This window comes from Phragmites australis, chromosome 11 (genome assembly GCF_958298935.1).
Source record: "Phragmites australis chromosome 11, lpPhrAust1.1, whole genome shotgun sequence".
Lineage (NCBI taxonomy): Eukaryota > Viridiplantae > Streptophyta > Magnoliopsida > Poales > Poaceae > Phragmites > Phragmites australis.
The window spans coordinates 4,144,985-4,201,861 of NC_084931.1; the positions used below are offsets into that span (position 1 = coordinate 4,144,985).

At 42.3% G+C, this 56,877-nt stretch overlaps 3 protein-coding genes across 4 annotated transcripts; 1 reads left to right on the top strand and 2 right to left on the bottom strand.

Moving 5' to 3' along the window:
- The first annotated feature begins 871 nt into the window (after positions 1–871).
- On the top strand, positions 872–5,156 carry LOC133885191 (leucine-rich repeat receptor-like serine/threonine-protein kinase RGI4). The gene is made up of 2 exons (XM_062324865.1): positions 872–4,200; positions 4,305–5,156. The coding sequence occupies exons 1-2, from the start codon at positions 1,371–1,373 to the stop codon at positions 4,814–4,816; spliced, it is 3,342 nt and encodes a 1,113-aa protein (XP_062180849.1). The 5' UTR covers positions 872–1,370; the 3' UTR covers positions 4,817–5,156.
- A 23,276-nt stretch (positions 5,157–28,432) lies between these two features.
- LOC133883907 (protein neprosin-like) lies at positions 28,433–32,100 on the bottom strand. Its single transcript, XM_062323309.1, has 7 exons — positions 31,282–32,100; positions 31,066–31,152; positions 30,702–30,956; positions 29,811–29,975; positions 29,473–29,526; positions 29,229–29,375; positions 28,433–28,999 (listed from the first exon to the last, which is right to left on the bottom strand). The coding sequence occupies exons 1-7, from the start codon at positions 31,501–31,503 to the stop codon at positions 28,619–28,621; spliced, it is 1,311 nt and encodes a 436-aa protein (XP_062179293.1). The 5' UTR covers positions 31,504–32,100; the 3' UTR covers positions 28,433–28,618.
- A 9,672-nt stretch (positions 32,101–41,772) lies between these two features.
- Positions 41,773–49,315, bottom strand: LOC133884334 (glycosyltransferase BC10-like). Of its 2 annotated transcripts, XM_062323694.1 has the most exons (11): positions 48,636–49,314; positions 48,332–48,448; positions 48,138–48,238; positions 46,776–46,847; positions 46,458–46,539; positions 46,248–46,328; positions 43,710–43,754; positions 43,147–43,212; positions 42,914–43,063; positions 42,278–42,406; positions 41,773–42,137 (listed from the first exon to the last, which is right to left on the bottom strand). In XM_062323694.1, exons 1-11 carry the CDS (start codon positions 48,906–48,908, stop codon positions 42,117–42,119), a joined length of 1,137 nt encoding a protein of 378 aa, XP_062179678.1. In that variant the 5' UTR covers positions 48,909–49,314; the 3' UTR covers positions 41,773–42,116. The 2 variants fall into 2 exon arrangements, with proteins under 2 accessions (XP_062179678.1, XP_062179679.1); XM_062323695.1 differs by lacking the exon at positions 43,147–43,212 and having other exon boundaries at positions 48,636–49,315.
- Between the last annotated feature and the right edge of the window lie 7,562 nt (positions 49,316–56,877).

Genomic DNA, 56,877 nt, shown 5'->3' on the forward strand with positions numbered 1-56,877 from the left:
CAGTTCAATTGTCACCCTACAATGGACATAATTACAGTGCAGGGCTTACTGAATGTTTACACGATGACATTAACAAATGGCTATAGTCTAATATGGCAAAATTTATGAATCGTCAACTAAGTGGGGGTAAAGAGAAATTGTGTTCACATCCATTCAGAGAAAAAGGATATGAAGCTGAACGTAATAATATGTTCCGGAAACAATGAAACTCAGCTACGCTTGCCCCGTGTTCAGCTGAAAGATTTCTCCCTACCTTTTCAGCAATTTTACTAACTTTATTCTGAATTATGACATTTAGAATTTGTGGCTATGCCCAAGATATGTTTGCATGGAATGACGAAACTCTTCAGTCTTCAGACTCCTCCAGCAATGCTGCAGCAGTGATCGATGTATCCTTTTGTTTCATATCCAATTTCAAGTTTCAGCTCCTGGCATCCTTTTTTTTTCCTTCAATTGTGCCCCTGCAAAACACAAATTCGCAACCAGATTCTTGCTTGCTGTCAAATGCTACTCCTCTAACTGCATGTTAATTTTATCTTGTCTCCCGTGACACACAGGCTTTCCATGAGGTTACTCAACTGCCTGGGCCTGATGCCGCCGGTGCGGTTTTGAGGCACCATCTTTTCCTCTGACCTCTAAAGCTGTTGCTGATGTTAAAAAAAAGCTCTCTCTCTCTCTCTCTCTCTCTCTCTCTCTCTCTCTCTCTCTCTCTCTCTCTCTCTCTCTCTCTCTCTCTCTCTCTCTCTCTCTCTCTCTCTCTCTCTCCACATTGCAAAGCAAGTAGTCGTTGTGATCCCTACCCAAAATTTAAAAACCTAACCTCCATTCCTAACAATAACCTAGCATTTAGTAGAAGTAATTACACTGCACTAGTGGCCACAAAGAGGATAGCTAAACAAGTCATAGGAGGGACAGAGGTGTATGTAGTGTGCACTGACCCAGCCGGTGACCTTGGATCCAGAGATTCTGCAGGTACAAACACAGCCTCCATTTCCTCATGATCTCATCAAGCTCAACACTCTTCAACTCTCTCTCTCTCCTGCCTATTTAGGCCTCCCTTTCTTGTTCTTACTGCTACCTTAGGCTTCCCTCTACTTCTCTCTTTTCCTAAATGCATATAAAATCTGCACCATCAGACATGGTCTTTCTCTTTCTCTCTCTCTTCTTCTTGCTCTGCTTATACTAAACCTCGCTAGCTAGCACTATGCTAATTGTCTATTAGCCTTGCGACATAAGCAAGACCAAGATTTGGGAGCAATTAGCAGTAATACATTACAATTCTACAGATTATTAGCTGGCCTGGTATTGTGTTCTTGGATATATACTTGCAATTCAGTGCAAGTATTGTGTTCTGTTGTTAGTGTTTGTGTATGGGTCTTGGTGTTATGATGAGTAGAATAAGCAAATGGCGGGCGGCGTGCGCGCTGTTGATGCTGTGCGCGGGCTGCGCCGCCGCCGTGGACGAGCAGGGCGCGGCGCTGCTGGCGTGGAAGGCGACGCTGCGCGGCGCGGACGCACTGGCAGACTGGAAGCCGAGCGACGCGTCGCCGTGCCGGTGGACTGGCGTGGCGTGCGACGCCGACGGCGGCGTCACGGAGCTGAGCCTGCAGTTCGTCGACCTGTTCGGCGGCGTGCCCGCCAACCTGACTGCCGTGGGCGCCACGCTAGCGCGGCTCGTCCTCATCGGCGCGAACCTGACGGGGCCGATCCCGCCGGGGCTCGGCGAGCTGCCGGCGCTGGCGCACCTCGACCTCAGCAACAATGCGCTCACGGGGCCCATACCGGCGGGGCTGTGCCGGCCGGGGAGCAAGCTCGAGACACTATATCTCAACTCCAACCGCCTCGAGGGCGCCATCCCGGACGCCATCGGCAACCTCATGTCGCTCCGGGAGCTCATCGTCTACGACAACCAGCTCGCCGGCAAGATACCGGCGGCCATCGGCCGGATGGCCAGCCTCGAGGTGTTCCGCGGCGGCGGCAACAAGAACCTCCACGGCGCGCTCCCCACGGAGATCGGCAACTGCTCCCAGCTCACCATGATCGGCCTTGCAGAGACCAGCATCACCGGGCCGCTGCCGGCGAGCCTTGGCCGGCTCAAGAACCTCATCACGCTGGCCATCTACACGACGCTGCTCTCCGGCCCGATACCGCCGGAGCTCGGCCAGTGCAGCAGCCTGGAGAACATCTACCTCTACGAGAACGCGCTCTCGGGGTCCATCCCGGCGCAGCTCGGCGGGGTCAAGAAGCTCACGAACCTGCTGCTGTGGCAGAACCAGCTCGTCGGCATCATCCCGCCGGAGCTCGGGTCATGCGCCCAGCTCACCGTGGTGGACCTATCGCTCAACGGGCTCACCGGCCACATCCCAGCGTCGTTCGGCAAACTGTCGTCGCTGCAGCAGCTGCAGCTCAGCGTGAACAAGCTCTCTGGCACGGTGCCGCCGGAGCTCGCCAGGTGCAGCAACCTCACGGACCTCGAACTCGACAACAACCAGCTCACGGGCAGCATCCCCGCGGTGCTAGGTGGCCTGCCGTCTCTGCGCATGCTTTACCTGTGGGCCAACCAGCTGACTGGCACCATCCCGCCGGAGCTCGGACAGTGCACGAGCCTCGAGGCGCTCGACCTATCAAACAATGAGCTGACGGGCCCCATCCCACGGACGCTCTTCCGGCTGGCGCGGCTGTCCAAGCTGCTGCTTATCAACAACAACCTGTCAGGCGAGTTGCCCCCGGAGATCGGTAACTGTACGTCCCTCGTCCGGTTCCGGGCGAGCGGCAACCACATCGCCGGTGCGATACCGTCCGAGATCGGCAAGCTCAGTAACCTCAGCTTCCTTGATCTCGGCTCAAACCGGCTGTCCCGCGCTCTACCGGCAGAGATATCCGGGTGCCGGAATCTCACGTTCTTTGACCTCCACGGCAACGCCATCGCCGGTGAGCTTCCGCCGGGGCTGTTCCAAGACTTGCTCTCGCTCCAGTACCTCGACCTCTCCTACAATGTCATCGGTGGCACGCTCCCGTCAGACATCGGCATGCTCACCTCGCTCACGAAGCTCATTCTCAGTGGCAACCGGCTGTCCGGGCCGTTACCACCGGAGATCGGGTCGTGCTCCTGGCTCCAGCTCCTCGACGTCGGCGGCAACTCACTTTACGGCGAGATTCCGGGGAGCATAGGCAAGATTCCGGGGTTGGAGATTGCTCTCAACCTCAGTTGCAACAGCTTCTCCGGCACGATCCCGTCGGAATTCGCCGGGCTTGTGAGGCTCGGGGTGCTCGACGTGTCGCACAACCAGCTCTCCGGCGATCTGCAGCCGCTATCCGCGCTCCAGAACCTCGTAGCGCTCAACATTTCCTTCAACGGCTTCTCCGGCCGGCTTCCGGAAACGGCGTTCTTCGCCAAGCTGCCCACGAGCGACGTCGAGGGCAACCCGGCGCTGTGTCTCTCCCGGTGCGCCGGCGACGCAGGTGACCGTGAGCGCGGGGCGCGCCACGTCGCGTGGGTTGCGGTGGCTGTGCTGCTCTCCATCCTTGTCGTCCTTCTCGTGGCCGCGGCGCTCATCCTCTTCGGGCGGCACCGACGCGGTACGCGCGCCGGCGAGGACAAGGACGCCGAGATGTCGCCGCCGTGGAAAGTCACGCTGTACCAGAAGCTGGAGATCGGCGTAGCTGACGTGGCTCGCAGCCTCACGCCGGCGAACGTCATCGGCCACGGGTGGTCCGGCGCGGTGTACCGCGCGAACCTTCCGTCGAGCGGCGTCAGCATCGCCGTCAAGAAGTTCGGGTCATGCGACGAGGCGTCCGTCGAGGCGTTCGCCTGCGAGGTCAGAGTGCTCCCCCGGGTGCGCCACCGCAACATCGTCCGGCTGCTCGGATGGGCGGCCAACCGCCGCACGCGCCTCCTGTTCTACGATTACCTCCCGAACGGCACCCTTGGCGGCTTGCTTCACGGGGGAGCGAGCGTCACCGCCGTGGTCGAGTGGGAGGTGCGGCTCGCGATCGCCGTCGCCGTCGCCGAGGGCCTCGCGTACCTCCACCACGACTGCGTGCCCGGAATCATCCACCGCGACGTCAAGCCCGAAAACATCCTCCTCGGTGAGCGCTACGAGGCGTGCCTCGCCGACTTCGGCCTAGCCAGGTTCGCCGACGAGGGCGCCAACTCGTCGCCTCCGCCGTTCGCCGGATCATACGGCTACATCGCTCCGGGTAAGCCTTTGTCCGCTTCAATCCTTGCAGTTCCACCACTAGGTGATTAAAGCTAGCTAGTACTAGATCAACGTCTGAGTTCGATTTTACCTTGATCATCGCAGAGTACGGATGCATGACTAAGATCACCACCAAGAGTGATGTGTACAGCTTTGGAGTGGTATTGCTAGAAATGATCACCGGAAGACGCCCATTGGACTCTTCATTTGGCGAGGGGCAAAGCGTGGTGCAATGGGTGCGCGACCACCTCTGCCGGAAGCGTGAACCCATGGAGATCATCGACCCAACATTGCAAGGCCGACCAGATATGCAACTCCAAGAGATGTTGCAAGCTCTAGGGATCGCGCTATTATGCGCTAGTCCACGTCCTGAGGACCGGCCGACGATGAAGGATGTGGCGGCATTGCTATGTGGTATCCAACATGACGACGCCATTGAGGTACGAAAAGCTGGAATGGGGGCGGGGGACGAAGTGGAGGCGAGGAAATGGGCTGGCCCAAAGCAGCCCGTTTCGCCGACTAAATTGATGACCCTTGTCGAACCAGTCCAGACCCTAGCTCAAACCAAAGCCCGAGCAAATTCAGGTTCACAAAGCCTACTCCACAACCGGCAGTGATGGCGAACGGACTTTAGCCCGGATGGCAAGGGAATCACTCGTAACAGGAAAGACCCGGGTTCGAGTCTGTGGGTGGGGGCGTGTGTGGCAGCACCCCCACCTGCCCACGTTTTCAAGACTTGTGGGTGCGCACTAGTAATTTAAGTGTTTAGATGGTTAAAATGTGCGTTTGTATTAAAAAACTCACTGGCAGTGATGATAGGGGATCCATATAGATATAGGGGTCACAAGTCATGAAAAGCTAATAATGGTTTGTACCATAAAATGGGGTATAATGCAATGGAGGTTAGTGTAAATTATCCAACTGAAATAATTTGCACATGACCCCTGTGTTCCTATTGTCTCGTTTCTTTTGTTCTTGTCCGTGGTCCCAAGCGTAATTTGTGCTCTATGAGCCATTTTTGCTCTTGTAGGGGTTGTGGATTAGTTGGTACAAATGGGACCTACATTTTGAATCAAACATCTAATGGTTTGGGTCCTTTTAGCTTGCAACATGGAGCCATTCATATGAAAGCGATGTTGCATATTTTGATATGACATAACATGGTAACAAATGGTCAATATTTGCATTTTCCAATTTTCGCATCTTGCTTTCGAGTAATCAATAAATTTTGGGTAAAAGAAAAAGGAACTAGACAATTGATGTACGTATAAGTGAGGAAAAGCGTTGCAAATTCGTCATCCGCTGTGCTAATGCCTAGAGATGTTTTCTAGTTGCAGATTTGCAATTGTTCATGCTTGTTCTCTTAGATGAGCATCCACGGTGGTAGCGATTGAGAGTTCATAGCAAGTTTGTTTTTTCCAGAATGAGTTCAAAAAGAAAGTCGTGTCTCCATTTTAGAAAATGTGTTCCGAAACGCTTAGAGAGGCCAATGGGCTTTCGCCATATCATTTCAGGTTTGGGATTGAGCACGACCGGTCAGTGTTTGGTGTGTGCCAAAATCACGCAGCAGGGACCTCAAGGCTCATGCTCCCCCAAATTTCCAGCCCATTAAACGGGGCCAAATTCATCTGCAAAACATGCCCACCGCAGCGCGCGACCCCTTCGAGACGGGCTGGCCTGCTTGGGTCCTATCTGTCTGTTCGTGGGCCGTGCATAGTGCATTGGGCTGATCTTGCTCTTGCCTGATGAACGGTTGACACCCTGTGCGTTTTGATTGTCAAACATAATTAAATGCGATGATACGGATCTTACTCTCGTTCGTTGAACGGATGAGATCTTTGTTACTGCGATGTTAGACGAGTCCACCCAAAAGGTGTCGTCTGGACAGTGAGCAAGACCCTTTAACTATTTAAATTGGGCACGTCGACCTTACTGACATTAGCTGGTCATTTGTTTCCCACCTAGACGAGCAGAGGAGGAGAGGGAGGAGAGGAGAGGGGAGGGGAGGGAAGGGAAGGGAAGGGAGAAGAAATTAGAAGCGAAGTCCTGTTGGAGGATAGAGATATGTTTTTTATAAACCTGGTAGGATAGCCAATAGTGCTAGTTTTTATATAGGTTAGAGATTATATCTAATTTTTTGTTTTACAAACCCGATAGGATAGTCACTGGAAGTAGGTTAGAATATAAATCTAGGTTTAAGTTAGGGTTAGACATAGTTTAGTAACTAGATCATATTTATACATATATTTTAGTAATTAAATGTAGTATTTAGATATATGTTAGGTATTAGATATATAATGTAGACATAATATAGGCATAATTGAGTTAGTAGATGTAGAATTTAGAGGTGTTTGATGTAGCGATACGAGGATATTTTGTTGAAGTATAGATTACATGTTGAGCTATGTTTTTAATGAATTTTGCATTATTGTAGATGTAGTTTTATGTAACTTTTTATATTCTGTCATAATAATGTTAGAGTTTTTTGTCGATGGTTGTCAGTTATGTCAGATCAGTGATAGTTTAGAATTTTTTATAGGGTAGTGAAATATTATATGGTCCGAAAGGGGTAGTATTATCTGTATTTCAGTCAATGGATAAGAGTATTTTCAGACCTATGCACAAAAGTATCAAACACTTGTATGCCTAGTTGATGTGGGGTTTCAAAATACACTGCGAGGTTCAAGAGATGATCATTAGCATTATGGGCAACCATCTAAGAGATAATGTATACTGGGCTATGTACCCACTCAGGAAAGATCAAGTCTGGAGGATGTACTTGCAGGATGTTGTGCAAAGAGGTTGGCCTCCTATGTTGCTTGTTCAATGGAAGAATAAAGAGGTAGATATGGAGATGCAGGGTGGGGGTACGTGGAAGAGGAGGGTGATGAGGAAGAGTATGTTGAGGATATCGATCCGAATGCTGCACATTCATCGAATTATCTGACTGAGTCGATCGGTGAGGCAGATGAGAGGGAACAAATCCTTTATCTAATTGAATAGATGGAGCGGGATGATCTTGAGGCTTACAAATCTCTTGAGTATGATATGTCAGATGATGAGGGCGATGCTCCAGTTCTGGTGGATTAGAACAATCCTAACTTTAACAACCTTATGATGAATGAGAAGAATTAGGCGCTCTAAGAGTGTACACAGAATGAGGTGACTAAGGGTGCTAGGTATTCTACCAGTCAGGCCATGAAGGATGCTGTGATCTAATGGGTGACATCGTTTCGATGAAAATTTATGTTGTCAAGTTAAGTAAGAAGGAATATGATGTCACGTGTGTAAAGGAGGGTTGCGTGTGGCGGGTGCAGGGCTTCAAGGGGAAGTGAGTTGAGTATTGTAAGGTGTCGATTATGGTAGACCATACTTGCACGATGAACGAACTTGAGCTCAGCCGTAGGAACATCACTTCAGCCTTTGTTGCCAATATGATGTATGCCCAGATTGTGAATAACCTAAACTACGAACCAGAGTCCATAATCAGGCAAATTAAAAAAGAGTACAAGTACACTATCAGCTACAACAAGATATGAAGGGTGAAGAGGAATGCAATTGAGATGAGGTTCGAGACCTACAAAGCGTCATATAATAATCTTTCGCACTTGTTGCAGACCATTATTTGAAGGAAGCCAGAGATGTATTACGACATTGATAACTATTCATTATTGTCCAAACTCAGCAAGTATGTCTTGAAGTGATGCTTCTTCGTATTAGGACTATGTATCAAAACTTTCAAGCATTATCGGCCCATCATCTACATCGACGACACTTTCCTTATTGGCATGTAAAAGGGACAAATCCTGACTGCTATTGAGGTTGATGGAAACAACCAAGTGCTACCGTTGGCCTTTTTTTGTGGAGAGTGAGAACACCAATAATTGGTATTGGTTCTTGTACCATGTCAGGATGATACTTATGGGTGCTCAGTCGAATGTGTGCCTTATACATGACCAGCATGCAGGGATGGTCAAGACTATTCAGGATCTGCATAATGGAATGGACGATGGCATGATATGACCTGTGTGCCCAAATAAGCAGAGTAGGTGATGCATGAGGCATTTGGGTGTGAACTTCTTCTGCTAATTTAAGAACAAGAACCTTATGAACATGTTCAATAGGCTGTGCAGTCAGAACTAGCAACAGAAGTTTGATGCTCTTTAGAAGACACTGGATGAGCTGATAAAGAAGCAAACATAGGAGTGTGCACGGAGGCCCATGAGAGGAACGGAGGATGAACTAGTACCTCTTGAGTCCCTACCAATAGACAATGAAGCTAGCATAATTCGAATGACCGGGTCATCTACCTGGTCATTTAGCGAGTGGATTGAGAATGAGCTGAAGAAGATGTGGGCTCTGTTCTACGACACAAATGGTGCTAGGTACGGTATTATGACTATAAATTTAGCAAATATTTATAACTGGGTGATGAAAGGTGTGAGGGAGTTTCCGCTGGTAGGGATTGTAAAGTTCATACTTTAAGGGACCTGCAAGTATTTCAGGGAGCGCTATGCAATAGCGCACCAAATGCTAAATAATGTTCGTCTGATTTATGGGACAAAAATGACTAAATACATGGAAGACAAGACGAAGAAGGAAAAGATGCACCAGGTGAAAGACTTGGAAAATGCACAGCATAGATACATAGTTCTATGCAGGGATAAAGGAAGGAGGGGGTGCAAGCATGAGAGAGTTATCCAAGAGTGCACCCTCTTCGATGATAGGTGCGTTTGCAGCTGTTACAAGCCGATGGTACTGCAAAAGCTATGCTCACATGTGATTATCGTGTGTGGTGTGACGGGGATGAGGACTCAGACGTACATCTCCGACTACTTCAAGAAGGAAGCTCTATTCAATACCTAGAACCATGAGGTCTAAAGTTTTAGGATTTATGGTTCTTTCACAAAAGAACCTATACCCGATTGTGTGTTCATCTTTGATCCCGAGAAGATGAAGCAGAATAATGATGGCGCATAACTACGAGACTCTGTAATGACATGGATGAAGTAGAAGCCGACCGTAGCGTGAAATAGTGCAATAAGTGTAACAGAACATGACACACTTATAAGAAATGCACTGTTGGTATTCCAAGTGTCAACCCCGTGGAAGCATGTCCTTTTAACTTAGCTACAAATGGGAGACATCCTCGTCCTCATTGATTGTTGGCTTCATCAACTCATTGAGTTCGATTAATGTTGTAATTCATGCTGTGATGAACATTCGTGTGCACTACACTGCAGTTTGCTGTTGTAGTAGTGGGACTGTCACTATGGTTGAGGTTGTAAGTTGTGATTTGTTAATATATTTGTGTATGGTTTGAACAATCTATTGTCTCATGTTATATGTTGCATGATTACTTGTTACTCTTTGTTTGTTTTGCTTATGAAACTGTAAATAACTTGTTAACATGCAGGTATGGCGCAACTAGAGTTACTTTACCCTCAGTTCAACGTTAGACATAGTTCGTACCGCATCGCCATGCAGGCTGAGGAGTTCCTGGTACTATGACTCCGTGTATTGGATGAGCTCATGAGGGTTGACGCATGCTGGATCCCGATGTTTGTATCATTGGAATGTAATGTTTTATATGGCTTGTTATCAGTGTTGTTCGCTAACTGTATTATGTTTGCAGGTTGCGTGCTTCTAGGCTACTTGCGTTGTGTCAGCTGATAGAGGTGGACGCGTTGGTGGGTGGATCGGAGGCGCTCATGCGGTTTAGCTATGACAGGGCCCTGCTCGTGGCCCCTACCGACAGGTGGCGTCCCGAGATGCATACGTTCCACCTCCTGTTCGGCGAGATGGCGCTCATGCTTGAGGACGTCTCACTTCTCATGGGCCTGCCTTGCACGGGTGCCGTTGTTGGGGCTACGGACGTGGGCATGGCATGGCACGACGACTTGCTGGGACACTTTTTGAAAGTGCATCTAGGCCCACTAAGTGGGTTTTGGATCATTGATGATAAGCGATTAAGGGACTAATAAGTTTAATGAGATTATGAACATGTATTAGTCCCATTGAAGATCTTAAAAGATGTTGGCGTCCTTCAAAAAGAAAAAAGAAGCGGAACATGGTTCTTCCTTAGATTTAAATTGATTTTATTTTTGAATTTGAGTATATGTATGCCGTACTATCAAAATGAATGCCTATAGATAGTCTTGAAGGTGTCTCAGTGCTTAAAGTAACCTTTTTAACCTAAAGAGGAGAGACACAAATCACCACACGAACACTAGTTTTTCAATGTTACTCTATGTACCCGGAAGTTCCGGGTGCAACTCGGATGTTCTGGGTAGTCGGAACCTCCAGGGGGAGCTCCAGGCATAGGTGCTTGGTTTGGTATTTTAAGCCAATCCGGAAGTTCCGAGTTGACTCGAAAGTTTCGGGTTGGGTTCCGGCCGGGGATCCTTGGGTTCCTTTCTAGTCTGGATTCAGAATGGGTTGGTTTGGAATTTTTGGATTCTATGTTGTGTCTAGACCCTTCGGGTTAGCTTCCGAGCAGGGGTCCTCTGGCGCTAAGTTTCACGCCAACCTGGAAGTTCCGGGTTAGTATAAAAAGCTGCATAATGGCTAGTTTTAGGGGGAAGGGTTTAAATACCCTTCACCCATTCCTTCTTTTGCTGCTGAACAACGACGAGACAAAAGCCTTTAAAGCCATTCAATAGCTCTCCCCACTCCTTTAGGGCATCAATTCTCGTAAGAATTTGAGAGTTGGGTGTGAGAGCAAGAGATTGAATGCTTTGAGCCACATTGAAATCTTTGAGCACTTGAGTTCATCGTCAAGCCGATTGGGCCGCATTTGTTACTCTTGGAGGTTCATCCTCCTAGATGGCTAGGTATCACCCGGTGAGCACCCAAGATTGTGGAGTACCATAGGACATTTTGAAGGTCATCCTAGCCTCCGCAAGGGAAGAGGACAATCGAGTAAGCCCAAGCTCAATCTTTATGATCGCTTGGTGAGGATAAGGGTTGAAAGAGACCCTGCTCTTTGTGAGCACCTTAACGGAGACATAGGATCTTTGGATCCGAACTTCGGGAAACAAATTTGTGTCTCCTTTGCATTCTTGTGTTCATTCTTATTCTAGTTGATTTTTGGGTGATTTGCCCAATCTATGTGTTTGCGAGTTTTTGTTTGCAGGTGTTTTGTTAAAAAACCTCTCACATCCTTTGGAACCTATGGTAACACTTAGAATCATCTAGACTTGCTTAGGTGTTCTTATTTTTTAATTTTGTGTTCTAGTCAAAATATCTGGGTTGAGCTCGGAATTTTTGGTACCTAGAAGTTTCGGATTGAACCCGGAATATCCAGATTCTATTAATCCGTTGTGAAGTTTTTTATTTTGTACATTTAATTGGTATCGAAGTCTAATATCCTACAGGCTTTACCGCTTGGAGAATTTGAAGATGTCGACATCCGAGGAGAAAAGTCCGAAGAGCCCGGATGATGATACATCAGGCGACGGTAAGGGCAAAGGAGTTGCCATTGAGTTCAATTATGATAAGTTGATGCATCTAATTCTTACATTTCTGTGTTGCCCAGGCGTGCACATATTTTGATGGCACATACTATGCTGCTTGGAGGCACAAAATAAAATTGCATTTAATCTCTCTTCATCCAACTATTTGGAAGATTATGTGTGCAGGTTTTGAGCTACCGGATGAAGACAAAGAGATCACTCTCGAACAAGAGCAAAACCTTCAACACAATGCACAAGCCGCAAGTGTGTTGCTTGGTGCCTTTAGCCCCGACGAGTTCAACAAGGTGGACGGGTTTGAGGAGGCCAAAGTGATACGAGACACACTCCAAGTCACTTATGAAGACACCACAAGTATGAGAGAATCAAAGACATAGTTGTTTGAAGAAAAATTGGGAAGATTTGTGATAGAGGACGATAAAACCCCTCAAAAAATGTATGATCACATGGTGGTGCTAGTGAACAAGATTAGAGGGCTTGTAAGTGAAGAGCAAGATGATCACAAGGTGGTGAGAAGATTGCTAAGAGCCTTCGCACCAAGGAATTTCACCTTGGTAACACTCATCCATGAGAGAAGAGATTACAAGAAACTCACACCAAGTGATATGCTTGGAAGAATTATTGCTCATGAGCTTATATAGGAGGAAGCCAATGAAGTAAAGAACCTTGTCAATCAAAGCTCAACCTCCAAGAAAAAAAGGAGTAGTATTGAAGGAAAGCAAGAGCAAGCAAGATGAAGAATTGAGCTCAAGTGAAAAAGAGAGCTCTGATGATGAAGAAATTGCTTTCTTTGAAAGGAAGTTCAAGAAATTCAAGAAGAAGGGTAGCTATAGCAAGTATAAGAGAGACAAGTCTAAAAGAACATCATCCAAGAGAGCTTGTTATGAGTGTAGCAAAGTTGGACATTTCATCGTCGAGTGTCCTAAAAAGAAGAAAAACAAAGATAAGGAAGAAAAGAAGAACAAACCTTACAAGAAAGACAAGTACAAGACTCACAAGAAGATCTATTTGGGTCGAGCTCACACTGTTGAGGAGTGGGACTCTGACTTCGATGCTGAAGGGGTCGCCACTATCGCCATCCACTCTTTTACACCGATAACGTCACTCTTTAATGACATGAGCGACGACGACGACACTCCCAAGTGTCTTATGGCAAAAATACGCAACGTAAAAACACAACCCAAGCTCCTAGATAGCGATAGCGATAGTGGTTGTGAATCTTTGCTTAAAAGTCTAAATACAAATGCTCTGTCTAAAATGAAAGAGCTAATGAAAACAATAGAGAGTCAAGAGGAGATTCTCAAGAAGTAAGAGAATTTGTTCATCCTTGAAAAGGAGAGAAATCTTGAACTCGAGGATCTCTTTGCTAAAGAGAAGGAGAAAGTTAAGAAATTGATCAAATATCTTGATTTGGCCAATATCTCAATTGCTAGTCTAGAGGGTAGCAATGCCACACTTAAAGAGAATTTTAATTATTTGGATGAAACTTATAAATCTCTTGAAGTGCAATTTGATTCCTTTAGGAATAACATCTCTTCCTCTAATGATGCAACATTGCTCTCTAATGCATCCACTAGTCAAGGTTGCTGTTGTTACTATAATATTGATATAAATACTTGTGCTACTAATGCACAATCCTTGGAAGCATTACAAAAGAAAAATGAGAGGTTAAATGCTTTGGTTAAATATGGATGCTTGAAGACATACAAATCCAAGGATACCTTATACAAGACCGTTGAGGTCAATGACAACAAGCAAAAGAGAGGGTTTGGCTTTGACATGCTTATGAGTGAGCCAAGTGAGCGTATGGTGATAAATGGCAAGGAGTGCCTCAAGTTCATCAAGGGAGGCAAGCAAGTTGATCTCTCCACACAAGCCAAGCAATCTCAAGGCCATGCATCTCAAGCTACCTTTTATGCCTCTTATGTGCTTAAGAGAAACCACCGTGGTGAAGTGATTGCTCTATATGTTGGTGCTCGCATAAAGGATCGAGTTGTGAAAAGGAATGTGTGGGTGCCAAAAGTTCTTGTGACTAACGTGAAAGGACCCAAACAAATTTGGGTACCTAAAGCGAAAACATAATTTGTTTTGTAGGTATACTCCTCCGGTGGATCAAGTTGAGTGCTTGATAGTGGATGCACCAATCATATGACCGGAGAGAAGAACATGTTCTCATCATTTAAAGAAAATGAAGAATCATATGAGAACATTATATTTGAAGATGATGGAAAATGAGAGGTAATTAGTTTAGGTAAAATCGCTATCTCAAATGATCATTCTATCTCAAATATCTTGTTAGTTAAATTTCTTAGCTATATTTGTTGTTCGTATCATAACTTTGTGAAATGAGCTATAATTGTCTTTTTACAAATGAGGGTGTGACCGTTTCTAGAAAGGAAGACTCCTCAATAGCTTTCACCGGTCATTTAAAGGGCAAGCTTTATATTGTTGATTTTTCAACGGATGAAGTGAGGCATAAAACTTGTTTGATTGCTAAGTCTAGCATGGGTTGGCTATGACACCGCTGGCTAGCCCATGTTGGCATGATGAATTTGTCTAAACTTGTAAAGGGGATCACATCATATAACTACCAAATGTTTCTTTTAAGAAAGATAGAATTTGTAGTGCATGTCAAGCGGAAAAATAAGTTGGAGTTTCTCACCCTGCCAAGAACGTGATGACGACCACAAGGTCATTGGAGATTCTTCACATAAATTTGTTTGGACCAATTGCCTATATAAGCATTGACAGTAACAAATATGGCTTAGTTATTGTTGATGATTTTTCTCGTTTCGCTTGGGTGTTCTTTTTGTATGATAAGAGTGAAACACAAGCCATATTCAAGAAATTTGTGAGAAGAGCTCAAAATAAATTTGATGTGAAGATCAAAAGGGTGAGAAGTGATAATAGAACTGAATTAAAAATGCACAAGTTGAAGAGTTTCTTGATGAAGAAAGGATAAAGCATGAATTCTCGACACCCTACTCTTGTCAATAAAACGATATTGTCGAGAGGAAGAATACGATTCTCATAGAGTCAGCAAGAACCATACTTGATGAGTACAAGATATCAGATCAATTTTGGGCGGAGGCCATTAAGACTGCATGCCATGCCATCAACTGGTTATATCTCCACAAGATCTTGAAGACAATCGCTTATGAGCTTCTAACCGGTAACAAGCTAAATATGTTTTACTTTAGATTTTTTGGTAGTAAGTGCTTTATTCTAAATAAGAAGGCTAAAAGTTCTAAATTTGCACCTAAAGTTGATGAAAACTTTTTGCTTGGATATGAATTAAATGCCTATGCATACCGTGTTTTCAACAAAACCACCGATTATGTTGAAATCATGCGTGATGTGATATTTGATGAAACTAATGACTCTTAAGTAGAGCAAATTGATCCTAATATTTTAGGTGATGAAGAAATTTCAAGCAAGACGATAAAAAAGATGACAATAGGTGAAATTAAGCCTCAAGAGCTCTGAGAGCTACAAGTGACCAATAATGATCAAGATCATCCATTTTCATCAACTCAAGTGGTGCCACCTACATCAAATCAAGATCAAGACCAAGAACAATGTCAAGATCGAGGTCAAGATCAAATTCATGACAACTCCAACAATTTTCTTAATGATGAAGAGGGAGAGATTCAAGCCCAACCTCAAGTGCCACATCCAAGAGTTCACCAAAGAATCCAAAGTGATCACTCGGTTGACAACATTATCGGTGATATACAAAAGAGGGTAATTATTTGTTCATGAATTGCAAATTTTAGTGAATATTACTCCTTTATTTCTTCTTTGGAACCTTTAAAGGTACAAGACACACTTGGAGATCTGGATTGAGTGATGGCCATACAAGAAGAGATCAATAATTTCAAGAGGAATGAAGTCTTGTCCTTGATGGAAAGACCCAATCAAAATGTGATTGGTACCAAATAGGTCTTCCGCAACAAGCAAGATGAGAAGAGGATCGTGATAAGAAACAAGACACAATTGGTTACTTAAAACTTCGCACAAATAGAAGGTTTAAAGTTTGGTGAGACTTATACTCCCGTAGCTAGGTTTGAGTCAATTCGTATATTACTTGCCTATACTATTTACTATGATTTCAAGCTATACCAAATGGATGTGAAGATCACTTCTCTAAATGGGTCAATCTCTAAATCAGTGTATGTGGAGCAACCATCCAGATTTGAAGATTCCAAGTATCCTAACCATGTATACAAACTCCATAAGATGCCTTATGAACTTAAGCGAGCACCTAGATCATGGTATGAACACCTTAGGGATTTTCTCATAAAAAAGGGTTTTGAAATAGGCAAAGCCGATTCTACTCTCTTCACTAAAAATATCGATAATGTTTTATTTGTTTGCCAAATATATATCGATAAAATTATATTTGGTTCTACTAATAAAAAGTTTTGTGAAGAGTTTAGTAGGATTATGATGAAGAGGTTTGAGATGTCAATGATAGGGGAGTTGAAGTTCTTCCTAGAATTTCAAATCAAACAATTCAACGAAGGGACATTCATATGTCAAACCAAGTACATCAAGAATATACTCAAAAAATTTGACATGGAGAATACCAAGCCAATAAAGACTCCCATGCAAGAAAATGGACATCTTGATCTCAATAAAAAAGGAAAGACTGTGGATCAAAAGGTATATTGCTCCATCATTAGACTTTTACTTTACTTTTGTGCATCTAGGCCCGATATAATACTTAGTGTGTGCATGTGTGCAAGATTTTAAGCCACTCCAAAAGAGTGCCATTTGATGGCCGTTAAGAGAATTCTTAGATATTCGGTTCATACCCCTTATCGTGGCTTATGGTATCCTAAAGGTTCAACCTTTAACCTTATCGGCTATTCAAATTCCAATTATTCCAGTTGCAAAGTGGATAGGAAGAGTACCTCGGGGACTTACCAATTCTTATGTAGGTCCTTGGTCTCTTAGTCCCCAAAGAAACAAAATTCCGTAGCACTATCCACTGCCAAGCCGAGTATGTTGCAGTGGGTGCTTGTTGTGCTCAACTACTTTGGATGAGGCAAACCTTGAAAGACTATAGCTATAACATGACACTTTTGTGTGAAAATAAGAGTGCTATAAAAATAGCTAACAATCCTGTGCAACCGTCAAGAACCAAATATATAGATATCCGACACCATTTCTTGAGAGACTACTTAACCAAAGGGGATATTGATATTCGTCATGTGAGAACTAAAAAACAACTAGCCGATATCCTCACTAAGCCACTAGACGAGCAAAGGTTTTGCGTGTTGAGAAGTGAGCTAAATATCTTAGATTATCGTAACGTGACTTGATATGTTGCATACAATTAAATGTTCTAGTCTTGTAGTTTTGATAGCTAGAAATTTGTGAAAATCTCTTTTAGTGGTATTTTCAAAAGATTTGATTCTTTGATCTTATGATCATATATTGCTACTTGTGATCACTGTTATGTATTGTTGTTTGTTGGTTGATCACAAGTGGTAAAATTTCTTATATGTCCAACTTTCCAATCTCTCAAGGATCCAAATCAAATCTCATCTTCAATCTCAGTTCTGTAATCCTCCAGAACCCAGAAGTTCCGGACATAGCCTGGAAGTTCTGGATTCTGGAAGTCCTCAGCCTCCTGTTTTTCTCTATCGAGTTGATAGAACCTGGAAGTTCCGGCTTCACTCGAAAGTTCCAGATTCTGCCAGCTAACCCGGAGGTTCCAAGTTCCCCTCTGGGTGATCCTTCTCTATCTCAAACTCCACCTCAACCCGAAAGTTCCGAATTCCACCCGAAAGTTCTGAGTTGAGCAATATTATACCCCTACCCGATGAGTAACCCCTTCATTCCAATCTTTTTATCCTCTCACCTTGGAGAAGCCACCTCTGGTGATTTCAAGGTTCCACCATCAGAATCTCAAGATCTTCGTTCGAGGTATCCCTCCCTAGGTCGGATACTCTAGGCAATCCTTTGAATTGACTCCGGGTTCATTGGTTGTTCCTGAAGGTATACCTAAAGCTCGATCTCCCCGATCTCTCAATGCCATGCTCTAGACTCAATTCCCTTTGGTGAAAATGCTCCATATCTATCATAGAATCATATCTCATAAGGGTTTGCAAATGCATTATATTAATCTTTCATGCCCTAGAATTCTTGCCTGAAATTAGCCAACCTAGAAGTTCTGGGTTGTCCAGCTCCAATTCATCTAAATCTTGTTGTGTAATTCCAATTCATGTTCAATTTTTCCCTTTCTCAAGCATATCATCCATGTCTGTCTCAAGGCAATTCAAGATAGTTTATGAGAAGAATTTTGGTCAAGCTTATCAAAGGAGGACAAAGGCTCATTTTGATCCTCAAGCACAAAGCAATGTACCATCGCAGCCGCCTGCTTCAGAGGGTAGTGGTAGCGGGAGTGGCAGTGGTGGTGGCCATGGTCGTATCCACAAGGTCGCTAGAAAGGTGCGGGCTTCACATTCAAGTAGCATCCGCATTGATGAGACGGTTCAAACCGTCAATGTGCCTTGTGGTGGTGCTTTGTCACCTAGAGGAGGAAGGGGAGAAGCAAGGAGAGGCAAAGGAAAGATAGTTGCATCTGGCTCAAGGGTACAAGATGATGACATAGAAGAGGATGTGGAACAACAACAAGAAAAGACTATTTTGGCACCGTTAAAGCTTCATAGACCCTACCATGCATCTGTGCATTCAAGTCAGTTGGGTAGCGAGGTGGTAGACTATATGAACAAGTCCAGCAAGTGCAAGAAGGAAAGATACTAAAATCCTTTTGAGTATGAGAAGAATTTGGTGGATCATCGGTTTTGGGATGACTTTCAAGCCAATTTTTATGGAACCATGATCCTTAAAAAGAAGAAGCTAGTCACTCCCATGCAATGGATTAATTGGGACTATATGGATAAGAAAGATGATTTCAATCTTCAATGAAGTCATACCCGCTTGTGGGCACAAAAAAGTAAAGAATATCAGGGGTTTGAAGTATGATTGAAGTGATGACGTGATAGCCCAATTCTATGCAACATTCCACTATGATCATGAAGAGAAACAAACAATGCATTGGATAATTAAAGGAGAAAGGTACAAGATCAAGTACAATAATTTTGGTCGCTTGTTTGGATTCGATCTTCGTGAAACTAACAAGACCAAAATTCATGTGGAGCAACAACTTTCCACCGATGAAATAGAATTCATGTGTGATGATCGTGGTGAAGTGATGTATGAAACAACTAAGGGCACGAGTCCATTTTACAAGTATCTCAATGCTTTGTTTAGTGCCACTCTTGCTCTCAAAAGTAGTGATGACACTAATGTTCAAGGAAATATAAGGAACTTGCTTGCTAGGATATCTAATGAGGGTGATCCTTTTAATGTGGTTGATTTCATTTGGGAAGAAATTCACACCACATCCTACATCCCAAGTAAAAGTTGTGCCTACGCTCCTTATATCATGTTTATGATTGAGAAAGTGACCAAGAAAAAATTCTTTAAGGAAGTAAAGCATGAGCCTTTGAGGATTAGGTTGGTGAGCTCCAAATCAATCCCATCTTTGCCACCTTCTCCTCCTATGGTAGCACCTAGAGTAGCAACGATGGAGATAGAGATGAGGACTATGAAGAGGACAACAAGTGATTTCTTTGATCGTACCTTTCTCTTTTCTTTTTGGTGACTTGATGCTAAAGGGGGGAGAGGATATGTCTTTTCTGTTCTGCTATCTGTTCTTCTGTCGAACCAGGAAGTTTTGACCCGGAACTTCCGGGTTATTGCAGTCAAATCTCCTCTCCTTTATCAGTTCAAATCTTTATAATTTCCGATATTGGACATGTAAGGATATTTAATGTAATGGTGTAATGAAATATGTGATGTGCTAGTTGTTGAACTTTAAATTTGTAAGAACTTATTTATGCTAGTGTGAGACTTATGTGGTGCTAAGTATGTGATTTATTGGTGTAATATTGTTTTATTTTTTATTGAGTGATATACCATATCATACGCATCACGATTTCATATATTCACTCACACTCTTTGCACCCCACGAATGCTAAAGATATAGGGGAGCTCTCGCAAAATTCTTTTAAATTTATGTATTTTATGTAAAAATCTAATTTTAATCAATGCACATATTTAGGGGGAGCTCACAATATATTTTAGAATTCAAAATCTTTAATTCAATTATCTTCTATAGGCCTTAATCGTATTGTCATCAATCACCAAAATGAGGAGATTGAAAGTGCATCTAAGCTCCTTAAGTGGGTTTTGGATAATTGATGACAAACGATTAATGGATTAATAAGTTTAATGATGTTATGAACATGTATTAGTCCTATTGAAGATGTTAAAAGGCATTGGCGTCCCTCAAAAAGAAAAGAGAAGCGACACGTGGTTACTCATTAGATTTAAATTGATTTTATTTTTGAATTTGAGTATAGGTATGCCGTACTATCAAGAGGGATGCATATAGATAGTCTTGAAGGTGTCTCAATGCTCATAGTAACATTTTTAACCTGAATATGAGAGACACAAATCACTCCATAAACACCGATTTTTCAAAGTTGCTCTGTGTACCCTGAAGTTTCAGGTGCAACTCGGATGTTCCGGGTAGCTGGAACCTGTGGGTGGAGCTCCGGGTATGGGTGCTCGGTTGGGTGTTTTAATCTAACCCAGAAGTTCTGGGTTGACCCGGAAGTTTCGGGTTACCGAAACCTCCAGATTGGGTTCCGGTCGAGGGTCCTCGGGTTCTTTTCTAGTCTGGACCAGGAAGTTCCATGTTGGTTTGGAACTTCTGGATTCTGTGTTGTGTCCAGATCCTCTGAGTTAGCTTCTGAGTAGGGGTCATATGGTGCTAAGTCTCGTGCCAACCCAGAAGTTCAAGGTTGAACCCAGAAGTTTTGGGTTAGTACAAAAAGCTGCATAACGCTAGTTTTGGGGGGAAGGGTTTAAATACCCCTTCACCCCTCCCTTCTTTTGATGCTAAACAACCAGGAGACAAAAGCCTTTAAAGCCATTCAATAGCTCTCCCCACTCCTTTAGGGCATCAATTCTCGTAAGGATTTGAGAGTTGGGTGTGAGAGCAAGAGATTGAGTGCTAGTGAGCCACATTCAAATCTTTGAGCACTTGAGTTCATTGTCAAGCCAATCGAGCCGCATTTGTTACTCTTGGAGCTTCATCCTCCTTGACGGCTAGGCGTTGCCCAGTGAGCACCCAACATTGTGGAGTGACACATGATGTTTGTGAAGGTCATACTCGCCTCTGCAAGGGAAGAGGACAATCGAGTAAGCCCAAGCTCGATCTTCGTGGTTGCTTGGTGAGGATAAGGGTTGAAAGAGATATGACTCTTTGTGAGCACCTCAACGGAGATGTAGGATCTTTGGATCCGAACTTAGGAAAATAAATTCATGTCTCATTTGCATTCTTGTGTTCATTCTTATTCTAGTTGATTTTTGGGCAATTTGCCTGATCTACGTGTTTGTGAGTTTGTAGTTGTTGGTGTTCTGTTAAAAAACCTCTACACATCCTTTGGAACCTGTGATAACACTTAGAATCACCTAGACTTGCTTAGGTGTTCTTATTTTTCAATTTCATGTTCCAACCAAAATATCCGAGTTGAAGTCCGAACTTTCGAAACCCAGAAGTTCCGGATTGAACCTGGAATATCCAGATTCTGTTAACCTACTGTGAAGTTTTTATATTTTGTAGGAATGCCTATTCACCCCCCCCCCTCTTGTACATTCACTTCTTCATCGTTCAACGGAGGGACAACCTTGCCCCATTCAGGGCTTTTCCAGGGACCGAGAAGCACAACCCGACGAAGGCCTTTCTTGTTCAGTTTGTGGTATGCCCGTCTTGTACTGTTTTGTCATCTCCTCTACGTTACTAACCAATGAACATATTTGTAGTTATTTCTTATTTGATAGGTGGATAACATCCACCCACTGGCAGATGATGAGGATGTCTCCGCCACTCGAAGGCATACCTCATGTGGTTGTTCAGGTGTATCATGTTCACCGAGACCCATAGCAACACAGTCTCTAGGAGCATGATCCCATACGCTAGAGAGGTTGCAGACGTCGATCATGGGAGGTCCTGCAATACAACTAGACTTTTACTGGGCTGCCTATGACATACTGTGGCCTGTGTGACACCTGCATAAAGATGGACGACAACGCTTGCTTCACCATCGGTAGATGTGATCGTACGAGTGCTTCACCATTGGCATGCTTGTTGTAGATTATAGCGCGTACCAGTTCCCTACGGACGGCGTCGATGGCCTGACCATGGGTTCGTTGTGGTGTAAGAGCTCTGAACTTTGCACGTATTTGTTTATTACTTCCTTTTTAGTTTGTCAAACTTAGTTTGGTTGCACAACCGTCTTGGTCTAGTGTGCAGACACACCTCGTATACTCAGACTTTGTTCACCAGTTCGATAAGCTGACGGTGAACGACATCCGCTGGAGGCCATATACGGAGAAGGTACATTGACGTGCTCCGCTTGGACTTTCAGTGCTGTGCTTACGGGACCGCGAGTACTGGCTCATGCGGTGCGCCCTCGTCTGTGACATCTACATCGAGGAGTACTTACCGCATTGCGTGATGTGGTAGTTTGGTAAGTTCTAGACATTTCTTCTCTCAATGGCTAGGATGGTGCCTAGCAACATACACATGTGTGTAACATTTTAATTACCTTTTCATTTGAGACACTACAACACTTTTTTTCATTTGCTTATGTTTTTGCAGGTTGACGCGCAATGGGCTCATAGCATGACCATGTTTGCGACTTGTGTGCAGATGTGGGTTGACAAATGGGACCATGCTGTCAACAACGTTGTGATGAGGATCGACCGCACTCTAAGGAGGCGTACATGGAGTTCTTGTACTGGTTCGTGGCACGAACGTGCACACGGGTCATGTACACACCAGCTGAGCTTCCGCGGCATGTGTCAAAACATTCACGACACGTATCTGACACACAGGGACCAGGCGCGTTCGCTTGAGGTACGTACAATACTATACAACTCCTCATGTACTACACTTGTTGGTACAAAAAAATTGTGTAATAAATGAAACTTTTATTTGCATAGGGATATTCTACACCAGGTTGAGATCAAGGTACGGGCGACCAAGGTCTGAATCGACGGTAGCCTCGAGGTCCCTAGGGTCGAGGTGAGCGTGATGTTAGGCTGGATTATCTGGTAGGTGAACAAGGTCTTCAGGTCGCTCATCTGCATGTCATCCTCAAATGTTGCGACGAGAGCACGAGCGTTGGTTCCTCTCCTGGCATGCTAGTCTGCCATGTTCACTGAGCCGTCACACCCACTAGTATGCCTGACCTTCGTCGCTGAGCCATCGATGTTGTATTCCAACCTAACTTCTGATCCCTACTACGCCGGAGCCTCAGCAAGGTAGTACTTCTCCGGGGCCACTTATCCACACTACAGTGGTGCCTGATCTGGGCATTCTTTTTCCAGTGCTGGTGAACCCCGCTACGGCGTCACAATGTCCAAGTCAGCCTTCACCAGTGCCAGTGACCACTTCCTCTGCGGACCTGGGTCCTTTGAGTTCTCGCGTCCCTGGCTCAGGTACGACACTCGCGTCATGAATAACCAATTATTACGTATGTTACACTTTACCGGTGCTAACGTGTTTTCTTCATTGTTCCATGTGCAGAGATCTATAATCTCAGGGATATAGAGGTGTATGGTAGCTACATGGAGTTGCTTACCAGGGAAGGTAGTTAGGTCCTTGGGTACTCGTACAGCTTCGAACAGAGTGATGAGATTGGTACATCACAGTTACTTGGCATGTCACTTACGGGGACACAACCCTCCCAAGATGACTACACCACTCCACCGCTCGCAGCACAGCCTACGCGGACGATCGTTCTACCAAACCCACTTATATACTCAACTAACCAGGTGAGAGCATAGAGGCGCAAGGTCCCGAGGGCGGATGTAACCAGGGGATCGTCCCTAAGAGGAGGTGTAACCTATAGGCTACCATGTTATAGTTAGTTTCATGGTGTTATGTTATTGTCGGTGTTATTGTACTATGTTAATGTCAGTGTAATGGTACTTTCTTTATGCTACCATGTTATATTAGTGTCATAATATCTTTCTTGTACCGTATTTTTGTTTTGTGATTCTATTCGGACCATAGAGTCATACCACGAGCATTCTATAACAATAATAATAAACACATCAACCGAACGTACAATGACATATACGATACTCCTAGTGGTGTACCAGAGTTTTGTCTAACATACCTTAGGGAATGTAAAAGGATGAAATTGATGGCGATACACAAATTACAAAGCCTACCTTACAGTGATTCTAATTGTAATGACTTAGAATGAACTGCAAGGAGGCTCCTGAGTCGTAATAATCTCCAACATCGTATTGAGCTGACGGAGGAGGAGGAGGAGCATCCCTATTGTGGCATGGGCAGGTGCACCATGGATCGATGCATACAAAAGGGTCCTCTAGGTGTATTACAGGAAGACTTGGCATATTCTCCACCTCCCACTGCAAGTCAAAGATTTGGTCTTGCAGATGGTTGACATAATCTTGGATATGCTATAGAACAGGACGATCGACCCATCTCGTGTATTGGCAGTTGTCGGGTTCATCGTTTGAGGCCTGCAGAAATATGAGGTCATAATGTATAATGTTTTCAAAAAATGATATTGATGGTCATGGTGATATAGTTCTCACCCTAGCAAGAGGACATCAATAGAATCGACGCCCCCCATTAATGTTCCCATCATACATCTAAATGACACAATCGTAGCCATGGGAGAAATTTGAGCAACGGCTCATTCGGGTGCTTGAAAATCCTTAGATGACTTAGAGGACTAAAATCACTTATATCCTGCAAAAGGAAGTTGTAGAGAGGCTCCTCATGCTCAGTTGGACCAAACAAACTCTCCCATCTCACCATTAGCCTCCCTGCCCCTTCTTCCACGCCCCCTCCCACCTTACCCTCCATTGATTGTTGTGGCTTCAGTTGATATAAATAGCATTTTAGAAGTAGCATTTTTAGTTGATATAACCACACCTCACTGCAGAATCAACTGCTTGCCAGAACCGATTTTCGTGGACTTAGTCCATGCACCAACATGAATCCGATGTATAAATAGATGATCTCCTACCTACATGTAGAACCAAACCACTAGCCTCAACCTCCACAACTCCGACGAAAATGACGTCAGGTCATTTCCCCAAGAAATACATGTCGGATACTACGCTTGATAGGGTCGAAGTGCCCATGTGCGCTAGTGTGGAGACATTTGTAGGATCATGAAGTCCTCTGAGTTCTTCTACACCTACGGAAGGAGGTTCTTCATATACCGCAACTACGAGTACGATTCACCCTAGGGAAGCACCAATGTTGACTCTCACCGCCAGGTAATAACTTCTTGCCAAATTATTCTAAAACCAATTAAGATTTATCACTTAACATTTTGGTCTTCATTATAGTTGTTGTCACCACTATGTGACTTCTTACAGTGGCTAGAATTGAGCAGTCGGAAGCAGATGTGTTCTTGCTTCACACTAAGCACCGCGTTGCTTAGAGACGCTTCTATGAAATGGAAGCCGATGAGAAGAGAGAGGCTACGTGCAAGCGCATTTAGGAGGAGTAGCAGAAGATGAGGAAGGCCTATGAGGCAGAGAGGGAGAGGAAGCGTGAGAGGGTACATCGACGTGTGATGCAGGACTCGAAGCGGCGAGGAAGGGAAAATACCCATGTTACACTCATTAGATCAGATGCTGTAATCCTGTTGTTTACATTCTCTAAGCATGCTAGGTTTAGAAACAACACTTATTTAGGTTATAATGATCGTGTATCGTACATACCAACGTCCGTATATGTCCCAGCTCCTATTAAAATCACCGTATTTAACTTTCCATTTTCGTCATATTCAAGTATCCAAAATATTGCACAAACATTTAATGGCACTAAATGATTCAATAACAACAAAATTACAGCACACAAACGTCTTTTTTTTTTTGCTACAAATTAAATTAATTCGACCAAAGCAATGTATCACCCATTCATTGGGCGACACCTTGATGTCGCCCTATCAATAGGGGAGACAAAGGTATCACCCGTTCACCAGGTGATATAAAGGTCTCGCCCGATGAACGGGTGACACGTGTCATGTCATCGATTTTTTTTTTATTCCCTGACAGTCAGGGCTCACAAGGTGTCGCCAGTTCAGCGGTCGACACCATGATCTTGCTCGATGAACGGGCATCGGGCGACGGTAGCCTATTGTTACAATTTTTTTAAATAGCCGTGTAATTTTGCATATATTAAAAATATATATAAAAATATTCCAGACGTGAGCTTGGGAGCACTTGGGCTGCTGAGGCATCACAGGCAGCAAGTGTCTTCTGGACCTCAGCAGGTGTGGACGTCAGCAGGTATCTCTTTCCAGGCAAGTGGACAAAGATTGCGAAATACTGGACTGGAGCAGGAGCGGATCATGAATTATAGTCTTTTTGTTGGTGTTCACTTCAAGGACAGATGCAAATATATGCTCACAACATAGAAAGCAAGGAGTTGGAGAGGAGACAGTCAAACAGAAAGTTGTCAAAACTTGATTGGGAAATTGTTGCAGAAAATCCAGATCGGCAATGTTGTTGTGAAGTCAAACATAATGTTGCCTTGCTGGTTTAGGGTTTAAGATTGCCAAGTTGTAAAGTGTAGCAAGTTGTGGTAAATTATGGCAGGAATTCTGTTTGGCAATGTCGTTATAAAGTTACACAGAATGTTGTCACGCTGGTGACTATGATTTTGATATACTGCGATGCCAGTAAAAATTATGTTGTCAATATACATCACGAGAATTCTGTTGTCATTCATTCTCCTCAAGATTCCTTGATTCAATATAAATTGTGGCGTACTCTGATTGGTATTCAATTTAAATTGTGTTGTCAATTTGAGTGACTATACATAACAGTGACTCTATATTTGTGTGAACAATTATCATGTCTGAGCAAACAAGATGTACATTATGGTAAACTGAGAATTCTCATAATTTTGCATAAATAGAGCAAGTTGATATAGTTAGTTCAACAGGTGTGAACAAACATCATGTCTGAGAATTCTCATATTGTGAAATATATATAGAATTTAGCGTTGATATAACTAGTTCAAAGTTTAATACATCAAAAAGAGAAATCCTATGGTAGTTATGTATTTGCCACTAGCTTCAAAGAGAAATCTAGGGCTGTAGCACAGCTAGCTAGGTCGGGACCACTGGGGCGCAGTCCGTGCCTTGCCCGTACACGTAGTCCAACGTCCTCCGCAGCGCTGCGTCAGCCACGTCTGGTTAGCACACGTTGGACATCGTCAATCCCGTCGCCATCCAGGTCATCACCACCGAGCCCATCGCCATCTAGGTCATCGCCGTGCAGGCCGTCTTGGTCGAGGTCATCGCCGGAGCGCCGCAGTCGAGGCCGTGGCTGAATCACCACGCCACCTCGGGAGCTCTACGGTCGTGCGAAGCACGCTACAGGTGGAAGGAGAAGGACAAAGTTGCGGCATATTGTATACGCGCGCCGGGGTTATATGTGAAAAGTACACGGTGGGAAGGTGGGATAATTTTGGAGCATTGGATGTGGATCCGATGGTTGATGACCAAAGTTTGCACGATTGCAGCGTGAAGTCGCTTTGCACAGAAAATTTTGCCTATACTAGTTCTTGTAAATTTTTGAAATGATCACAACTCTTTTATTTGCTATTTGTTTTCGATTCTATTAACACCGTTGTGTTCCTTACGACGAGTCTACAAAATAAGATCCTATTGCGTATATTATAGAGATATTTCATATGTATTGACAACCTATATGTAACAGTACTAGCAACTTATGGGTAAATTGTTACCAGACATACAACATATTTCGTCTGATCCCTTATATAAATCCATCTAGCTTCTCTCACAATGCATCAAATATAAGTCCATCAACAACTCCACTATATCTTTTTACCTCTACTATCAAGTTTTGCCTCTGTATAATTGCACCTAATCAATGGAGTAAACAAGTCAACTATCGTAATAATGACAATGACAGAAAGGCAATAGGATCTTTGCTCATTTACCTTAATAAGGTCTCTGCATAAGTTGCTACGTAGTCTCTACATAAATTGCTACATATTCTCACTAGCAGCTTGGTCTTTCACATAACTTGATACTCATGTTCGACAAAAGTTGCTCTTAGCAACCACAAAATCTACTAACAATAACTTATACAACAATTTTAGTAAAATTTTTTAGCAACTTTTGTGAGTACATGGTAGCAACTTATTTGAATATTTCAATAGAAAATTTACACATAAGTTGCTACTACACAAAAAGACTAGTACCCAATCAAACATACAACTTGGGTGATCATATCCCTAAAAACATGGATAGCTATAACCCATCTAATCTTATCCTCCAACCAAACATACGCTACAACGCAAGCACACATCATACGCACTAACATTGCCCATCAGACCACTACCGAACTGACCAACACATCACAACTCAAAATGTGCAAAAGTCACAAGACATAAAAACTTGGACACGTTCTTGTTGCCACAAGTTGTACAGGTGGACCATTGGAAGCAAGAGTTTCGCAAAATTTTGAAAGAAGTAGTTTAATTCCTGCGGAAATGGAGAAAATCCAACGCTGCGTTATTGCGTACAAGTTCATTATATGCGTCAAATTCATCGGCTCCAGCACCATAGAATAAAGATAGAGAACAGATAGAGAGCCATCAAGAACCATATATTCATATAATCATATGCATGCAGAGAATAGAACCAAAAAAAATAAAATCAAAGCTTTGATTTGTTATATATATAGCGCGGAGTATTTGCTGGAATGAGCCTCTGTTGTTTGTGCTTGGGTGCGCACGTAACGTAACACCCGTTCCGTTCCGTTTCTAGCTAGCTACGGGCACCTTGCGTTCCTGCCGGGCCCGCCGTAGTAGAAGTAGGCGCCCCAGGCGCCGCCGCTGCCGCCGGCGATGTCGTAGCATCCCGGCCGGTCGGCTTTGAGCCGGAGCCCGGCGGCCGGGACGAGGCTGTTGTCCCAGTCGACGACCTGCGCGTTGCGGAAGTAGGCCGCGCGGGCGTAGCCCTCGCCCGGGAAGCGGCCGCTGCCCATCTGCGTGGTCGTGTGCGGCGCGCCGGGCGGCCGCGCGTTCACCACCTCGCCGCCGAACTGCACCATGTCGGCGCGCGCGCCCAGGTGGGTGAACAGCGACGACGGCCAGTACCCCACCAGCGCGCCCGAGCCCAGCTGCAGCCACCAGTGGCCCTGCTTCGGGTCCTGCATGCATAATTGCATATGCATGTCAAACTGTCAGTCGCTTGGTATTTCCATTTCTTGGAAATCATTCTCGATTGCTTGCTGGCTCAAATCTTTCATTCTAATACACCCATTGTTCAATCTATCTATAACTGTTAAACAAATACTGTTACATATAAGTCCAAGTGATCAGCATGTCGCAATCGCAAGTGCAGTCAGTTGATGAACAAGAGCAACCGTACATCCGTACCTTCCATATGAGGATGGTGATGTCGAACTGCCGGCCATTGTACGCCGAGATGGGCGAGATGGCTGCTCCAATGGCGATCCGGTTGCTTGTCTGCACGAAGCCCGAGCAATGCAGGTTGTAGCAACCGGTCTCCTGGTACGCATCGTTCTGCATCACATTTGCAACGGGGTCAACAACGTTTATGTGTCCAACACTGGAACAGAGGAAATGGGTGGCTACGATTTCTGAAGAGCAGAGAGCTTACCGTCCAGTATGTGAAGAACCTTGGGCTCTTGTCCCCGTACAACCGAGGGCTTACCTGAAAAGAAACGGGAGATTTTTTTTTTAATTATTGATGCTGCTGATCTGAGATGAGGGACGGGATAAATTTGATGCTAATTGTTTGTAAATTTCAACGGTCAGTCAAAGATTAGCGCTAATCAAACTTTATCCATGTGAAAAAAGATTAACGTTAGCAGTAAAAGCTGGGCTGATCTTAACCTGAACATTCGTACATTGCACAGCCATGCAGATCGCACTAGTTGTCAGAAATGCATAGTCTCAGGGGGAGAGAAAAAAGAAATCCGTGAAGAGTAGACAGACCTGCCACCCAGCTTCGACGGTGTTGAGGTCGTGGCCGAAGGCGCCGGAGATGACCCAGATCTGCGAGAGGCTGAACTCCGCCGGCGACGCCACCTGCGCCGGCCAAACGTTCAGGCTCGCCTTCGCGCCGTAGAAATGGGCCCCCGACACGTACCCCACCGCGTGCTGCACGACACCACCGAAGCTGCTTTGTTACTAGCTCGCGACGTGTGCCGACACAGACATTCCCACCCACCCGGATGGCCGAATCGGAAGGAACGAAATTATACGAGACAAAGATTTTTATAAGATTCTAATCTATAATATTTTTTTATTTAATAGCTGATACGTACAACCGAGAGAAAAAAAAGAGATATATAACAGACATAAAAGAAGATCTTTCTGTAAGATCGAATCTCGTAGAATTTTCTTTTGAACTAGAGTGCTAGTCCTAGATGCTAAATGTGATGTCACCACTAATACATAGGATCTAATGAGACTTGGCTCTTTATATTAATAATAACATCATCCTATGCAGTTAGGTTAGATGTACGCGTCCGTCTAGATCAGCTTAAGTGCCTATTTCATTCTTTGAGTACTATTTTTTCTTTTCTTTTATTTTTGAGAAAATGTGCATGTGGTATGTTTCAATGTTTGTTATACTTGCAGTACACTTGCTGAACTGAAATCAATGAGCATCCAGCACAATGTACTGCACCCTTTGTCTGTGCAATCTGTACCGGTGTCGAGGTTATCAAGTTCAAGCTAGATGATTGGATGAAGCACAAAATCGTGCGATTATCGGTGCCATTTATTTTTTTCTTCTGAACCTTGCAAATGTGGTGGTTTTCTACTTTCTTCAGATAATTTCTTGAGCTACTGAGACGAGTGTGGCCCGCCGATGTGACTGACCTCATGGCCGCCGCCGGTGGAGTCTCGCCGCGCGAAGCCACCACCGCGGGCCTTCATCCCGAACCGCCCGACGGAGCTGGCCCTCAGCAAATCATCCTCCGTTGTCCGCACCACCGGTATGGACCCCTCCGGGCAAGACTCGCCGGAGCGCCACCACGCCTGCGGCAGGCCCTGCTCCCCGTCGTCTGCCGCCTCCGCCGCCGCATCAGCATCGCCATGCACAGCAGTAATCCTTGGCCGCTCAGTAGGCGCATCCTGCAGGTGACGCACACCAACATCACCGATCAGCTCGATGCAAGAACAAGCTGCGCATTGCACATTTCAGAATCGAGACAGGTGGGCGCTGATCATGTGTGTCAGTTACCTCTGGCTTCTGCCCTCTCAGCTTGGGATGCTCAAATGCGGGCTGCAGGTGAGAGGGCACGCAGTCTATGACATCGCCGTCCGGACTCTGCAAATCAAATCACCAAATAAGCAAGAACACCAACAAGATCAATTATCTGCCAAGAAAGAAATGCAGCAATGCGAGCGAACAAGAAACCAGCTGGTGCCATCACCATGTGGAAGAAAGAATGCATGCCTGGATCGTCTTGACGGAGGCATTCATCATCTTGTCCAGATGGGCCTTAATCCTCTGGAACCTGAGCAGCTCCTCGCCCGAGCGGAATGCCACCCGTGTGCCATTGCTGCCGCCTCCGGCCGAGGCCAAGGCGGGGAAGGAGGAGAAGGAGACGAGGAGTAGGAAGGAAACAAATGTGACAATGATTGAGATGATTCTCCTGATGCAAATACGAGAAGCCATCAGGGTGGGATTTCTTTTGGAGCCGCCTGAATTTTGTATTAGGATCTGAAGTAGTAGCGGCTGCTTGTGCTGCTGCTTGCTCTTCTAGAGTTGTCTGTGTGCGCATATCGAAGTGCTTGTCTAGTTGCTCTCCAGCTTCTTGAGGAGGCAGGCCACCTGAACAATATGAAGATTAAAGTCTCGTTTGTTTTCTGCTTCTAATTTTATCTTTGTTACTGTTAAAAGCTAAAAGCTAAAATAAATAGAGTTACAGTGAAGTGTCTTCTGAAGAAATTAGAAGTCTGCTTCTGATTAAAATGAATTAAAACTGAGAAACTCGTTTAGAGATGTTTTTCGAAGAAGTTAAAAATTTATTGTAGAAATCAATATCCTATTTTCAAAAATAGCTTTTCAAAAAAGAAACAATATGAAGATTAAATACATTCGAAGACTACATGGCTTCAGAAAAGAAACAACATGAAGATTAAATACACTCTACGACTACATGACACTGATAAAGCTAGTAGCAAGAAGCAAGAAAAGAAACTTGCTCAAAAAAAGGAAGAAAAAAAAACTGCCGGTGGTGGTTGGTGCAGCTTGAGCTCTTTGCTCGTCAGAGCTCACCAACCTTCGCACCTTTTTCCTCGAGGAGCAGTATATAATTGTCTTGAAATGAGCACCCCACATAGTCATGCTTCCATCATTTTACTAATACTCCTATAGTCCTATATGCTGTTCATGTCCCCCTACCCCCCTCCCCCTTCTCTCTCTCTCTCTCTCTCTCTCTCTCCAATCCTAATCCATTTGTGCCCTTTGGTCTTTCATCTTGATGGGCGTCAGTGGTGGCACTCAGTAACTTTCAGAGCACGAGCTGTGGGTCTACATGGGTATTGTGAGGTGTGCATTGCAGTAGCCGAGGCTGAGGTGAAGCTTTCCAATTGCTGGCCTCCATGTGCCAAGGAATTTAGGCATTTGTAGAGGGTCAGCATTTGCAGCAATGCATTCCTAAGGGTCGAATACAGATACGCAGAAAGCTACAATTCCACTTCCTCGCAGTGCCCCCTGCATGCTTTTTACTGGATGCAATGCTTCGTTCAGTTTAATCCAAGAAGCAACGGCACGGTGCGGTGCACTGCATAATCTTACTGACAGACATTGCTTTTACCTGACAGTTGATTCACAGTTGTGGTGACTAGTGAGCTGACTGAGGCCCCTGGTTGTGGCTATGCATCCTCCTGTAGTTTTGTTTGTTCCTTTCCTAGTCACCAGTGACTCTTATTTCACCCGGCCTTTTCTGATTGGAAGTAACAAGATGGCCAGCATCCTGAATCGACTCACCAAGTTACCTCTGTCCTGAAAATTCAAACGCTCGCCGACAGGTGGGCCATCACGCAACACTGTCAATAAACTGTCAAACAAAATGTCTGTTAGTTTAATATCCACAATGTGAAAAGAATGTTAATTGGTTTGGTAAACACTGCTATTACTAGCATCTAGACTGTAAAGACAGTAAGCATATTACCAGCCAGTATGCACATGTTGGCCATCCCAGAATCATTCTTTAATCTTTATATTTTCTATGGTTTGTTTCTCCCTTCTCCTTTTCCCCTTTCCAATCATCATAAAAAGTAAGATTTCCATCAACTACCGAACCATGCTACCTGCAGATGCACATAACCTCTATTGTTAGTTGATCCACTGCAAGCAAGACACTGTGGAATGTTCAATACCACAATCATTAGTGCCTTGATCATAACTGGGTGAGGCCTTATGACACTCATTCATGAGCTTGATTGGACCTTGACTGCAAAAGGAAAAGGCAGCTAAAACCATTGCAAGCAAGAGCATGAGCACTCTCCAGTCTGCACCACCACCAATCAAGCTTTGCCATTGCTGCAGTGCATCCTCCCCTATACCTACGTCCAGGGCCACACACAGTCAGTGCTGCCTTTTTGGTTTTGGACAGAGTGTGGTCTGGAGAAAGATATCTCAGTGGTAGGGACGTGAGCCTACCAACAAGACACAAGACAGATCAAAAGAATGGATTCAGATTTTCGTGTGTTTTCCTGCATCCAATTCATCCATCCCTTCACTGATCCTTTAAAAAAGACTACACATTCTTCTTTTGATGATCAAATTGGATGCCTGTCGTTGCCTGCATGGCGTGAATTGGTTTCTGTCGATCCAAGGCTATTTTTGAATCAATAGCTGTCTTGTCCTTTGATTTAACCCCATTTATCAAGATATTCATGTCAAAGAAATTGAAGTAATCAATTCGCCAAAAAAATAAATTGAAGTAATCTGTTTAAGCTATTGTTTTTCCCAAGTTTTCCGCAGAACATGTTTGGCCTATTGCTTTCCAAGTCTCTCCAGAAACTTGCTGTCAGGGCCTCAGGGGGCATAGAAGTTGGAGCCGGTAAAAGTTTTCTGCAGAAGGACGCACCACCGTTGCTGCCGGAGGAGCCCTGGCCGCCGGTGCCGGAGTTGGAGCCGCCTGGACCTCCGCCACTGCTAGCACCACTACCACTGACGGTGGGGTCACGAGGGGAAGACGGCACGGTGGCAGCAAGGACGGTCGACCAGGACCCCGGCTTGGTCGACATGGTGAGCTCCTTGAGCAACAAATCAGAGCGTATGTCGATGAATGATGGGAACGGCTCTTGATGCAGGAGAACTTGTCGTTGAAACCGCGAAGAATAGAGAGGGCGAGCATGCGCTCAAGGACCAGCTCGCCCAAATCTTCGAGCGCATCAACCACACCCTTGATCTTGCGACAATAGTCGAAGGTCAAGAGATCACCTTGCACGAACCTTCGGAACTAGGTGTCGAGGTAGAGCAGACGTGTCTCCTTGTTACCGATGAACTGCTATTAGGTCTGTCCAAATAAGGACTGTAGACATGGGCGTCATGATGACCTCGAGCAATTTAGGGGACATGGTGCCATATATAGAGCCACGACAACACCGTGCAATCCAAGTGCTTCTAGTTCGCCTCATCGGAAGCGTCGTCATTAGAGAGGACGTGATCGGCGAGATCATACTTGGCAAGGGTGTTGAGGAAGAGGTCGTGTCACTTACTGTACTTCGGAGATGCGAGGTTGAGGATGATCGGAATCAACACTTTGATGTTGAGGATGGCGACGGCCTGCGCGTGCTGTGCAGCGGTGGCAGCCTGGGCCTGGGCGTTGGTGAGGGTGAGCAGACGCGCCTCTACATCCTGACGTGCGGCAATGTTGGCCACTAGGTGGGCGATAGCGAGGCGTGCCTCTTCTGCACGACGAGCATCGTCACCGTTGGTGACCATTGGCGACGGCGATGCTAGGGCTAAAGGGGCGGAAGTGGGGTGGCATGAGCGAACCAAATTCATGATACTGTGATAGCGAGATAATCACAATACATTAAACGGTGGTATACACGTTACATATATATAGTCAGATTTAGTACCAAATCAACCAACACGATTTATGGAATAATACCGATGAGATAAGCATGATATACAGCGGTAATCATGGAAGTCCTAACAGATAGGGAACAGAATCAAAACAAATAAAAACTGTCTAACAAAAAGAACACCTTCTGTTAATGCTTTCAATCATGCTGTAAAAAAAGGGGGACAGATCCTCCAGGGTTCGTTCACGTCAATGTCAGAAATGCCACTAGAAAAAGATAATAAGCTTTTCTGAACTTTATGCATCACAAAGAAACAACTGCCATCAGATGCACTGACAAGTGTCATCAACAGACTGCAGTCTTCAAGGCCTGTTTGCAAAGCTCTGTAACTTGGAAGATCAGCTTGCAAAGCTCAGGACAAAGGCTTGGAAAAGAACACACGGCCACAAACCACATCGAAAACATTCTTTCTCACTCCAAGGCTGAAACAGTTTGAACAATCTGCAGATCATGAACGGGAGAACATAGTGATACGTGACAGCCTAATTTTCCCCTCCCTCTCTCTCTCAGTTGAACCGGACCCACATGTCAGAGTCGCCCATAACCTCCCGAATCCCCTTCCTTTTCTGTAGCACTGGTCACCTGTTCTTGAATCCCACCAAGCCCGCATGCCTTGAATCGTCAATTGACATCGGAAAGGAAACTGGCGATCAAGGAGTGACGACAGACTTCATTTCCACAAAGATCTCAGGAGAGAAACAAGGAAACCGAAGCCAGTTTTTCCATCCATCATTAAAGCCCCGGCCGAATCGATCTCACCCTCCCGTGTGTATATAGCCACCTAACCCCCTTCTCGAGCTCCTCTTCGCTCCACCACGCTCAAACCCTATCTTCTCGTCGCGAATCCGCTGCCAGAGAGCTCCTTCAACGCTGCCGCGCCATTGCCAAAGTCCGCCATCGTCACCATGTCGCTCCAGCCCATTCCAACGTCGTTCAAGCTCACGACATTGTTCCACGTCCACATCTCGTCGTCCACGATCACTAGCCTTCGAGTTTCGACCACCGCTCGAAGCTCCAGAGACCGCCGAAGCTCGTTGTTGAAGCCCCGCCGTCGCCGAGCCGTTCTTGTCTTCCTCGACGTCGTCCAACCTGTCAAACGAGTTCACCTGCTCCATCCCATGCTGCTTCGCCGTTCTTCGTCGTCAACCGAGCACCACAGCGACATATCCGCCCTCCTCACTCTACGTCGAAGCCGAGGTAGCTTCCCTCTCATCCGTCCAATCTTGTATGTGCGGTGTAGATTAGAAGCTGGCTAACCTTTCACGTTCAATAGATCTCAGCCGTAGGATCCGAAACCGACGTGCATGATTTAAATTGGTTGTCGCTGGGTTAGCATAGCCACGTGTGCGTGCCACGAATTCGCATTGGTCCTACCTGACAGTCATAGTCAGCGCAACCGAGCCCCGTCAGCGTGTTGACGTCAGCGTTGTGTAGTAATTCAATTTTACTTTAGAAAAATAATTCATGAAATAGAATAATTCCAAAAATAGGTTTTCTTTTGATAGAAAATTTCCAGAAAATAGAAAATGTTTTAGCTCTATTTTAATTATGAAAATTAGTTTTTAGTGTTAAAATAATGTTATAACAAATGTTTTAATTTGAAAATTAGTTCAGAAAATCTAGATTAATTATAATAATGTTTTAAATAGGTTTGATGTAGTAAAATAAATATTTTTAATTTGTTTTAATGCAAATAAAATTTGTTTTTATTCCTAAAGATGTAAATAAATTCTATAAAATTGTTTTAATTAGTTTTATGTTGAAAAATAATTCTAGAAAATTGTAAATAAATATTTTAAGGCTTTTAAAAATTAGGTTTAATTTAAAAAATAGTTTTCATAACTTTCAGCCATTTAAAAATTTAGTTAGTCATAGTTTTCACATCGTGGCTCTGATTTGAGCGATTCTTGTACTTAAATGCTTCAAAAACTGTGCCCTAGACAACCTTAGCGTTTGTTTGTTATGTTATCTTCATTTGGCGCTTATTATTAGTGTGTTCTTCTCTCCGCGTGTAGACAATCCTACCCCAAAGTCGTTGGAGAATTTCCAAAAACAAGACTTCAGTGACTTCGAGCAGTACTTTGGAGAAGGCAAGTGTCTTTAAATATTTTGTGCATACTTTTACAAAGTTTTGTTTTACAGACTGCATGCTGATCAAATGTGATATCCCATAGTTAGGATTTAGTAGTTTTCCCCCATTTTTCTTGTAGCCATAGTTTTGGTTATCGTGTTTTGGGTAGAATATACTTAGTATTTGCTTATTCATGGGTATCATAGGCAATGATGATTTTGATTAATAATATGAATCATGATGATAACTTTGGTAAAAATGCTTAGTCTTGAAAAGTAGGGTTTGGGTAAGTTTGGCATGATGGTTGGCCTATGGATGTGTTCCAGGCAAGATTGTTGGCTTTGCTGAATATTCAGTATGAGATTCCCCTTACTAAGTACTTTGCTATCCTCTTAGCATGGTGAATTTCATTTGGTAGTACGGGGATAGAGGGTATACTTCTTAGATCCGCAAGGTGCAAGAGAGGGCTTTTGGAGTGGAGGGTGTACTCCCACGGTGGTGAACTTTAGCGGGTCGACACGTGCTGAGAAAGGTGATGGAAATGCTTTGTAGTGGTTTCCCTGACCGCACACCTTGAAAGTGTGTAAGTGTTTGATTAACACAGGCATAATGGAAATCATGATTTGTGGGTAAAGTGTATGATCTCTGTAGAGTGAAAACTAATATATTAACCATGCTCACGTGTAGGGACCGGTGACGTCCTAAGAGAGGGGTGAATTAGGACACTTAAAAACCTAACCAACTCTAAAAACTACAAAAGATAAACCTATATCAATTTCTATCTAAATATGCTCTAGGTTTATCTAATGTGTCTACTATACCATTCAAAAGATATTGCAACCTATCTAGGATGGTAAATTGCAAGAATGCAAATGTGGAAGTGTAAACAAGGTAGAGAGAGAAAACTCAGCACAAAATTTTTTATCTCGTGGTATCGATAGCATAAATACCACTCCTAGTCCACGTTGTAGCTTCACCAAGGATATACTCCAGGACGACACCCGGTCACGACTCTTGAGCCACCAAGGCCTCAAGCCGGATGAGCCATCAAGGTAAGGTCTCACCACAAGTCTCTCTTCTGGTCACTCCGCGTTGATTACTTCGGAGCTTGAGCCACCAAGGCAAGGGTCTTCACATCCCTGTACACGTATCTTACCGCTGCTCCACACCAAGTCGGATGATCAATAAGCTTGAGCAACTCTGATTAAGTTGTTGGTGAGTTACCAAGACTTCAAGGCGCTGGCGTACCATTTAGTACAAGTTAGAATCACTCCTTAATCCACTCTCTAGGCAACAATCAGCTAGCAACACTCTCTCTATACCTATAAGCACTAATCACTCACTAATCTTGTGCTTAATTACTTTGGATGATCACTTAAGCACTTTAGTGGCTGGGATGTCTTCTCAAGTGTCTCTGTATTTCTTTGGACTCCATTCCCTTCAAATGATTGAGTGAAGAGGTATTTATAGCCTCAAACCTGCCAACTAACCGGTTTCCCAACAACTCAGAAAGGCTGTTAACACCTGATGATCCGGTGAGAATAGTAATACTAACACCAGATCATCCGGTGAGTACATCTTCAGAAATTAACCATTGGAATCTCTACTCAAAGCCTCTATGAACACTGGGCACTTTGGTGTATACTTCATCTCCATCACCGGACTATCCGATGAGTACATTTGAGCCATCCGAGCCTATACAGCCTCTCTGTGTAAATTGCTCTAGTGTAAACCTCTAATGTGCACAACACCTATCACCGGACTATCCGGTGAGGTATTCTTCGATCTTCAACTCTTGAAAAAACTTCTACAGGAAATACTCCGATGTGAAGCATCCGATGTGTACAACACAGGCATTGGACCTTCCGGTGAGTTGATCTTCATTCTTCAGTACTTGGATTCTTCTCTACAAGAATTAGTCTGACGTGATCCTCCGGTGATCACCGGACCATTCGATTAAGCCATCCGCATTCTCTCCTTTGTTAATAATGCTCTGCTGCTTCTTCCCATTTGACACCAGACCATTCGACGAGGCACATTTTTTCCTAGGAACTCTTCAATTTAACCAAACTTTATCTCGGCTATGATGACTTCTTGATGTATTGCATCCATGGAACCTACTAAAATATATTCTTGACAAACATGTTAGTCTCAATGACTATATTGTCATTAATCACCGAAATCACAATTATGATCTAATAGGGTTATTTTCACTACATCACAGGCATGAGCGGTATGGACTACTCACATGATTAGTCGGGTGGTTTCGGATGGTTTTTGGTTGATTCTGGTGGATCACAGTGGTGAAAACTGTGATTCCAGTCTGGTTTTGATTAGAGGTGGATAGAACCTTAGATGTGGAGCAAGGTGGATGGAACCTTGACTCAAATTTAAAAAGTTCTTTCACATATTATATATGTTACTTTTATAACTGTTTTACTACTAAAATAGCATTTATGCAAATAAACCCCTGAGTTAAGTCATTTTTTATTTTGGCCCGCATGTCATACTTTCTCACACTGCTGAGTATTCCATGTATTCGCGCTTACTCTCCTCTCATAATGTTGCTGCTCAGAAGACAAAGATCTCATGGAGTACCTAAGGATGATGCTATGTTCTAGGTGTATTTTTCATTGATTACTTGTAGAGTCGTCCAGTTAGAGATGAAGGCTACGATTAGTTCCCTGCATCATTGATTTTTTTAGAATGAAGATACGTTTAAGTTAATAATATTGATATTGTCATACATATAATTTATATTTGATTTAGTTTTAAATCTGGATGTGACATGATCCAATTTGGTTTCAGCATTGACGTTGCTGACATCCTGGACAATGAAGCAACTGACAGTGACCATGCAACGCTTGAAAGAGACACCATGCTAACAACATGCAACTAACATGCATACATCACTCTGCTTTATCGTTTTTTTTTTTTGGCACAGCATCATAAATCTTGCACAAGATCCATTCAGAAAAGGCACAACGCAATGTGGTGGCACATGAGAAGCAAAACAGCAAACAGATGGAGCTGCTGCAGGAATACCCAGACGAAAATGACTGGACATGTAACAGAAACACTTCCTTTATTTTGAAATATGTAGCAGAACCACTTACCGGCAAGCTAAGACCATCTTCAAGGGGTTCCGTCACTGTTCTCGTTCTCTCTCAATGGGAAAAAGACCGTGATGAAATGAAACGCGAGCTGCAACAGCTGCTCTCCGTGAGCCAGCGCGGGACGGGATAGGAGAGAGGTTCTCAGGGGCGCGGGATTCTCTTTCCTATCCCGTCGAGCGCTCGGGCGAAAGAGGCGGAAGCGAGGGGCGGCGACGGCAACGCGCGCGAGGAGCACGGTGGTCAACTCAACGGCACGCCCAGAGACATAAAATATGATAGCTCAATGCCGGCGCGACCAACCGGCTATACACCCACGTCGGAGATTGAACAAGAAAGCACAGGCCGGCAAAATAACACGGTAAAAGAAAAGAACAACACTGACAGAGCACATTCATGGTGGCGATGACTCAACTCGTCGGCACACTAGGGCTCACAGGTGCAGGCTGAGCGATCATGGCACAACGACATCCATCAATGGCAGTGGCAGGGAGGATTCTCCCCTTTCCCCTATCTGAGGGTTCCATCCATGGGCATAGGGCTCTGCCCCTCTCTTCTCCTCTACTCCCCCCCCCCTCCCCTCAAACATCTCGATTTGGCCACTGTTGAAGATTATGATGAAGAGATCCAAATCTTCAAATCGGTTGAGATTGAGAGCGATTCAAGGTGGATTCGATTAGAGATATGATAGGAGATCTCAATCTGCTTGGAGATAGAGGGGATTCTTGAATGGGGCTTGGATAGATGGAGATAGAAGGGGGCGTTCGGCTTTGGAGTAGCTACTTCGTTTCCACGGCTGGAGGAAAGAGAAGCTTCTCCTAGGCTGGGAAGGAAAAGAGAGAGAGAAAATAGAGGAATACTGCTGCTGGGCCAGACCGAAAGCAAAAAAAAAGGAGATATTTGACCTGAGAGAGATTTGATAGATGCAACTGTTTAGAAAATTTAGTATAAAATACATGTATAGTGTATACATATCACGTATTATAGTCGTATTATATGCATTATGACAGTTACACGAAAATGATAGAATATTAGAAGTCTGTTGAGGAAGAAAAAAAAAAGAGAATGCCATTAAAGTGAAACATAAAGAGAACGAATTTGAAAAGAGAATTCCTCCTAAGGAATTTTAGGCTAAGAAGGAAACGGAATAAAACCAAACGGTTGTAATGGTCTAATGATGGAAGGATTTTTTGGTTCTCTTCAGGTCCAAAGCAGCACGAAATTAATCATCATTCATGACAGTGTCAGATGCCATGTCAACAACTGTTCAGCATCGACACACATACAATCTGCATAGTACCCGGGTACTGTACTTGTAAATCTACTCCTACAATCAATCTCACCAGATATTCTTAATCATAACTAAAAATGTACAACGATCAATTGAACCAACATCATGATGAGCTCTGCTGAAGCATTAATTGGGCTAAATGATCTCTGCTTGTCCAGCTAGTACAATCATTATAAACTGAGTCTTTCTTGATACCATCAGTCAAAAAGGTGTCGACCAATTGCCTCAAAAAAAAGGTGTCGACCATTGTTACTGCACTAGGTCCCATATTTCTGATAAAACATAATTCTGAACATGTATCTATGAACCATATGCTCGATTCGCATTCCGATCACCAAATCACAGCACAATGTGTACAATAAAATATAATATGCAAACAGTACGATAGAACATTTATTCATAATTTTGCCGAAAATTTTTCTCAGGATTCCATAACCAACTGCTGGACCGTTGTTACAATGCGGAGTCTTGGGTTGGTGATGTACTAGCCTACGTGTTAAAGAAACAAAGCTACTGCTTTACAACATGTATTGTATCTTTCTACGGAGCAACAAATTAATATGATACCCACACACTGAACCAAAAAAAAAAAAAACGTTTTTATCTTCTGTCTCCCCTATAGGCCCGTACCTTCCTTTACATTTATTCGAACTGAGTATTCTAGTAAGGGTAAAACCATTAAAAGGCACTTGCCCTTGTGACTATATTCATCACTTTGTTGCTATCAACGACTGCACAAAATAAGAAATTACTGTAAGCCAAGGATTGCATGATTTCTTAGGATAATATACTAGATTGTAAGTTTACATATGTATGTATGTATGTATGTTCATGCTGATGTAAACATAAAAAAGAAAGGTCATGGACTTACTGAATTAAGAAGCTTCAGACCAGCTCCACGTGTGAACTTCCTTGCAAAAAGGAAGCAAGGTGCTGGTTTTCCGTTACTTGTACACCACTCCCTCCTATTTTCAGTCTCATAATATATATTATCAATATCCTAAAAAGAAGAAGAACAGATCCTCAGTGAACAGTAAGAAACTGTCCTGCACACTTCTTAAAGGCAGCTTATTTTGGTATAAATTACCACATCAAGAATCAAAGCTGAAAATTCTGTTACAAAAAGCCAGAGCTTTCCAAACAGACATTTGTTGAAGAGATTGATTCATTGATTGATGAAGTATTTACCACCACTGGTTTTGTTAGTTACAGGTTTAAGGCATCCACCTTCCTTGTTGCTTTTCCTAAAAAAAGGGTTCTTGTTGCTTTGCAAGACTATTCATTCTAGTAAATGCTAAACGATATGACTGCATTGACCACGTCAAATTAAGGTTAACCAAAACTTAAATCCAAATGGTCATGGAACCTTTTAGTTTCTCTTTTTAGCATCGAAATGCCAACCCCAACTTGCTTGGGACAAAAGGTTCGGTTGCTGTTGTTGTTATTTAAGCATAGATATAAGTTTTAAAAGGAAACAAACGTGTCAAGATTTGAAGAAACTATATACCTTTATAGACTTTATAAGTGCAGGAGTAGCATCAGAGACTTTATATGTTACAGGATGCCATCCACGTCTTTCACGATCTTTGGAAGATGAAAGATCCCATGCACTATGTGTAACTGATCTCCGTGTAAGTTCTTCTTCAAGACCAGTTTGCTGCATTGCAGAAGAATTGAATGATCAGGTAACTTAGTGCAGAAGAAATTATGCGAAGAATCTTGTAATGATTATTAGCTTACTGCAAGCAACGTTTGAACATAGTGTTCATCTGGTATGCAGTTATGGGCTTTCCATGCCTCCGCAGGCTGGAAAAAAGAATAAATGACATTTAAACGAACAAAATTACCAATTAAGCTTCCCTTCTATAACGTCAACACAAGCAGATGAAAATATTGAGTTTGGTAATGTTCTGATGCACAAGAATCATACTATATCATCTTTATTTTATTTTCGAAATATAAGAACTAAAATATATTATGCTTATGAAGTTTAAATTAGCACTAATACGATCGTTGAAGAAAAACAACCATAAAAAACTTAAGTAGATTAATGCAACTCTTTTGTGCTTCTTTAATTTTTGTTCTTGTGAACCTACAATGGTCCGTTGTACTTTTTTGTCTAAGGTAAACTTTTGAATTGTCCTCTAAAAAGATGTAATATTTTTGCTTGAGTTTATTTTACCAGAATTATGGGATTCAAGATCTACTTTACAAGTAAAAACTGCTAAAATGGTAATCCATATATTACATCATAAAAAACAAAATGGGATAGTTCAGTACTATACTGAATTTTTTTCACTTACAATAGGACGATCCCAATCCCGCCAGAACTCTGGCAAGGGCCTCCTCTGCAGTACATAAAATATATGATTGGTCAAGAGTAGACATAGAACAGATAAAAAGGAATTCATCTAAACAAGACGAGAGTTCAATAATTTGAGAGCCCATGCTATAAAAAATTGGATGGATTGTTGCCAAAAGAAAAAAGAGACAACAACAACAACAACAACAACAAAGCCTTTCAGTCCCAAACAAGTTGGGGTAGGCTAGAGATGAAACCCATAAGATCTTGCAAGTCTAGTCATGGCTCTGGCACGTGGATAGCTAACTTCCACGCACCTCTGTCCATGGCTAGTTCTTTGGTGATATTCCAGTCTTTCAGATCCCTCTTTACAGACTCCTCCCATGTCAAGTTTGGTCTACCTCGACCTCTCTTGACATTATCCGCACGCTTTATTCTTCCGCTATGTACAGGCGCTTCTGAGGGCCTGCGTTGTATATGCCCAAACCATCTCAAACGATGTTGGACAAGCTTCTCTTCAATTGGTGCTACACCAACTCTATCACGTATGTCCTCATTCCGAACCCGATCCTTTCTTGTGTGGCCACACATCCATCTCAGCATGCGCATCTCCGCTACACTCAACCGTTGGACATGTTGCCTTTTAGTTGGCCAACATTCTGCGCCATACAACATCGCAGGTCTAATTGCCGTCCTATAGAACCTGCCTTTTAGCTTCTGTGGTACTCTCTTGTCGCAGAGGACGCCGGAAGCTTGGCGCCACTTCATCCACCCGGCTTTGATTCGATGGCTCACATCTTCATCGATTTCACCATCCTTCTGCAGCATCGACCCCAAATATCGAAAGGTATCCTTCTGAGGTATCACCTGCCCGTCAAGGCAAACCTCATCTTCCTCGTGCCTAGTAGTACTAAAATCGCACCTCATGTACTCAGTTTTAGTTCTACTAAGCCTAAAACCCTTCGACTCCAAGGTCTGTCTCCACAGCTCCAACTTTCCATTTACCCCCGTCCGACTATCGTCGACTAGCACCACATCATCTGCAAAGAGCATACACCATGGGATATCACCTTGTATATCCCTTGTGACCTCATCCATCACCAAAGCAAAAAGATAAGGGCTCAAAGCTGACCCTTGGTGCAGTCCTATTCTAATTGGAAAATCATCGGTGTCACCATCGCTTGTCCGAACACTTGTCACAACATTATCGTACATATCCTTGATAAGGGTAATATACTTTGTTGGGACTTTGTGCTTCTCCAAGGCCCACCACATAACATTCCGCGGTATCTTATCGTAGGCCTTCTCTAAGTCAATGAACACCATATGCAAGTCCTTCTTTTGCTCCCTGTATCTCTCCATAAGTTGTCGTACCAAGAAGATAGCTTCCATGGTCGACCTCCCAGGCATGAAACCAAACTGATTTTTGGTCACGCTTGTCATCCTTCGTAAGCGGTGTTCAATGACTCTTTCCCATAGCTTCATCGTATGGCTCATCAGCTTAATCCCACGGTAGTTAGTACAACTTTGAATATCCCCCTTATTCTTGAAGATTGGTACTAATATACTCCGCCTCCATTCTTCGGGCATCTTGTTTGCCCAAAAAATAAGGTTGAAAAGCTTAGTTAGCCATACAATTGCTATGTCTCCAAGGCATCTCCACACCTCAATAGGGATACCATCAGGGCCCATTGCCTTGCCTCCTTTCATCCTTTTTAAAGCCTCCTTGACCTCAAACTCTTGAATCCTTCGTACAAAACGCCTGTTGGCATCATCAGAGGAGTCGTCCAGCTCAATGGAAGAGCTCTCACCTCCTCCATTGAACAGCTGGTCGAAGTACTCTCGCCATCTATTCTTAATCTCATCTTCCTTCACCAGAAGTCGATCTGTCCCATCCTTGATGCATTTGACTTGGTTGACATCCCTCGTCTTCCTCTCACGGATCTTGGCCATCTTATAGATGTCCCTTTCCCCTTCCTTCGTGTTTAACCGCTGGTAGAGGTCCTCATACGCCCGACCTCTTGCTTCACTCACTGCTCGCTTTGCGGTCTTCTTCGCCACCTTGTACTTCTCTACGTTGTCAACACTCCTGTCCAAGTGTAGGCGTTTGAAACATTCTTTCTTCTCCTTGATAGCCTTCTGGACATCCTCGTTCCACCACCAGGTATCTTTCGCTTCGCTTCTACTTCCCCTCAAAAGAAAAAAGAGAACATAAAATTAATTTATAACGATAAATGTTATCATGTGTTGCTGGTCCCATATACAGCAGTTGCCATGCTAACTGTGCTAGTTCTTTTGAGTTTGCTGGCAATTTGTTAGGAGCTCAACCCCAGTGTACTATGCATGTTTACGTAACATGCAAAAACCTATCAACAATAATGGAAAGTTTTGACTATCTAATTTCTACTCTACTGATTTCAGGTTTGACCAGAAGTATGCTACAAAAAAGACTTCATTGACAAATTAAGAGGTATCGGTAAACAATGTCACCTTACTACTGTTCTCAAATTTATCTGAATAGAAATATTAAGATATATACCCTGCAATGCTTCTGAAATTCTGGTAACACCACTTCATCATCAACCACAACTTCAGCATGCTTTTTAATTAGCATAGCCCACTGGAAACAATGTATGCATAGAAGTTTAGTGGTAGACAGGTAAGAGGCATCAAAATGAATTATGAATCAGCATAGAAATTTCAATGAAATGTCTCCTCTTCTTTTAGAATAAACAATGGAAGGGGCCACCTGTGAGCCTTTTCTCCAATTCTCCACTGGGATAATTGGGTCCATTCTTGGATTGTATCGCCCTGCCTTTGTATCAGCAAAACTGCAACCAGCATAATACAGTTGGGCAATATTAGTAGCTAGGCTATGATATAAGCTAATTAAAAAAACTGGCACTCTAGCTGCAAGCCTGCAGCTTGCCGTGTAATTCATCTACAGGATCAAGGTGCAACGAAACATAGATAAATCAAAGGGGGGAAAGGGCCAAAATGATTGACATTCATAAAAGGCTGACAAAACCAAGACCACGAAATGTACCACAGTTTCGGATGTTTATACCTGTCTACGAAGCTGGTTGATGATGACATTATATAGTCGTAAGTGTAGCTGAAATTGTACAATGGTACACAGCTGCCAGAGAGAGAAGATCCTAGTAAGCACGAATAAAAATTAAGATCCAAAAATCATCAGCAATAAATGAAGCAAAAGATTGCCAAAATAGGATAAGAAAGTGTGAAATCATTGACAGTAGCGACCTATGAACGTAATTGGTATTTAGTATAGTTAAAATATTTCTCTACTTTTTGTAGATGTGATACAAAGTGGTATTACTATAAGTAGTACAAGATGTAACAGTGCAGCTGACATCCAATGGTCAAACGATCAATCATATGGGATGTAGCTTATTCTACATAAGCTTTGTGGTTGTAATACAATATTTCGAGATAACTACATCAACATTTTAATTACTCTGATATTACAAGTGTATAGTTATTACCATGAACCTTTTTCAATATTTTCTACAACAATTTGTACTTACGAAGCACCACTACTTTATCGGTGTACAATGGTTCTCCTTTGTACAGTAAGACATTGTTCCTAGAACATATTTATTTGATATGATCTTGAATGATAAATTTCATTAAGAGGATTGCAATGGCCAGTCGAGTCGAGACATTTAGTTTATTGTTTTCACATATAAAAAAGTTTGTGAAACTCAAAAAAAATGAAAGCATAAAATGCCAATCAAATGCTCAAACATCACTGGAGAGAGCAGTATTTTGGGAGCAAATGTTATATAACTCAATAGTAGATAACCAGTGGGATCTCGGGGCAACAAGAAAATATTCATTTCCATTTGCTCCCTAGCTTTCGTCTCTCAGTGTTAGTGTTTTCCTCTCCAAGATGGTTCAAACTGTCACCGAAAAACGGAATACGAGCTTGAAACTCATTGAATAAGCACATAACCCACTAAACATGTAGGCATGCCTGAATCAGGAAGTACATGCAGACACGGGAATAAAAAAAAATGTTACATTTGACACCAAAACCTACATTTAAGGATACAAAAAGCAGATCTTTCTTGCTATATACTAGACTTTTGACTGTACGAACCTAACAAATTTTGATCTACTTTTATAAGCAGATGAAGTCATTTATTTAATTAGCGTTCTTTTCATCTCTATTTTCGTCACCATAAATACAAAAAGTCACAGACTCTAAAAGAATAACTTATATTAATACTTCTCTAAAAGAATAACTTGTAACAACTAAATCAATAACTCAAGATCACACATGCTTGATTTATACAAAAAGGCACTACTACTTGACAGGTTCTCGCTCTCATCCCAAGACAACGTCTCTTACATAAATCCTAGGACAGAATTTGGACATGGAATTCTTATAATCTTTGAAGAGTACCTATCAGAGACGAAAATAAAGCGCTCATTCAACGGATCCTTGAGAGCATGACTGAGCAGAATGCGCTCCGCCGTGATCATGCTCGCTTCCCCCCAATCCACCTGAACGAAACCAGGCAAGTCACCTCAGCAAGAACACAGGCACCAACGAGCACAATTGTAATTATTCATTCATACGCGAAGAAATGTGCCGACCTGGATGCTGTTGTTAACCTGGCGGTTGTAGAAGAAGTGGGATCGGGTGGTGGCGCGGGTGAGCACGAAACCTGGCCGCGAGTGCACGAAGATGGAGAACCGCCCCTCCTTGTCACCCTAATCAAACACAAAGGATACATCAGTACATCACTCGGAAGAGTCCAAACGCAATTAGGATCCCCACTGGCGCTGGCATTGTTAAAGCAAAGTGATTGGTAACTGGTAAGCAATGGTCAAAAGAAGCGTGAATTTGAGAGGGCAGGTAAGCAAGAACCAAGAGAGTGGGGGGATTCGGAATCCATACGCGGAAGAAGGCGTCCCAGACGAGGTCGAGCGGGAGGCGGTTGCGGGCGATGAAGAGGAAGGCGACCCTGGTGTTTCCCGGCGGCAGCGGCGCCTCCTCAACCTCCGCTTGGGCGTCCACCCCTCCCGCCGCCGCCTCCAGGGGCGCGGACGAGCCGTGCAGCAGGAGGATGAAGAGGCTGCTCAGGCAGAGGCACAGCAGCAGCAGGAGCGGCAGCAGTAGCAGCGCCGCGGCGCGCCTGCCCCGGCCGTAGCCGAACCTCCGCTGCTTCATCTCCGGGAACGAGGAGGCTGTGGCTGCCGCCGGCTCGCCGCTGGAGCTACCTCGGCGGCATGAGGTGAACTAGAGCAGAGCAGAGTAAGCTTAGCACAGCTCAGCTCGGCTCGGCAGATCTCTCGGCAACCGTGAATCTTGCAGCGGCCAAAAGCGAGCGAGAGAGTGGCGTGGTCTCGTGATCTCGGGGGGACCAGGAAGAGGGTGGGTGGGCAGCGGAGACGCCGTGAGAATGGGGTGGCGGGGGAATCGAATCTTGGGCTTGCTTGCCGTGCCGAGGAAGCGCGCGGCACGCGGCAGGCGCGTCGCGGTGGCGAGTCTGTCGCCGACGTGCTAACAACCGGGCACAGGCACCGGATCTGCTGCACAGTAGCTTTGCTTGGATACAATATCTAGAACAAGAAATAAAAAAGAAAAATTGCATGGGCTGGTGGGTAAATGAAATAACGACCACCCTAGACGATCTAATCTTCTTTTTTTTTTTTTGGAGAGGCAATCGTGCTGAATATTAGGTACCTGGGGGCATGGGATTGGATTTGGAGAGAAAATTGACTGTTTTGACAGTGCAAAAGGTGATTTTCAATTTCCCAAAAATGTAACGCAAATAAGGGATGTTTGATGTAACGAAAATATAAATGTTATATGTGGTAATATTGAGTATAAATATAAGGTATGAAGATGCAGTTATGTCGTAGAAACATCGTCGAATAAATAAGTTAGAGCGATATCGTAGTTTGATTTCAGATAAGATCGAAAAAGAGAGATTATTTACTCTTCTAATTTATTTATTTATTTATTTATATTAATAAAACAGATCTTATATTCGTAACTGGTAACAAGACGGAAAGGGTGTACGATGAATGTAGGAAGTGAGTAAATTATTTAAATTTTAAAGATTTTATTAGATGAGAAGAGACATGTAGGAATCAACTTATGTTTTATATAGTTAAGATTTGAAAATTCTAAAAATTTAATATAGATTTTCAAACCTTCAACTTCCTATCGTCACTTACAAATTTAAACTTCTAATTGAACCTATTAGTTCATCGGTTGATAGACGGACGGTTCTGACCTTGTTTCCTTTACGGAGATTTTACTTGGACCTTGTTTAACATGACATAATACCAATTTGTAGATTTATGAATCCGGGTTCATTCATTACCATGCCACCAGGTCATAATTTCTTGTGGAACATATGTATAGCTACTACATCAAATTTAAGGTTCCAATTTAAATTTAGATCTGTTTGGTACAACTTTAACTCCTAAGATTCATATTGGATCTGAAGTTTATATGATAAAATAAAGTAGTTTAAACTTTTATTTTTAGTTTAAAATAAAAACTAGATCAACTAAATACTCTCGATTTATTTACGGCTCTAGATCCAAAAAATTTTGAAGCTAGGTTTAATTAGCTCTACGAAATCTTAGATCTAGAGACATGCCAAACGAGACGACATTGTTTTTTTAACCAAAATAAAAGTTTAAAATAATTTATTTTATCATACAAACTCCAGATCCAGCATAAATATCGGAGTTAGAGTTGTACTAAATATGTCCTTAAGTTCGGTTTCAACTCAAATTTAATGGTTTGTTTGTTTAGCCTTCTGCTTTTGAGAAGCGAGAAGCCCAAATAAACGTGTTGTAAAAAATAGTTTTTGGAGAAATCAAAAGGCTGCTTTTGAGAAAATGCACTAGAACCTGAGAAGCTAACTGAGAACCGTTTTTCTAGCTTTTGGTGTGCTACGAAGTTAAAAAATTTATTGTAAAAATTAACAACTAAGATTAAAAACAACTTTTCAGAAGAAAAAAAATAGATTTCAACTTAAAACTAATAACAGAAGTTCAAACAAACAGACCTTAAATTTCATACCCACTGCCAGCAAGCTTCCTTGTTATATCATACTACTTACTTCCTATACCTAGGGGTTACAGACGACTGAATTCTCAACACAAATTGATGATTTTTAGTTGGAGTGCAACAATTGTTATAACAATAAAGTGAAAAGGATTATGTATCGTCAATTTGTGGCGTACTAGCATCTCGTCCAAATGAGAAGATTATGCCAATCCAACTGCTAAGGGTTTGCTAAACTAAATCATAAGGGTTTAGGTTCCATCCAAACAGATATGATATGCCTACTATCTTGATACAGAGTCCGCTCACCAATAAGAAAGTTGAAGAAATTAGAATTTTTTGTGAACTCGACTATGGGAGAGATGACTACCTTAATATAAAGGGGAAAATGCAAAAAAAACCCAAAAGTCACTTGAATTTTGACTTTCCCCCCTAAAAATTATTTTGTTGCAAAAAATTCCAAAGGTTTGGTTTTGTTGCAAAAACACCCCCAAAAATTAAAAAAATAAAAAAAATCACAAAAAATTCTAAAACAACTAGAGACAATTCTAAGACCTTTTGTGAATTGTTTTTTAAAAATTAATATCCTTTGCATCATATTTCATGGAGAGTAAGTTTTAAAAAAAATGTGCAGCACATTTATTAATTCGAGTTAAATGCATAGTTAATTATTTTCTAATCCAAAAATCATGAAACAATTTTTTTTAGTCTTATTACATTATCCTCTATCTTCTAAAAATACATGAAATCTTGAAATAGTTATTGTAACGTGCAGGATTGAGTAAATGTGTTGCAGATAGATTAATTCATAACTAATCCATAACACCCCAAAATTAGTGAAACCACTCTTATTAGTTTACTTAAACAATTATTTGTGTAGAAAAAATAATGGTAGACATGACAAAGTTAAAATAACATGAGTTAATAAATGAGCTACACATTTTTCTTTTTTTTTTCAAACTTCCTCTCCATGAAATATGATGCAAAGGATATTATTTTTTACAAAAAATTCACATAAGGTCTTAGAATTGTCTCTAGTTTTTTTAGATTTTTTTAGTGATTTTTTAATTTTTTTTGAATTTTGGGGGGGGGGGGGGGTTTGCAACAAAGTCAAACTTTTGGGTTTTTTTAACAAAACAACTTTTTTGGGGGGGGGGGGGGAGAGTCAAAATCTAAGTGACTTTTGGGGTGGGGGGTTTGCATTTTTCCCTAATATAAATGTGCAGAGGTGATAATTAAATCCTAAATGGTTGAATGATACCTACCTTATTAGTTGATATACCTCAAAGAGACGCATAAAAAAATCAGGATAGATTCTCATACTCCTATGTTCTTTTATAGAAACATAATTACAAATTGTAGACGCATGTATACACTCGCACCATTACACACATACACTCACGCAATACCTACCGAAGATCGGAGATTTGGAGCTTGAAGACTAACAAAATTATCATAGGCGTCTCTTTATCGATGGGTACGTTACCTACCACTAAAAGAAATTTCTACCTTAGTGAGACACACAAAAAGCAAACCTGAGGTTTGATATCCGGTAAGTATGGGGTACAACCACATCCACTAAACATGCATTAGATTACTTAGGACATATTTGGCAGAGCTTTAGCTCCATAAAAATTTAGAGCATATCATCCCTAGCTCCATAAAATTTTAGAGCTGGAGTTGTTGACAGATTGAGGGTCTTCAGTAGAGTCATCTTGCTATTATTTTAGACTGAAAACATATATTTAAACTACTTAATTTTATCCTACAAACTCTAAATTTTACATGGATCTTAGAGCTAGAGCTTTGCCGAGTCTTAATCAAGAGGATCCATAGCGAGTAGGAAACAACCAAAATGTGACCACCTTGTTGGATGTCAGTGGGACGTGAAGTTTCCATGATTTACGTTGACTAGTCCAAAACTATTATTCTCCAAGCCTATCTAGATATATGTTGACAGATTCTTGTGACAAAATTTGTTATTTATTTTGTCCAATCAAATTGCGTCACGTAATAGACAAAACAATATCTGTTTGTAAATTTGCATGATTTTTTCAGTGAAATCTGTCAGATTTCTAAGCCCAGATTCATTATGGATAATGGGCTGACCCACGAACTATAGTAAGAAATTTGATAAAAAAAAAACCACTAATATGAATACTCAGCCCACACAAAGATCAAGATGACCCACGCACATAGAGACATGGTGCAACAATATGCAGAAAAAGGTCTATAGGAAAAAAAATGAAAAAAGCCCAAAAAACATCATCTTGCAGCACAAGAAGAACCTAAAAATAGTCGCTCATGTCCTGGCTGCAAACACTACAGTGATAGAAAAAGAAAAAAAAGAATAACACCAATGGAGGAAGAAGAAAGCAACATCAAGAAACCCAAAGAAAATGGCAATAAAAAGCAAAAAGAACTAGGCAAGTTCTAGAGATCCCCCACCCTTATTCAATTTCGATCGTTGCATATCAGTGTTCTATATACATACATGTTTATACTGCTACTGCTAGCTTCTTTTTTTATTGATGGAGATGGAGATGAGATAGCAGTAGCGGTAGCACGAGTATGCTTATAAAAACCCTACCCTAGTTAATTAGACACAAATACAATATTGATATAGGATTGACACAGATACAATATTTATCAACACTAGCAGCTCCATCAATATGTATGCATAATCATGCATACATATTAGTAAATTTGACTCGTTGATTATTTGTACTAATTAATCAACTTCATAGACACATATAACAAATACAATAGTAAAAAGCTTAATTATGTGTGATCCTTTGCAATGTAAAGTGCAGTCTGTGGTCAGACTGCTGCTGGCATACATAGAGATACAACCAAAAAAAAAAAGAAACATACAAGTTTTGGATCATGCATATGACCATTGGAAATACTGCATATGTAGGCATACATAGAGATACAACAAACAAAAAGAGAGATGGAAAAGAAACAATTATATTTTGTTGTAACAATCTTGCACATAGAAATAAGTCAGTCCAGCCATATAGTTGATAGATTGTAGATAAACAATCTTGAGACAGTTGCATCAAACCATATGCAGAAAATAAATGGAGGAGTTCCTCCTGAATATACCATTAGACATAATTTATCACATATACATGAAAAAGTATAAAAATGGAGTGAATAAAGGATAAAGACAAGAACATATACACGAATACACACAATGTAGTATATGAGTTGCACAAATACACAATACACAATAGAGGTTATACTGGACTCCTAACAGAATCATATACACACTCACACGCACGATAAGATACACACAAAACAATGTAACCATTATTTATGCAACGTGTACAACACAATGCAATAACATAACACAAGGCATATACACAATTAAGAAAATGAATTTAGTCTTTAACTATATATGAGATATAGATAGAGAAACATATATACATAAAGTGAGAGATACAATGAGATATAGAGAAATATCTATAGAACTAGAAACAAAGAGAGAGACCGAGAGAGATAAATATAAAGGGAAAGAAAGAGATAGAGAAATAGATAGAGATAAAAGGAAGGACACAGAGAGACACAAGAAAGATATATATAGAAAAACAAATAGATATATATAAAACAACAAGAGACATAGAGAGAGAGGTAGCGATGCACACAAAGAGTGAAATAACAAATAGAGATAAATAAAGAGATAGATATAGAGAGAAAACAAAGATATAGAGAGAACTAGATAAAGAGAAAAATATATTATATTTTAAACTACATACATTGAATCACACATATATGCATTTCTCTTATTAAAAAATGAAAACATGACATTCATATTTTGCTAAACAAAAATAGGAACAACAACTTGGAGGTTATACTAGACTCCTAACAGAACCACTTTCATGTGAGGTGAGGAAAAAATAAAAATATAAACAAAAGTATAACAGTTGATGCTAATACTTATAACTAGATTATTGTCATTGATTTAAAAAGGTGGAGAACAACATGTTTATGACAACAAGTAGGTTGGCTGAAAGCACCAATCCATTGCAACTAACTGGTTTATCAACAAAGGTATTTATGTTTTCCTAACAATAGAAGCATAATTAAGTATATATTTATGTGAGAAATAAAGATCAATACACAACTAACTTTTATTCTGTTTTCCCACAGATGCAACCTTTCACCTGTATCTATGGAGATATTGCACACAAACTTGACACAGAAGGGTAGACAAGAAGTATCGTAAGTCATAAGGTAACACCCCCACTTAAAAAAAAATGAAACAAAAATATATAAAATGTTATATGGATACTAACCAAGTGTTTTGACATATTGAAAATACAGAAACATATGTGGATGAAGATGAAGATGAAGGACCATGGAATTTAGACCTATTAAAAAACATTGAAAGAAATCAGGTAAAAACTAGAATCTTTATGAAAAAAACAATGCAACACATATGCCACTATTGAATAATCCCCCATGCTCTATAATTCTTATATATAGGACATCGAAGTTGAAATTATCAATGAGCATAGAGCAATTATATGTGTAGCCAACAATGAAACATCAAACACAGTAGCATTTTTAGGTGGGCAGGAAGTTGACCAGATAACAAAAGATGCAGCACATGAAGAGCAAAGATACAATGAAGGTGCTAAGTTAAATGAAGAAGACATTGATAATTTTCTTGAAAATGAAAGAGTGACAGCAAATCAGGGGAACAATATGCAAATAGATAGCAAGTGCACCCCCACATTAGGGATAGAATTCAAAACCCCATAATAAGCTCATTATTTCTTTAACATCTAATCGTATTTGTCTAGTTTTGCAGTAGTCATAGCACATAGTGCGTGGACATAGGGCAAGAAAAGAAAATTAAGGTGATACGGATTACATACAAATGCAATGGCAAAGAAAGAAATCAACAATAAAAAAGGACAACAACAGAAGAAGAAGAACAAGGAGACAATGATGAGCTGACTACAGAAAGAGACACAAACATCCTTATTAAAATAGATTGTGAGGTTGTTATGGTGATTTCAGAAAGAAATAGCATATGGAGAATAACCAGGATAAACTTAGATCACAATCATCCTTTGAGTTCAAATACACAAACAATATTCTTTAGAGCTCATAAAGATATGATTGATGAGAAAAAAAAAGATGATAAGATCTTACATGATTGTAACATACCTACAAGGAAGATGATTGCTATTTTGGCTTATCTTCGTGGAGGATTGATAGCATTGCGATATGGATCAAAGAATATCAGCAACCTAAGAACATCAATCAGAAAAGTGACATCAAAAATTGATATGATGCAAGTAATTGGTTTCTTCATAAGAAAAAAGATAGCATATCCAACTTTTTTGTACAAGGTCAACATGGATAGCAATAATAAGGTCAAGTGTGTATTTTGGATAGACACAAAGGCAAGAGAATACTACAAGATGTATGATGATTGCACTAGTTTTGACACTACATACTTGATAAATAAATACAATATGACATTTGCGTCTTTTGTGAGAATAACAAGATATGCAAAAACATGTATACTTAGTTCTGCACTAATCTCAAACGAGAGCACAAAAACTTTCAGATGGTTATTCACAACTTTTCTAGAAGCAATGAAAGCAAATAGTCTAATTAGCATCATAACAGATCAAGATGGTGCAATGAGATCAGCTATAGAACAAGTATTTTCAAATGCAAACCATTGTAATTGCTTATTTCACATCAAAACTAAAGTCAAGCAGAAATCTAGAAGAACATTTGAGAACAAAGAGCTACACAGAGAATTTGAAGATATTGTCAATAACTTGCTGACAATAGAGGAGTTTGAAAAGTTATGGACAGAAATGGTAGAGGCCAATAACCTTCATAATATAAAATACTTGGCACACATTTGAAATACAAGAGAAAAATGGTTGCTAGTGTATTTCGAGCATCATTTCTATCCATTCATACAAAGCATAGTAGGAAGCGAATCAACAAATACAAGATACAAAATAAATGTTGAACCTATATATAGTGGCACTAGCTTTCTCAAAGAATATGAAAGAATACAAGAAACAATTTTTGACAATGAAGAGCATTCATATCATAAATCAAACAAAAAGAGGCC

Coding starts and splice junctions, on each gene's coding strand:
- LOC133885191 (XM_062324865.1), top strand. CDS start 1,371: ATGGGTCTTGGTGTTATGATGAGTAGAATAAGCAAATGGCGGGCGGCG. Junction 4,201..4,304: donor ATACGGCTACATCGCTCCGG/GTAAGCCTTTGT, acceptor TGATCATCGCAG/AGTACGGATGCATGACTAAG.
- LOC133883907 (XM_062323309.1), bottom strand. CDS start 31,503: ATGGCTTCTCGTATTTGCATCAGGAGAATCATCTCAATCATTGTCACA. Junction 29,976..30,701: donor CCACCGGCGGCGGCCATGAG/GTCAGTCACATC, acceptor GGTGTCGTGCAG/CACGCGGTGGGGTACGTGTC. Junction 29,527..29,810: donor CCGTCGAAGCTGGGTGGCAG/GTCTGTCTACTC, acceptor GTTTCTTTTCAG/GTAAGCCCTCGGTTGTACGG.
- LOC133884334 (XM_062323694.1), bottom strand. CDS start 48,908: ATGAAGCAGCGGAGGTTCGGCTACGGCCGGGGCAGGCGCGCCGCGGCG. Junction 46,329..46,457: donor ATTGGAGAAAAGGCTCACAG/GTGGCCCCTTCC, acceptor CATTGTTTCCAG/TGGGCTATGCTAATTAAAAA. Junction 42,138..42,277: donor GTCTGAAGCTTCTTAATTCA/GTAAGTCCATGA, acceptor TATTTTGTGCAG/TCGTTGATAGCAACAAAGTG.